General features: G+C 44.5%; 1 protein-coding gene and 5 pseudogenes across 1 annotated transcript; 1 reads left to right on the forward strand and 5 right to left on the reverse strand.

Moving 5' to 3' along the window:
• Positions 1-982: 982 nt before the first annotated feature.
• On the forward strand, positions 983-3,268 carry LOC149428771 (uncharacterized; the record flags this gene model as incomplete). The annotated part of the gene is made up of 2 exons (XM_089667009.1): positions 983-2,432; positions 2,736-3,268. Coding segments are annotated over 2 exons (1,983 nt in total), but the record flags the coding sequence as incomplete, so codon positions are not given.
• Positions 3,269-35,844: 32,576 nt separating this feature from the next.
• Positions 35,845-35,960, reverse strand: LOC149428772 (U2 spliceosomal RNA; annotated as a pseudogene).
• A 1,956-nt stretch (positions 35,961-37,916) lies between these two features.
• Positions 37,917-38,032, reverse strand: LOC149428773 (U2 spliceosomal RNA; annotated as a pseudogene).
• Positions 38,033-39,957: 1,925 nt separating this feature from the next.
• Positions 39,958-40,073, reverse strand: LOC149428774 (U2 spliceosomal RNA; annotated as a pseudogene).
• An 8,622-nt stretch (positions 40,074-48,695) lies between these two features.
• LOC149428775 (U2 spliceosomal RNA) lies at positions 48,696-48,788 on the reverse strand (annotated as a pseudogene).
• Positions 48,789-70,871: 22,083 nt separating this feature from the next.
• Positions 70,872-72,089, reverse strand: part of LOC149428776 (general transcription factor II-I repeat domain-containing protein 2 pseudogene) — a 1,437-nt pseudogene continuing 219 nt past the window's right edge.

A 72,089-nucleotide genomic window follows, 5' to 3' on the forward strand; every position in this document is an offset into this window, starting at 1 on the left:
GGAACTTTCAGGATGGAGAGCAGGGGAAGGGTCCGATGAATGCCACATTTACCAGCCCATTCCTTTCCTGAATAAACACAATAAGTGCTCGGCGTTGATCACTCACTGTGTTCATTCCTAAATGAAGCCTAGTAAACAGAGTTTATTTGGGGGTCCCTGTCAGGTTTTCTGTATGGGTCCCTGTGGTTTCTAGCAGCAGCCCTGACTCCTCCACTGTATCTATACAAGAAGTCATGGCTGCCACGCAGGTGGGACTACAAACACGCCTGCCTTTGTTCTTCTATAAATTACATGGGGGGAAATTAACAGTTTACAGAAGAAGGATAACCTTGGTAATGCTGTCTATTTCCAGCATTTTTCGGCAAGATCAGCAGATATTTTCTGTATTTGCTAAAAATCGTCTTAGGCTGAAAAATGAAAACTAATGCAGCCATAACATGTAAGGACTGTCCATATGCAATATATTGCATTTTTGTTCATGGGTAAACTGTCCTTTAAAAGTATGTAAAGGACAGTTTACATTATGTAAAGGCGTCTTTTATTTTTGGATAGAGTGGTGAGAAGTTAGATGCCGTGTTGATTTCTTCTTGTGATCTGTGTTGCCGCTGAGGAGTGCTAATCCAAACATTCTGGGCAATTGGTGAAGGAAAATCTTCCAATAGAGACACCCACTCCTGTGACAACTAAGAAGGGAATTACTTTCACATTAGAGAGATTTCCTCACATTTCCTGTTGCATCTCTAGGACAAGAAGTGATGGGAAATCTCCTGGACACAGAAAAAAAAATAACTTCATAGGGGTTGTAACCCTTCCCTATACTATCTATAGACTAGAACAAAAGGCTTTGGCTTTATGTGATGCAGATGAAAATATTCTACAGAAACGTCACAATTATATAATCAACCATACAAAACAAAATCCAAATTACTGCCAATGTAATGTAAATCTGAACGTCCACTAATCGCTTTGTTTTCATTTATAGGTGAAGCGCACAACATCTTGCTTCCGAGTTCAGGAAGATATTATGTGGGAAGAACTGAGGAAAGGGAGGAAGAGGTGGTATGAAGAAGAACGCAGGAAAAGGAAGGCGGAAAAGATGGAATTAGAGCAGAAGATGATGGAGAAGAAGAGAAAGGAGGAGGAGGAACAGAGAGGGAGGGAAAAAAGAGAGGCGGAGGAACAGAGAAGGAAGGAAAAAAGAGAGGTGGAGGAACAGAGAAGGAAGGAAAAAAGAGAGGAGGTGGAGAGAAAATGTGAAAACAAAAAAGCACGAGACACGCAGCGGATGGATGACATTCGCAGGAGGGAGGGAGCGAATTGGATAACAGCAGTGCTAAAGAGAGAAGAACAGAAGAGAAAGGAGGAGGAGGAACAGAGAATGGTGGATATAATCAGAGAGGAGGAGGAGAGAAAGTGGCAAAACAAACAAAGAGAAGAGGAAGAATTTTGCAAGAGGGAGGAAGCGAAATGGAAAAAAACAGAGGAAAAGAGAAAAGCAGAACAGAGGAGAAAGAAAGAGGAGGAACAGAAAAAGATGGAAAAACTCAGAGAGGAGGAGGAGAGAAAATGGGAAAACAAAAAAATAGAAGACATGCAGCGGATGGATGAAATTCGCAGGAAGGAGGAAGCTAATTGGAGAAAAGCAGAGCTAAAGAGAGAAGAACAGAAGAGAAAGGAGGAGGAGGAACGGAGAATGATGGATAAAATCAGAGAGGAGGAGGCGAGAAATTGGCAAAACAAAAGAAGAGAAGAGGAGAAGCAGCTGGAAGAATTTCGCAAGAGGGAGGAAGAGAATTGGAAAAAAACAGAGGAAAAGAGACAAGCAGAACAGAGGAGAAAGAAAAAGGAGGAACAGAAAAAGATGGACAAACTCCGAGAGGATGAGAAGAGAAAATGGGAAAACAAAATAATAGAAGAGAGGCAGCAGCAGGAAGAAGTTCGAAGGAGGGAGGAAGCTAAGTGGTTAACAGCAGAGATGAAGAGACGAGATCAGAAGAGAAAGGAAAAAGAGGAACAGAGAATGATGGAAAAACTCAGAGATGATGAGGCAAGAAAATGGGAACGCAAAAAAACAGAAGAGAAGAAGCAGATGGAAGAAAATCGCAAGAGGGAGGAAGCTCATTGGAGAAAAGCAACGGAGAGGAAAGAAGAACAGAACCGTAGAGAGGAAGAGGTACTGAGGAAGATGGAGGAACTCAGAGATGAGGGGGCGGTAAAATGGGAAAAAAGAAAAAGAGAAGAGGAGAAGCAGCAGGAAGAATATTTCACGCAGGAGTTAGCTAATTTGAGGAAGACAAGAGAAGTACAGAAGAGAAAGGAAAAAGAAGAGGAGAAGAGAAGGGAGGAAAGTTTAAGATATATGGAGGCAAAAACCAGAGAGATGGAAGTGGAGAGGCAGAGGCAAAGAGATGAGGAGAAGTGGCTGGAGGAAGGTTACAGGAGGGAAGACGCTGAATGGAAAGAAGCAGAGGAGAAGAGAAAAGCAGAGAAGAAAAAGGAAGGAGAGGATCAGAGAAGGCTGGGCAGATTCATAGATAGGGAGGCCAGAAGATGGGAAAACACAAAAAAAGAAGAGGATCACCTGCTGGAAGAGGATCGCAAGATAGAGGAGGATAAATGGAGAAAAGGAGAGGAGAAGAGAGAAGAACGAAAGGAAAGGGAAGAAAGGGAGCAGAAAACAATGGTCAGACTCAGAGAAAAGCAGGCGATAAGATGGGAATACAAAAAAAGAGAAGGGGAGGAGCAGCAGGACCAAGTTCGCAAGGGAGAGGAGGTTAAAAGGAGAAAAGCAGAGGAAAGGAAAGAAGAACGGAAGAAAAAGGAAGAAGAGGAACAGAAAATGATGGACAAATTCAGAGCTGGGCAGGCCCAGAGATGGGAAAACAGGAGAGAAGAAGAGAAGAAGCGGCTGGATCTAGATCGCAAAAGAGAGGAGGATATATGCAAAAGAGCAGAGGAGATGAGAAAAAACCGGAAGAAAAGGGAAGAAGAGGTACAGAAAATGATGGACAGACTCACAGCTGGAGAGGGGAAAAGATGGGAAAAGAAAAAAGAAGAGGAGGAGAAGTGTCTGGAAGAAGATCGCAGGAAAAAGGAGGCTACAAGGAGACAAGCAGAGAAGAAGAGAGAAGAACAGAAGAGAATTGAAGAAAGTGATTGGAGAATGATGGAGAGATTGAAAGAGGAGGAAGCAAAAAGAAAGGAAAAGAAAATGAAAGAACAGTGGCTGCGGCACAGAGAAGATCTCACGACAGAAAAAATAAGATAAACAATAGGAAGCGGAAGAAACAATCAGAAAGCAGGAGCTAAAGATTAGATATTTTAGTCTGTTAGTCTGTTGCTGGATATGGGTGATATCCCTTGCTGGATATAGAGGATATCTCTTTGCTTGATATGGTTAAAATCCCTTGCTGGCTATGGGTGATATCCCTTGCTGGCTATGGGTGATATCCCTTGATGGCTATGGGTGATATCCCTTGCTGGCTATGGGTGATATCCCTTGCTGGCTATGGGTGATATCCCTTGCTGGCTATGGGTGATTTCCCTTGCTGGCTATGGGTGATTTCCCTTGCTGGCTATGGGTGATTTCCCTTGCTGGCTATGGGTGATTTCCCTTGCTGGCTATGGGTGATTTCCCTTGCTGGCTATGGGTGATTTCCCTTGCTGGCTATGGGTGATAGCCCTTGCTGGCTATGGGTGATAGCCCTTGCTGGCTATGGGTGATATCCCTTGCTGGCTATGGGTGATAACCCTTGCTGGCTATGGAGGATGTCTCTTTGCCGGATATGGGTGATATCCCTTGTTGGCTATGGGTGATATCCCTTGCTGGCTATGGGTGATATCCCTTGCTGGCTATGGGTGATATCCCTTGCTGGCTATTGGTGATATCCCTTGCTGGCTATGGGTGATAACCCTTGCTGGCTATGGAGGATGTCTCTTTGCCGGATATGGGTGATATCCCTTGCTGGCTATGGGTGATAGCCCTTGCTGGCAATGGAGGATGTCTCTTTGCCGGCTATGGGTGATATCCCTTGCTGGCTATGGGTGATATCCCTTGCTGGCTATGGGTGATATCCCTTGCTGGCTATGGGTCATATCCCTTGCTGGCTATGGGTCATATCCCTTGCTGGCTATGGGTCATATCCCTTGCTGGCTATGGGTCATATCCCTTGCTGGCTATGGGTCATATCCCTTGCTGGCTATGGGTCATATCCCTTGCTGGCTATGGGTCATATCCCTTGCTGGCTATGGGTCATATCCCTTGCTGGCTATGGGTGATTTCCCTTGCTGGCTATGGGTGATTTCCCTTGCTGGCTATGGGTGATTTCCCTTGCTGGCTATGGGTGATTTCCCTTGCTGGCTATGGGTGATTTCCCTTGCTGGCTATGGGTGATTTCCCTTGCTGGCTATGGGTGATTTCCCTTGCTGGCTATGGGTGATAGCCCTTGCTGGCTATGGGTGATAGCCCTTGCTGGCTATGGGTGATATCCCTTGCTGGCTATGGGTGATTTCCCTTGCTGGCTATGGGTGATTTCCCTTGCTGGCTATGGGTGATTTCCCTTGCTGGCTATGGGTGATTTCCCTTGCTGGCTATGGGTGATTTCCCTTGCTGGCTATGGGAGATTTCCCTTGCTGGCTATGGGTGATAGCCCTTGCTGGCTATGGGTGATATCCCTTGCTGGCTATGGGTGATAACCCTTGCTGGCTATGGAGGATGTCTCTTTGCCGGATATGGGTGATATCCCTTGCTGGCTATGGGTGATATCCCTTGCTGGCTATGGGTGATAGCCCTTGCTGGCAATGGAGGATGTCTCTTTGCCGGCTATGGGTCATATCCCTTGCTGGCTATGGGTCATATCCCTTGCTGGCTATGGGTCATATCCCTTGCTGGCTATGGGTCATATCCCTTGCTGGCTATGGGTCATATCCCTTGCTGGCTATGGGTCATATCCCTTGCTGGCTATGGGTCATATCCCTTGCTGGCTATGGGTCATATCCCTTGCTGGCTATGGGTCATATCCCTTGCTGGCTATGGGTCATATCCCTTGCTGGCTATGGGTCATATCCCTTGCTGGCTATGGGTCATATCCCTTGCTGGCTATGGGTCATATCCCTTGCTGGCTATGGGTGATATCCCTTGCTGGCTATGGGTCATATCCCTTGCTGGCTATGGGTGATATCCCTTGCTGGCTATGGGTGATTTCCCTTGCTGGCTATGGGTGATTTCCCTTGCTGGCTATGGGTGATTTCCCTTGCTGGATATGGTTGATATCCCTTGATGGATATGGGTGATATCCCTTGATGGATATGGGTGATATCCCTTGATGGATATGGGTGATATCCCTTGATGGATATGGGTGATATCCCTTGATGGATATGGGTGATATCCCTTGATGGATATGGGTGATATCCCTTGATGGATATGGGTGATATCCCTTGATGGATATGGGTGATATCCCTTGATGGATATGGGTGATAGCCCTTGATGGCTATGGGTGATAGCCCTTGATGGCTATGGGTGATAGCCCTTGCTGGCTATGGGTGATATCCCTTGCTGGCTATGGGTGATAGCCCTTGCTGGCAATGGAGGATGTCTCTTTGCCGGCTATGGGTCATATCCCTTGCTGGCTATGGGTCATATCCCTTGCTGGCTATGGGTCATATCCCTTGCTGGCTATGGGTCATATCCCTTGCTGGCTATGGGTCATATCCCTTGCTGGCTATGGGTCATATCCCTTGCTGGCTATGGGTCATATCCCTTGCTGGCTATGGGTCATATCCCTTGCTGGCTATGGGTCATATCCCTTGCTGGCTATGGGTCATATCCCTTGCTGGCTATGGGTCATATCCCTTGCTGGCTATGGGTCATATCCCTTGCTGGCTATGGGTCATATCCCTTGCTGGCTATGGGTCATATCCCTTGCTGGCTATGGGTCATATCCCTTGCTGGCTATGGGTCATATCCCTTGCTGGCTATGGGTCATATCCCTTGCTGGCTATGGGTGATTTCCCTTGCTGGCTATGGGTGATTTCCCTTGCTGGATATGGTTGATATCCCTTGCTGGATATGGGTGATATCCCTTGATGGATATGGGTGATATCCCTTGATGGATATGGGTGATATCCCTTGATGGATATGGGTGATATCCCTTGATGGATATGGGTGATATCCCTTGATGGATATGGGTGATATCCCTTGATGGATATGGGTGATAGCCCTTGATGGATATGGGTGATAGCCCTTGATGGCTATGGGTGATAGCCCTTGATGGCTATGGGTGATAGCCCTTGCTGGCTATGGGTGATATCCCTTGCTGGCTATGGGTGATATCCCTTGCTGGCTATGGGTGATTTCCCTTGCTGGATATGGGTGATTTCCCTTGCTGGATATGGTTGATATCCCTTGCTGGATATGGGTGATAACCCTTGCTGGATATGGGTGATATCCCTTGATGGATATGGGTGATATCCCTTGATGGATATGGGTGATATCCCTTGATGGATATGGGTGATATCCCTTGATGGATATGGGTGATATCCCTTGCTGGCTATGGGTGACAGCCCTTGCTGGCTATGGGTGACTTCCCTTGCTGGCTATGGGTGACTTCCCTTGCTGGCTATGGGTGATTTCCCTTGCTGGCTATGGGTGATTTCCCTTGCTGGCTATGGGTGATTTCCCTTGCTGGATATGGGTGATTTCCCTTGCTGGATATGGGTGATTTCCCTTGATGGATATGGGTGATTTCCCTTGCTGGATATGGGTGATTTCCCTTGCTGGATATGGGTGATTTCCCTTGCTGGATATGGGTGATTTCCCTTGCTGGATATGGGTGATATCCCTTGATGGATATGGGTGATATCCCTTGATGGATATGGGTGATATCCCTTGATGGATATGGGTGATATCCCTTGATGGATATGGGTGATATCCCTTGATGGATATGGGTGATATCCCTTGATGGATATGGGTGATATCCCTTGCTGGCTATGGGTGATTTCCCTTGCTGGCTATGGGTGATTTCCCTTGCTGGATATGGGTGATTTCCCTTGCTGGATATGGGTGATTTCCCTTGCTGGATATGGGTGATTTCCCTTGCTGGATATGGGTGATTTCCCTTGCTGGATATGGGTGATTTCCCTTGCTGGATATGGGTGATTGCCCTTGCTGGATATGGGTGATTGCCCTTGCTGGATATGGGTGATTTCCCTTGCTGGATATGGGTGATTTCCCTTGCTGGATATGGGTGATTTCCCTTGCTGGATATGGGTGATATCCCTTGCTGGCTATGGGTGATTTCCCTTGCTGGATATGGGTGATTTCCCTTGCTGGATATGGGTGATTTCCCTTGCTGGATATGGGTGATATCCCTTGCTGGATATGGGTGATATCCTTTGCTGGATATGGGTGATATCCTTTGCTGGATATGGGTGATATCCTTTGCTGGATATGGGTGATATCCTTTGCTGGATATGGGTGATATCCCTTGATGGATATGGGTGATATCCCTTGATGGATATGGGTGATAACCCTTGCTGGCTATGGAGGATGTCTCTTTGCCGGATATGGGTGATATCCCTTGCTGGATGTGGGTTATATCCCTTGCTGGATGTGGGTGATATCCCTTGATGGATGTGGGTGATATCCCTTGATGGATGTGGGTGATATCCCTTGCTGGATGTGGGTGATATCCCTTGCTGGATGTGGGTGATATCCCTTGCTGGATGTGGGTGATATCCCTTGCTGGATGTGGGTGATTTCCCTTGCTGGATGTGGGTGATTTCCCTTGCTGGATGTGGGTGATTTCCCTTGCTGGATGTGGGTGATTTCCCTTGCTGGATGTGGGTGATATCCCTTGATGGATGTGGGTGATATCCCTTGATGGATGTGGGTGATATCCCTTGATGGATGTGGGTGATATCCCTTGATGGATGTGGGTGATATCCCTTGATGGCTGTGGGTGATATCCCTTGCTGGCTGTGGGTGATATCCCTTGCTGGCTGTGGGTGATATCCCTTGCTGGATATGGGTGATATCCCTTGCTGGATATGGGTGATATCCCTTGCTGGATATGGGTGATATCCCTTGCTGGATATGGGTGATATCCCTTGCTGGATATGGGTGATATCCCTTGCTGGATATGGGTGATATCCCTTGCTGGATATGGGTGATATCCCTTGATGGATATGGGTGATATCCCTTGATGGATATGGGTGATATCCCTTGATGGATATGGGTGATATCCCTTGATGGATATGGGTGATATCACTTGCTGGATATGGGTGATATCACTTGCTGGATATAGAGGATGTCTCTTTGCTGGACATGGAGGATGTCTCTTTGATATAAAGGATATCCCTTGTTGGATATACAGTGAGGAACAGAAGTATTTGAACACCCTGCGATTTTGCAAGTTCTCCCACTTAGAAATCATGGAGGGGTCTGAAATTCACATTGTAGGTGCATTTCCACTCTGAGAGACAGAATTAAAACAAAAATGTCAGGAAATCACATTGTATGATTTTTAAAGAATGTATTTGTCTTGCACTGCTGAACATAAGTATTTGAACACCTAAGAAACAGCAAGAATTCTGGGTCTCAAATACCTGTTACTGTGCCTTTAAAAGGTCCACCTCTACTCCACTCATTAATCTAACGTAGTAGCACCTGTCTGAGCTCTTTAAAGATACCTGTCTACCCCACAGTCAGTGAGACGCCTACTACCATGGGCGAGACCAAAGAGCTGTCAAAAGACACCAGAGACAAAATTGTGGACCTCCACAAGGCTGGAAAGGGCTACGGGGCTATTGCCAAGCAGCTTGGTGAAAATAGATCAACTGTTGGAGCAATTGTTAGAAAATGGAAAAGGCTAAAGATGACTGTCAGTCTCCCTCGGACTGGGGTCTCACCTCGTGGGGTATCACTGATGATAAGAAAGGTGAGGAATCAGCCCAGAACTACAAGGGAGGAGCTGGTCAATGACATGAAGAGAGCTGGGACCACAGTTTCAAAGGTCACTGTCGGTAGAACACTACGCCGTCATGGTTTCAAATCATGCATTGCACGGAAGGTTCCCCTGCTCAAGTCATCACATGTCCAAGCCTGTCTGAGGTTTGCCAATGACCATCTGGATGATCCAGAGGAGGCATGGGGGAAAGTCATGTGGTCAGATGAGACCAGCCCCAAAACATGACAGATCTAGAGGAGATCTGTGTGGAGGAGTGGGCCAAAATCCCTGTTGCAGTGTGTGCAAACCTGGTCAAGAACTACAGGAAACGTCTGACCTCTGTAATTGCAGACAAAGGCTTCTGTACCAAATAATAACACTGATTTTCTCAGGTGTTCAAATATTTATGTTCAGCAGTGCAAGACAAATAAATTCTTTAAAAATCATACAATGTGATTTCCTGAATTTTGTTTTTCAATTCTGTCTCTCAGAGTGGGAATGGACCTACAATGTGAATTTCAGACCCCTCCATGATTTGCAGGGGTCCGAAACTCAAAAAATTAGAATATCGTGGAAAAGTTCATTTATTTCAGTAATGTATTTTATGAGCTGTAAGCCATAATCATCGCAATGATGACAAATCACGGCTTGAACTATCTTGCTTTGCATGTAATGAGTCTATCTCATATATTAGTTTCACCTTTTAAGGTGCTGCACTGAAATAAATGACCTTTTGCACGATATTCTAATTTTTCGCATTTCACCTGCAACAGAAAAATCTCTTTGAAGGACAGTTTGTTGGGGACTTTTTCACTATTTCACATTGAAGCATTGTTTGCGCTGTATTATTGATTTATTATTATTTAAAGTGTTTTTCACTTTAGGAACAGCGGCAACATATTTTATTCTATTTTGTCATACTGTATATGATTTGTCACATTAGCGCATGTATTTAAAGTTATATGTAAAATCGCTGCATAATTGACGGCCCTATATAAGTACCTGTAAAAAATAAATAAGTATGCTATAAGCAAGTACTTTGCAGCGTAGATTAGGGACTGGCCAGAGAGGGATTACTTTGACGTAGTTGGCCGGCTTAAACATATATTGCAATGTATGTAAACTAAAAATCCCTGTTTTTGTGCAAAGTTTGCTAGAAAGGAGGTTTAAGAAACGTGCAGAGAGTTGTCAGAATTTTTAGTTTAAACATGTGGTCACACCCCTTTAGCACCTGATGGGTTATATACTGTACATATATAGACTGTTTGGATTTTAGCACAGGTATATCTTATTTCTATTGCATGGTGCAGGTCAGTAACCAGACCTGAACCTGTAGCTCTCCTACAGTTTGTGTCTATCTGCCTCATATTGGCCCTGCATTCACTATATCCGCTCTCCCCGAACCCTGCATTCACTATATCTGGTCTCCCCGGACCCTGCATTCACTATATCTGGTCTCCCCGAACCCCGCATTCACTATATCCGCTCTCCCCGGACCCCGCATTCACTATATCTTCTCTCCCGGACCCCGCATTCACTATATCCGCTCTCCCGGACCCCGCATTCACTATATCCGCTCTCCCCGGACCCTGCATTCACTATATCCGGTCTCCCCGGACCCCGCATTTACTATATCCGCTCTCCCCGAACCCCGCATTCACTATATCCGCTCTCCCCGGACCCTGCATTCACTATATCCTCTCTCCCAGACCCCGCATTCACTATATCCGGTCTCCCCGGACCCTGCATTCACTATATCCGCTCTCCCCGGACCCTGCATTCACTATATCTGGCCTCCCGGGACCCCGCATTCACTATATCTGGCCTCCCTGGACCCTGCATTCACTATATCTGAGGGGGGGATGTCCTCCTGCGCTTAATATGGATATGTCCCTATCTTACAGCTGCTATCACTCTACCTCAACCAATAAGTCATAAATACCACGTACTAAATAGTGAAGCGCTCCAAAATTACCTAAGAAAATTCCCTATATGCATATCATAAATACCAACTGAACCTGAAATAGTCAATACCATAAGGTGATAAAAAATATAAACTAAGTCTGTTGGTGAGAAACTAAAATACATGAATACCTCATATATAAACCAATCATTAATACCTCATAATTAATCTGTGATGGAAAATAACAAATTAAAAATTCATAATAGATACTCAAATAGCAGTGATATAAAATCAATAATCATAACAATATTAATTCATAATAAAATAAAAAATGTGACAATCCGTGATAAATCGTGACAAACCTATAGATCAAAATAAATTGTGATTCTTCATCAAATAAATACGTAATACATAAATTCTGTGATAAAACCATATATCAGAATAAAAAGAAATCTACTTAATTCTGTGATAAATAAATGAACACTGTGTCTAAAATAAACTCAGAAAGTCCATGCATATAATGTGAAAACACTCTGTGATCTTCACTTCTAGTGCCCAAAAAGGAATCCTCCAATGGCAGCAATGCCTGCTCACCTCCCCACCTCGACCCACACAGGGCCACAAGGCAAAGACTCTCCTCAAAGGCAATCCTTTACTCCAGGCAGCTCAGCAAGGGACCTCAGGACTTCCACTCCACCTCCTGTGCAGGAGGCAGACATTCCATACTGTCTCATGCAGGCAACCTGTTTGAATCAGTGACGGGTGGCAGGCTGCACAGATCTCCAAACTAATCCCAGAATATACATCAGCTCTGTGTTCACCGGTCTTTGGCCTCTGCAACACACAGGAGAAACCCGAAAAGACAACAACTACATCAAACAACGTAAAACCGGCAACTTCTGCATCCAAAACAGACCGGTGAACACAGAGCTGATGTATATTCTGGGATTAGCTTGGAGATCTGTGCAGCCTGCCACCCGTCACTGATTCAAACAGGTTGCCTGCATGAGACAGTATGGAATGTCTGCCTCCTGCACAGGAGGTGGAGTGGAAGTCCTGAGGTCCCTTGCTGAGCTGCCTGGAGTAAAGGATTGCCTTTGAGGAGAGTCTTTGCCTTGTGGCCCTGTGTGGGTCGAGGTGGGGAGGTGAGCAGGCATTGCTGCCATTGGAGGATTCCTTTTTGGGCACTAGAAGTGAAGATCACAGAGTGTTTTCACATTATATGCATGGACTTTCTGAGTTTATTTTAGACACAGTGTTCATTTATTTATCACAGAATTAAGTAGATTTCTTTTTATTCTAATATATGGTTTTATCACAGAATTTATGTATTACGTATTTATTTGATGAAGAATCACAATTTATTTTGATCTATAGGTTTGTCACGATTTATCACGGATTGTCACATTTTTTATTTTATTATGAATTAATATTGTTATGATTATTGATTTTATATCACTGCTATTTGAGTATCTATTATGAATTTTTAATTTGTTATTTTCCATCACAGATTAATTATGAGGTATTAATGATTGGTTTATATATGAGGTATTCATGTATTTTAGTTTCTCACCAATAGACTTAGTTTATATTTTTTATCACCTTATGGTATTGACTATTTCAGGTTCAGTTGGTATTTATGATATGCATATAGGGAATTTTCTTAGGTAATTTTGGAGCGCTTCACTATTTAGTACGTGGTATTCACTATATCTGGTCTCCCCGGACCCTGCATTCACTATGTTCGCTCTCCCCGGGCCCTGCATTCACTATATCTGGTCTCCCCGAACCCTGCATTCACTATATCCGGTCTCCCCGGACCCTGCATTCACTATATCTGGTCTTCCCGGACCCTGCATTCACTATATCTGGTCTTCCCGGACCCTGCATTCACTATATCCGCTCTCCCCGGGCCCTGCATTCACTATATCTGGTCTCCCCGAACCCTGCATTCACTATATCTAGTCACCCCAGACCCTGCATTCACTATATCCGCTCTCCCTGGGCCCTGCATTCACTATATCTGGTCTTCCCGGACCCTGCATTCACTATATCTGGTCTCCCCGAACCCTGCATTCACTATATCCGCTCTCCCTGGGCCCTGCATTCACCATATCTGGTCTCCCACAGTACACAAAACACGGAAATGCAATTATTTTCGTAAATATAAACTGCTAAATACCTTTACTCATCAGCAGCATACAGCAGCCTTGTGACTTCTATCAGTGTCCAGCAGAGCACTGGTTAAAGCTAGTAGGAGGAGTTTTCATTCTCCTATGACTGCCCTATGAGGCTGCATGACCCCTGACCCTATATTGTAAACTCAAAGTTAGTCATAAATTTAAGCCAAAATGTATTCTGCTACAAGTTTTTGGTAAAAAAAATCCTGTGGATTAGCGGGAAAACTGGCGCTATCTGGGAGGGGAGCTAACACTATCGGAAGTCACCAGTGACACTAATACAGTGATAAGTAAAAATCTGTTCACTGTAATCAATGACACTGGTGACAGGGCATTGAAAAGGTTAACTGGCGGGGGGTGGGGGGCGATAAAGGGGTCAAATGGGATTACTGGTGTACTGGCGGGCAAACTGGCGCTATCTGGGAGGGGCGCTAACACTATCGGAAGTCACCAGCGACACTGATACAGTGATCAGTAAAAATCTGTTCACTGATCAATGACACTGGTGGCAGGGCAGTGAAGGGGGTTAACTCAGGGGGGGGGCGATCAAGATGTTAGACGGGATTGTGCATTAGCGGGCAATCTGGCGCTATCTGGGAGGGGCGCTAACACTATCGGAAGTTACCAGCGACACTGATACAGTGATCAGTAAAAATCGGTTCACTGATCAGTGACACTGGTGACAGGGCAGTGAAGGGGTTAACTGGGGGGGATTAAGGGATTAAACGGGATTACTGGTGTACTGGCGGGCAAACTGGCGCTATCTGGGAGGGGCGCTAACACTATCGGAAGTCGCCAGCGACACTGATATAGTGATCAGTAAAAATCGGTTCACTGATCAGTGACACTGGTGACAGGGCAGTGAAGGGGTTTACTGGGGGGGGGTGTGATCAGGGGGTTAAATGTGTCCTGCAGTGTTCTAACTGTGGGTATGTGCTGTTTTACTCACAATTTGGATGTCTTCTTCTCTGTCTGGAATGGAATGTGTCCAGGCAGAGAAGAATGACATCATATCCTGTCCTGTGTAACTGTCAACACAGGACAGGATAGGACAGGGACCGATCATCTGATTTCAGCCAGACATCACTGGCTGAAATCGAATGATTGATCCCTCCGGGATCAAATGGTGTCACCCGCGGGTCGGCGGGAGCACGCGCCCCCTGCCCGTGAAAACGTCGAGAGCGCGAAGCCCGTTTTAAAACGTGCTTTTGCGCCCCAGTGCCGCCCTGCACACGTATATATGCAGTGGCAGGGCGGCACGTGGTTAATAGCAAAAAGTCACAAATATGTTTTTTTTTTTTCAAAATTCTCGTTTTTTTTATAGTGCAAAACAACAAATACCAATCAATCAAATACCACAGAAAGAAAGCTCCATTGTGGGAAAAAAGGACATAAATTTAATTTGGGACCGCGCATTTGTCAGTTATAGTAACGCAGCGCTATAACGACAGATTGCGACAGCGGGAGTCCATTACCGGATCACGGCGGGTCATTAGCCGCCGGGTGTCGGCGATTACCGGTAATCATTGACAGATGGCACGGCTGCAGTGTTTACATTGCAGCTCTGCTATTTGTCAGTTCAGAGCATGCTGGACCTGAGAGAAGACTATCTCTGGGGATCAGCGTGTTCCTGTGAAGTACACACCCCACCCACTAGTAAAACACTTCCCTCATACAGTTAACCCTTTCATTTAATAAAAAAGTTAACCCCTTCCTCCCCAGTGCCATTAGTAGTGTCAGTGTTTTTTTTTGCACTGATCACTGTATTGGTGTCACTGGGGATGTCAGTGACTCCAAGTCAGTTCCCCCCCAGTGCCAAAATGTCCGCCGCAGTCCTGCCATAAGTCGCTGATCACAGTCATCGCTGATCTCCGCCATAAGTCGCTGATCGCCGCCATTATTAGTATAATGAAAAAAAAAATATTGTTTTTTTTTCTCAAAATTGTCAGCCTTTTTTTTATAGAGCAAAAAATAAAAAAAACACACAGGCAATCAAATACCACCGAAAGAAAGCTCAATTTGTGGGAAAAAAAGGATGTAAATTTCATTTATGTACCGTATTGCATGACCGCGCAATTGTCTGTTAAGCTACCGCAGCGCTGTATAGCAAGATGATGTAAATTGCAGTATCTGTACCACAGTTTGTAAACGCTATAACTTTCACACAAAGCAATCAATTTACACTTATTGGGATTTTTTTAACCAAAACCATGTAGCAGAATACATTTTGGCCTAAATTTATAACTAACTTGGAGTTTACTATATATTTTTTATAGCTGAAAGTTAAAAATATTGTTTTTCTTCAAAATTTTTGGTATTTTTTTGTTAATAGCGTGAAAAATAAAAAGTGCAGAGGTGATCAAATACCGCCGAAAGAAAGCTCTATTTGTGTGAAAAAAAGGACGTAAATTTCGTTTGGGTGCAGCATTGCATGACCGCGCAATTATCAGTTGAATTAGTGCAGCGCCGAGTAGCAAAAAGAGGCGTGGTCAGGAAGGGGGGTAAATCCTCAGGAGAGCGAGGGGTTAATAATGAAATGTGCTTACACACAAGCAAGGTGTCTTAGCATACACTCCTACTGGCAAAACTGGATGAATACCTTTTCCAAAATGGCCACTCCGTAACTTCCACTTTATATATATAGGTGATTCTGCGCACCGCTGCTGCCCTGTAGCAATATTTCTGCTATCGGGCGGCGATAATCGGTTAAAGTGTCGCCTATGGATAGTAAAATTCACTCGGTGCGGACGGCGTACAATCCCTCCATACGTGTACTCGGTGCGGACGGCGTACAATCCCTCCATACATGTACTCAGTGCGGACGGCGTACAATCCCTCCATACATGTACTCGGTGCGGACGGCGTACAATCCCTCCATACATGTACTCGGTGTGGACGGCGTACAATCCCTCCATACGTGTACTCGGTGCGGACGGCGTACAATCCCTCCATACATGTACTCGGTGCGGACGGCGTACAGTCCCTCCATACATGTACTCGGTGTGGACGGCGTACAATCCCACCATACATGTACTCGGTGTGGACGGCGTACAATACATGTGTGCTCAGAAATACCGTAGGCCCGGTCCAGACTTATCAGCAGTGTGAAGTCAGTTGCTAAGCAGCCATGACAGTCCCCCCCTCCCCCAGGGACATTTATAGGGTGATAAACATACAATACGGCCCAGGCTGGCCTCACTTTTCTCAGCTGTATATATGGGATAATATCTGACTCACATGGTTTTCTTCAGTCCGCCATTCATGTCCTCTTCCCCTCAGCTCAGGTAAGGGATCCAAAAACAAGGCAGAGGGATAGAAGGGCTGCCAGCATCCCGGCTCTCTGCTGCCCTCTGCAGCCTGGAGGGAGGAGAAAGACAAATCCTCCTTCCAGCAAGAGTGAGCCTAAAGTCACTCAGTCAATGAGGAGCGGAACCAACCTCCAGCACACCCCCCTCAACGTGGCACCCAGGGCAGGTACCCCTTCTGCCCCCCTCCCCCCACCGCCAAGGGACTGAGATTGGGCAAATTGTTGGTGCCGCTTAGCTGGTGCCTCTGTGACTGAAGTCGCCAATTTCCCGTGTCGCGAGGTTCAGTATCAAAGGTTATGACGGCGTAGGCAGTTCCTGGGAAAATGTGGTCAGATAAGCAATAAGCGCGGTCCACATGTTTACCTGACTGAAAAAGACAAAAGGACATTGCCATGGATTGTGACCCGGAATAAGAAGACAACTGCTGCAAAAGTGACTGCAGAGCTCAATCTCAGTACCGCTCATCTATCTGCTACTGACCCCGAGGTGAAAAATAGCTGTGATACCCACTCAGTCCCATATATTAAGGCCACACCCCTTTTTCATGGGGTTTCCGCTGATCATAAACCAGGGAGTCAGGTCATTGTTTCTCAGGTCTCTTTATACTTTACATTCAATGCAGAATGCGATGGGACCAGATGGAGCTGCAGCATCGGATTTAGTGACGGGAGAATTTGCCGGAGTTTAGTTCTTCCAGGGTGGATCTCATTCAAAATGAGGGAAACCCCAACTTAGAGGCGGAGTCTATAGGGAATGAATCTTGTTGCTGAATTCTGGCCATTCTTAGAGCTAATAGGCTACCACTGTATATAAAAAATCCCGAGAAGCTGTGCGCTGCCAAGGGGGGCATGTACCAAATAAATACACTATACAGCAGGGACAGGGTATGTTATGTGGCTTCAAAGGCAGCAATGAAAATACACAAACCATTTTAACCGCTTCCCGACCACCCTATAGGAGAAGTACTGCTACAGGGAGGTGGGGCTGCGCAAAATCATGTGTATATACGTGATCACTGTATTAGTGTCACTGGAGATGTCAGTGGCAGTTAGTCAGTGTCAGTTATGGTCAGAATGCCCGCCGCAGTCCCACTCTAACTCGCTGATTGCCGCCATTACTAGTATAAAAAAAAAAATATCCCAGTATATATACCGCCATTTGTAAGCGCTATAACTTTCACGAAAACCTATTAATTTACACGTATTGGGATTTTTATTTAGCAAAGACATGTCACAGAATACATTTTGGCCTAAATTTATGACGATTGGTAGCTCTGGGAACCGATCTGCCGCAGCAGGGCATAGCAATGAGTGGAGGAAAGATGGCCTTCACTCATCTCTATGGCCTAGGAAGATCAGAGCATCATCATGATGTCACTTCCTGTTCCAGCGTTTTGCTTTTAAAAGGTAGATGAGAGATATGGAGTCTTATAGATCCCAGATCTCTCCATAAAGAGGACCTGTCATGCTGTATTGTTATCGCATGCGATGTTTACATTTCTTGCGGTAGCAAAAAAACTGATTAAAAAAAAAGTAAAAGGACAGTGTAAAAAAAACAAACAAAAAAAAAAACAACATAAAATAATAAAAAAAAAAAAATTATAGCACCCCCGTCCCCCTGTGCTTGCGCGCAGTGGTGAACACACATGTAGGTCACGCCCACATATGTAAAGGGTGATCGCACCACACGTGAGGTATCGCCGCGAACATCAAAGTGAGCGAAATACCGTATTTTTCGCTCCATAAGACTCACTTTTTTCCCCAAAAAAAGAGGTAAATGTCAGTGCGTCTTATGGAGCGAATATGGAGCGGCTGGTCCGGTATTTCCACCGCCGCCGTGTCAGAATACAGGCCGGCCGCTCAGCTCTGCAGCGGGACCTTACCTGTTCCTCTATCCAGCGGCGCGCTGTCTTCCGGCTTCTGTAGTGTGGGCGATCAACTTGACAGCCGGGTGCCAAGTGCGCATGCGCAAGAAGCGGTGCTCTTTGTGAATGGTAAGGCGGCACCTGGGACACATGACAGATCCCAGAAGCCGCTGGACCAATCACAAAGCGCAGGACTTCTCGCTCATGCGCACTGGGCACCCGGCTGTCAAGCAGAGCGCTCACACTACAGAAGCCGGGAAGACAGCAGGTGGCTGGATAGAGGAACAGGTAAGGTCCCGCTGCAGAGCGGACACTAACTAAAGAACAACTCCGCGGAAGTAAGAGCGGGTACCTGTCAAATTCAGCTACCCGCTCCCCCCCCTCCCCAAAGGTCAGCAGTCATCTCCTGTACTGTCCGCAGTCTCTGGTCATCTCCTGTACTGTCCGCAGTCTCTGGTCATCTCCTGTACTGTGTCCGCAGTCTCTGGTCATCTCCTGTGCTATGTCCGCAGTCTCTGGTCATCTCCTGTACTATGTGAGCAGTCTCTGGTCATCTCCTGTGCTATGTCCGCAGTCTCTGGTCATCTCCTGTGCTATGTCCGCAGTCTCTGGTCATCTCCTGTGCTATGTCCGCAGTCTCTGGTCATCTCCTGTGCTGTGTCCGCAGTCTCTGGTCATCTCCTGTGCTGTGTCCGCAGTCTCTGGTCATCTCCTGTGCTGTGTCCGCAGTCTCTGGTCATCTCCTGTGCTGTGTCCGCAGTCTCTTGTCATCTCCTGTGCTGTGTCCGCAGTCTCTGGTCATCTCCTGTGCTGTGTCCGCAGTCTCTGGTCATCTCCTGTACTGTGTCCGCAGTCTCTGGTCATCTCCTGTGCTGTGTCCGCAGTCTCTGGTCATCTCCTGTGCTGTGTCCGCAGTCTCTTGTCATCTCCTGTGCTGTGTCCGCAGTCTCTGGTCATCTCCTGTACTGTGTCCGCAGTCTCTGGTCATCTCCTGTACTATGTCCGCAGTCTCTGGTCATCTCCTGTACTGTGTCCGCAGTCTCTGGTCATCTCCTGTACTGTGTCCGCAGTCTCTGGTCATCTCCTGTACTGTGTCCGCAGTCTCTGGTCATCTCCTGTACTGTGTCCGCAGTCTCTGGTCATCTCCTGTACTGTGTCCGCAGTCTCTGGTCATCTCCTGTACTATGTCCGCAGTCTCTGGTCATCTCCTGTGCTATGTCCGCAGTCTCTGGTCATCTCCTGTACTGTGTCCGCAGTCTCTGGTCATCTCCTGTACTGTGTCCGCAGTCTCTGGTCATCTCCTGTACTGTGTCCGCAGTCTCTGGTCATCTCCTGTACTGTGTCCGCAGTCTCTGGTCATCTCCTGTACTGTGTCCGCAGTCTCTGGTCATCTCCTGTACTGTGTCCGCAGTCTCTGGTCATCTCCTGTACTGTGTCCGCAGTCTCTGGTCATCTCCTGTACTGTGTCCGCAGTCTCTGGTCATCTCCTGTACTGTGTCCGCAGTCTCTGGTCATCTCCTGTACTGTGTCCGCAGTCTCTGGTCATCTCCTGTACTATGTCTGCAGTCCATTGGTTCCGAATATTTTTTTCCTGTTTTCTCCTCTAAAACCTAGGTGCGTCTTATGGAGCGAAAAATACGGTAATTCTAAGAACAGACCTCTGTAACTCCAAACTGGTAAAGGGGGTATATATTGTGGTTTGTTTGTTTTTTTTTACTTTCTTTTTTATTAAAGTGTTTTCTTCCAATAAAAATGCATTTGAAAAACTGCTGCGCAAAAACCGTGTGACATAAAACATTGCAATGATCTCCATTTTATTCTCCAGGGCTTCTGCTAAAAAAAATTCATAATATTTGGGGGTTCTCGGTAATTTTCTAGCAAGAAATGACTGATTTTTAGATGTAAACAAAGAGTGCCAGGAAAGGCCGGGTCTTTAAAAAGGTGGCCTAGGACATTCTGATTGAAGCCCGGCCTTGTACAATCCCATCATACATGTACTCGGTGCGGACGGCGTACAATCCCTCCATACATGTACTCGGTGCGGACGGCGTACAATCCCATCATACATGTACTCGGTGCGGACGGCGTACAATCCCACCATACATGTACTCGGTGCGGACGGCGTACAATCCCACCATACATGTACTCGGTGCGGACGGCGTACAATCCCATCATACATGTACTCGGTGCGGACGGCGTACAATCCCTCCATACATGTACTCGGTGCGGACGGCGTACAATCCCTCCATACATGTACTCGGTGCGGACGGCGTACAATCCCACCATACATGTACTCGGTGCGGACGGCGTACAATCCAACCATACATGTACACGGTGCGGACGGCGTACAATCCCTCCATACATGTACTCGGTGCGGACGGCGTACAATCCCTCCATACTTGTACTCGGTGCGGACGGCGTACAATCCCTCCATACATGTACTCGGTGCGGACGGCGTACAATCCCTCCATACATGTACTCGGTGCGGACGGCGTAATATCCCACCATACATGTACTCGGTGTGGATGGGGTACAATCCCACCATACATGTACTCGGTGCAGATGGCGTACAATCCCACCATACATGTACTCTGTGCGGACGTCGTACAATCCCACCATACATGTACTCGATGCGGATGGCGTACAATCCCTCCATACATGTACTCGGTGCGGACGGCGTACAATCCCTCCATACATGTACTCGGTGCAGACGGCGTACAATCCCTCCATACATGTACTCGGTGCAGACGGCGTACAATCCCTCCATACATGTACTCGGTGCAGACGGCGTACAATCCCTCCATACATGTACTCAGTGCGGACGGCGCACAATCCCATCATACATGTACTCGGTGTGGACGGCGTACAAAGCCTCCATACATGTACTCGGTGTGGACGGCGTACAATACATGTGTGCTCAGAAATATCGTAGGCCCGGTCCAGACCTATCAGCAGTGTGAAGTCAGTTGCTAAGCAGCCATGACAGTCCCCCCCCCCTCCCCCAGGGACATTTATAGGGTGATAAATATACAATACGGCCCAGGCTGGCCTCACTTTTCTTAGCTGTATATATGGGATAATATCGGACTCACATGGTTTTCTTCAGTCCGCCATTCATGTCCCTTTCCCCTCAGCTCAGGTAAGGGATCCAAAAACAAGGCAGAGGGACAGAAGGGCTGCCAGCATCCCGGCTCTCTGCTGCCCTCTGCAGCCTGGAGGGAGGAGAAAGACAAATCCTCCTTCCAGCAAGAGTGAGCCTAAAGTCACTCAGTCAATGAGGAGCGGAACCAACCTCCAGCACACCCCCCTCAACATGGCACCCAGGGCAGGTACCCCTTCTGCCCCCCTCCCCCCACTGCCAAGGGACTGAGATTGGGCAAATTGTTGGTGCCGCTTAGCTGGTGCCTCTGTGACTGAAGTCGCCAATTTTCCGTGTCACGAGGTTCAGTATCAAAGGTTATGGCTTTCACAAAAGCCTATTAATTTACACGTATTGGGATTTTTATTTAGCAAAGACATGTCACAGAATACATTGGCCTCAATTTATGAAGAAATGTAGATTTTTTTAAAAATTTTACTGCCCATGATTGACCAATTCAATACCGGGCAATTTTACACCTTCCTGCCCAGGCCAGTTTTCAGGTTTCAGCGCTCTCACACTTTGAATGACAATTGCGCGGTCATACAACATTGTACCCAAACTAAAATGTTATCATTTTCTTCACACAACTAGAGCTTTCTTTTGGTGGTATTTAATCACCGCTGGGGTTTTTATTTTTTGCTAAATTAACAAAAAAAGACCAAAAATTTTGAAAAAAACACACGTTTTTCTTTGTTTCTGTTATACAAGTTTGCAAATAAATAATTGTTCTTCATAAATTTAGGCCGAGATGTATTCTGCTCCATGTCTTTGGTGAAAATAACCCAAATTACGATGTGTTTTTTAGTTTGTAGGAAAGTTATAGAGTTCACAATCTATGGTATAGATCTGAATATTGATCAATCCTGAAGTACTGACGGCCAATCTAATTTCTTGAGGTCCAAGAATGTCAGAACAGTACAGATATCCCCCAAATGTCAGAACAGTACAGATATCCCCCAAATGTCAGGACAGTACAGATATCCCCCAAATGTCAGGACAGTACAGATATCCCCCAAATGTCAGAACAGTACAGATATCCTCCAAATGTCAGAACAGTACAGATATCCCCCAAATGTCAGAACAGTACAGATATCCCCCAAATGTCAGGACAGTACAGATATCCCCCAAATGTCAGAACAGTACAGATATCCCCCAAATGTCAGGACAGTACAGATATCCCCCAAATGTCAGGACAGTACAGATATCCCCCAAATGTCAGGACAGTACAGATATCCCCCAAATGTCAGGATAGTACAGATATCCCCCAAATGACCCCTTTTTGCAGAGTAGACAGTCCGACGTACTTCATAACAGGCATGGCAAATTTTTTGAAGTTGTATTTTTTTTGTCATAATTTTTCCGAAAATGAAAAAATGAAAAAAATTAGTTTCACTATTTTTTTTTTTACATATTGTCACCAATATGATCAGTATTTTTTTTTTTTTTTTTCACACAATTTGCTTATAGCAAAGAATGACTTTGCTATAAGCAATCATTTACCTGAATGACATCGATTCATTCAGGGTTTTTTTTTTTTTGTGCTTAGCTGTGATTTGGCCACAGCTAATCACGACATGTGCATGTGATTAGCTGTGACCATTCACAGCTAGACACTAGTATACAATGGATGGCATGAATGAAGCCATCCATTGTATACAACTGTCATGTGACCTGCTGTGATTGGTCACCGCAGGTCACATGGTACCGGCAACGGGGGCCGATACCCAGATCTGTCATCGGCCGTGTCCAAGGTACACGGACACGTGTGACAGATCGCTCCGCTGCGCGGCTCTGCAGGAGCGCAATCTGCACATGTGCGGGAGGACGCAATATGGCGTCCACCCGGAACGCTGATGACATTTGCCGGCCGCCATTCGGCCATAGGGCGGGCGGCAAATGGTTAATAGCAAAAAGTTAAAAATATGGTTTTTTTTTTCAAAATTTTCGGTCTTTTTTTGTTTATAGTGCAAAAAATAAAAACAAATACCAATCAATCAAAGCTCCATTCGTGGGAAAAAAAAGGACGTAAATTTAATTTGGGACCGCACAATTGTCAGTTATAGTAACGCAGCGCCGTATCATGAAAAATGGCCAGGTCAGGAAGGGGCGTAAATCCTCAGGAGGGCAAGGGGTTAATAATATGTTTGGGAATGCCTTGAATCTGTGTATGGAGTTACAGAACAGTATGATTTTCACTGACAGTCCCAGTTACCCCGGGTTCACATCTGTGCGGTCGTGCGGGCCGCGATTTGCATTCATTTGCATGGACCCCCGTGCCCCGGGACACGCAGGGAAGAAGTCCCTGCACTACTTAGGAAATCGCAGCCCGCACGGGAACCCAGTATGGTTGCGATTTCCAGTGTGGGTGGTGTGCCATTAGAATTATTGGCCCCCGCCTTCCTCTGTGTGGGTGGTGCGGCTGCAGGTATTTGTGCGGGTCCTGCAGCGGCACCACCAGCACAGATGTGAACCGAGTGTAACAGTGTACCTTGGCAGTGCATATTGGGGCTGTGAAATTGATTTTTTTTCTTTTCCATCTAGCTTGGCTTACATAAAGCAGCAGCATTCCAATCTGAATCATTTCAGTTTTAAAATCATTTTTTTTTCTATTTATCATTATTAGCGACATGCTTTTTCATCAGATGGTAAAAGGCCCGATTTCAAAGGTGGAAAGAAATCAGCCGGTAGTTCACCGTGGATGTCCCTTTTTTCATCTATCCTGCTGCTGGACAATTTCTTCTAAGCTGGAAAACAGGAAGTAACTGAAGAAATGTGAAAAAAAATATGTAAACCAAATAAATATGATATACTTCCTATCCATTTAGTCATGCTAGCAGCATAAGGATTTAAAATAGTCCATGTTGATAGAGAAAGTTCCACTTTGAGTGACTGCAGAGGATAAACATGTAACATTAGCCAGCAGCAGGGCATTTTTCTAATGAGAGAACTGGTTAAAATGTACTAGAGAAAACATGAAATGCATTAACAGGTTTTTTTACTACATGGAGGACAATGGCAGGACAATTCCCATGACAAGACTAGGCCCAAATTTACTAGAGACAAAGAGCTCAGACTGAGGTTTTAATGAAAGAATTAAGATACTGCAGAGAGATATCATACTCTTCTTTGAACATCCATCATCCTCGTTAAAAGGAATCTCACACATCTATAAACTGCTACATTCCCAATGCGCAGAACAAATATTGCCTTCCATGGAAACTTGGGACAAATCGTTCAACTTCCAGCTGGATTTAACCGAATGGCATGCAGCAACTCAATCTACCCTACGATTCTCTAGAAATCTCATCCACTGGGAGAGAGCCCAAAAATCCTTCACAACTGGTATTACACACCAGCAAACCTCTCCCATCTCTTTCCATCCAACTCTCCAGCTTGCTGGAGAAATTGTGGCCATAGAGGAACAACAGTACACATCTGGTGGACTTGCCCTATTTTAATTTCCTTTTGGATTGATGTACAGTCCCTAATTAGAAGAATTCCAGGTATATCCCATGATCTTACACCCCAACTGGCGCTGCTCGGAATTAGCCTGGAGCGATGGCTTAGTCAGTACCACTCCATTATCACACACATCTTGATAGCAGCACGCCTATCTGTTGCTCGCACCTGGAAAAATCAAACACCACCAAATATTCCACAACTTATTTCCATTCCTAACCAAATTCTAAATATGGAATATGTGTTTGCTAAAGCTCATTTAAAAATCCCCAAATTTCTAGCAAATTGGTCACCCTGACTAAATGATCTCTCCAGTGACCCTCTCATCACAGTTTCTGCCTGTCACCGGAATATCTGTGGTGAAACCCATCTGATCACCCCCATCGATGATTATATGATGACAATACTTGGCTTGAATTGCTTCAACGTACCTTATGTAGCTCTCTTTTTTTTCTCTCTTTGTTTTGGTTGATACCCGGGTCAGGATGCACGCCATCTCTTCCTGGAGTTCATCCTGTATATACGAATATAGTGTGTTACCTGAATGTCATCTGCTCAGAAATGTCATTACAGCACTTCTAAACGCTTTTATTACTCTGCATCACCTCTTTGTTGAAATCAATAACATTTTGAAAAAAGTGAAAAAAAAAAGATACCGCAGAGAATACAGCAGTGTGCAATTGGCCAACAATAGGACAATTGTAACCACTTCACAACCTACGGACACAGCTGATTGTGTGATGAAATAAAGGCCAATCACAGCGGCCTTTTACCACGTGATCAGCTGTCTCCAATGACACAGCAGATCACCGAGTAAATACATTTGCCGGTTATCAGTAGCACTTTCCTCACGTTTTGACGGCACGAGGAAAGTACTGCCGATAACCGGCAAATGTCACACAGCAGATTGGCAGTGATGATCAGTGCCCTGATGATCAGCATCTAGCAGTGCCAGTCAGTGCTGTCAAGTCAGTGCCGCCTATCAGTGCCCATCATTGCTGCATATCAGTGCAGCATCATCAGTGCCTCCTCATCAATGTCCACCAGTGCAGCCTATCAGTGCCCACCAGTCCCAACTCTCAGTGCCCATCATTGCTGCATGTCAGTACAGCATCATCAGTGCCTTCTTATCAACGCCCATCAGTGCAGCCTATCAGTGCCCATTAGTGCTGCCTATAAGTGCCACCTCATCAACGCACGTCAGTGAAGGAGAAAAATGTGTTTACACTGCAGCTCTCCTCCCTGTCAGTTTCCAGCACACTGTACCAGATAGCAGAGTTTAGCTTTCCAGACCAGTGTGTACCTGTGAAGAACACATTACCGCCCCCTAGTGAAACACTCCGCTCACACAGTTAACCCTTTGATTTTCTCCAAAAGTTAACCCCTTCCTCCCCAATAATTACATAGTGGCAGTGGGTTTATTTTTACACTGATCTCTATATTGGTGTCACTGGGGATGTCAGTGACCCCAAGTCAGTTTTCCCCCAGTGTCAGAATGTCTGCCACAGTCCCGCCATAATTCACTGATCGCCTCCATAGGTCGCTGATCGCTGCCACTATTAGTATAAAAAAATTTAAATTCTAGTATATATACACACCGCCATTTGTAAATGCTATAACTTTCACGTAAACCAATTAATTTACACGTATTGGGATTTTTGTTTAGCAAAGACATGTCGCAGAATACATTTTGGCCTAAGTTTATGACAAAATTTGATTTTTAAATTTTTTTACTGGGCGTGTGTTATAGCAAAAAGTCCAAAATATTGTTTTTTTCTCAAAATTGTCAGTCTTTTTTTTATAGAGCAAAAAATAACCATAGCGCTGATTGGAGACCAGAATGGTGCCAATCATCTCTATAGTCTAAGAAATCGGATAGCTACGAGCATGTCATCAAGAGGTGGTATGAAGAAGATCTCAGGAAAAGGAAGGCGGAAAAGATGGAATTAGAGCAGAAGATGATGGAGAAGAAGAGAAAGGAGGAGGAACAGAGAAGGAGGGAAAAAAGAGAGGCGGAGGAACAGAGAAGGAAGGAAAAAAGAGAGGTGGAGGAACAGAGAAGGAGGGAAAAAAGAGAGGAGTTGGAGAGAAAATGTGAAAACAAAAAAGCACGAGACACGCAGTGGATGGATGACATTCGCAGGAGGGAGGGAGCGAATTGGATAACAGCAGTGCTAAAGAGAGAAGAACAGAAGAGAAAGGAAGAGGAGGAACAGAGAATGGTGGATATAATCAGAGAGGAGGTGGAGAGAAAATGTGAAAACAAAAAAGCACGAGACACGCAGCGTCACTGATCGCCTCCATAGGTCGCTGATCGCCGCCATTATTAGTATAAAAAATGTAAATTCTAGTATATATAAACCGCCATTTGTAAATGCTATAACTTTCACGTAAACTAATTAATTTACACGTATTGGGATTTTTGTTTAGCAAAGACATGTCGCAGAATACATTTTGGCCTAAATTTATGACAAAATTTGATTTTTACATTTTTTTACTGGGCGTGTGTTATAGCAAAAAGTCCAAAATATTGTTTTTTTCTCAAAATTGTCAGTCTTTTTTTTATAGAGCAAAAAATAACCATAGAGCTGATTGGAGACCAGAATGGTGCCAATCATCTCTGTAGTCTAAGAAATCGGATAGCTACGAGCATTTCATCACTTCAGTTTCGCAGGATATAAACAGCGCAATTTGTAAATTGGGAAAGCATCTGATCACACCGATCTTGGTTTGATTAGATAATGTAAGGGCAGAGGAGATATCTAGAGTCTGATAGACCCCAAATTTTTGAAAAAAAGAATATATGACAATGCCCATTGAAGTTATTGGGGATATTTGCATTCCCTGTGATAGCATTAAAAGTGATAAAAAAAATTAAAGGGGCAGTGTAAATATAATTAAAAAAAATCAAAATAACTTAAACCCCCCCCCCCCCCCCACATGCACACACGCACACCTATGTGCACGAGCCTTGACCCTGTGCCGGTATGTAAACAGCGGTTGTACCATGCATGTGAGGTATCGCCATGAACATCAGATCAAGGGCAGTAATTCTAACACTAGACCTCCTCTGTAAATCTAAAATGGTAGCTTTTAAAACCTTGCCTATGGATATTAAAAATGTATGCAGTTTGTCGCCATTGCACGGGGCATGTGCAGTGTTAAATAATGTCATGTTTGGAATCTGTTTACTGGGCATACCATCATCTTTTATATTTTACCAAATAATTGGCCAATATACTGTATTGTGTTTTTGTACATTAAAAGTAAAAAAAGTGAATTTTTGTTTTTAATTTGCTTTTGAAAAATCGCTGTGCGAGTAATTTATTCATTAGGGTGTCTGTGTAAGAGGTGTAGAAAATAGGCAGCCCCATAAAATTTAAATCCAAAGCCTAATACCTAATATAACAGTAATCTATCTTTGTCAATAGAAGATACTAGTGATTGCATTTTTATTGTACCATCACAAGAGGGCAGAACTACTTCCTGTGATAATAGGAAGACACAGAAGTAGGAACTGAAAGTCTAACACTTTGTTTCCTACAGGCCAGTGATTACAGTGAACATATCCAGTCACATGTAATTAAGGGTTTTCTGTGTTTGTTACAGTTAAGCAGGAGGCTGTTTAACATGATAAATAGGACAAAATGACTTAACATGTCCTGGTGGTCAGTAAATGTCGCTGTTACTATTATGCAATCAGATTACTTGTAGCATAAATGTGAATATATATTGCAGCTATGTGATTTGGCACTAAGATACAGGGAATGGGATTTCTCTATCCCCACCAAATGACCAAGTTTTGGAAAGTAGACACCCCAAGGAATTTGATAAGAAGCATGGTGAATATTTTGCAGATCTCGTTTGTTGCCACAAGTTTTTAGAAAATTAAGAAAAAAAACAAAAATATAGTTTTTCTTTTCTTTTTTCATATTTTAAAACCTTGTGAGAAAAAATGAGATCTGCAAAATACTCACCATGCCTCTTTTTAAATTCCTTGGGGTGTCTACTTTCCAAAAAGGGGTAATTTAGGGGTGGGGTGGGGAGGGTTGGTGCGATCCTGACATTTCAGGGCCTCCAAAACTGTGATAGGTAGTGAGGAAGTGAAATGAGGAAGTTACGCACCTTCAGGCTTTCAAAGTGGTCATTGGATTTCAGGCTCCTGTATGTGGCTAGGCTCCCAATATATTTAGAAATAAATCATTTAAATGACAACTTTATGTAAAAAAAAAAAAACAATTGTTTTCCAGTAGCTTGTGGAAAAACAAATCTTCCATGGACTCAATATGCCTCTCAGCAGATAGCTTAGGGTGTCTACTTTCCGAAAAGGGGTCATTTGGAGGTGTTTGTACTGTCCTGGTATTTTAGCACCTCAAGAAATGTGATGGGCAGTCAGAAAGTAAAAGCTGTGTAAATTGCAGTATCTGTAGCACAGTTTGTAGACGCTATAACGTTCACACAAAGCAATCAATTTACACTTATTGGGATTTTTATAACCAAAAACATGTAGCAGAATACAATTTGGCCTAAATTTATGATGACATTTTAGTTTTTTGGATATTTTTTATGACCGAAATCAGAAAATATCGTTTTTTACAAAAACATTTTTTTTCTTAAAAATTTTTTTAGTTTATAACGCCGAAAATAAACAGCACACAGGTGATCAAATACCACTGAAAGAAAGCTCCATTTGTGTGAAGAAAAGGACATAAATTTTATTTATGTACCGTATTGCATAACCGCGCAATTGTCAGTTAAACTAGTGCAGCGCTGTATAGTAAAACAATGGAGTAAATTGGGGGTACACAGGGGGGCCTGGGCAGCAAAGGGAAATGTATGGTGTACAAGGAGAGTGATGGCTATGGCGAGGGGGCAGTTACTGGAACTGATCCCCTGTATGGCTCTCCCTGCAGTGGCTGAAAGTTGTCGGGAAGGAAAAGAGAAGAATCCAGCTTTCAGCTGCTGCAGAGAGTCATACAGGGGATCGATTCAAGTAGCTCCCCCCCCCCCCCACTGTGCCAATCACACTCCATGTCTACATCCAATTCACCCTACTGCTTGGGTCCCCCTGCTGGCCTGGGCCCCATACAGGAGGACCGGTGGTACCCCCATATCCACAGCCCTGGGAGAGGTGAACATAGCCACCCAGGGAGAGGAAATGTGTTCTTCACAGGATATGTAGGTGAAAATTTAGTGAAAAAGTCTGAAAATGAAAACGAATGCAGCCATGTGTCCATATTAGGTTGATAATGTCATGAGCCCCCCCCCCATCCCTTTGTGTATGTGCAGTTGTGAAATATGAAGTAGCCGACAATAAACCTGTAAAGAAAGAAAGACAAGATTAATAATACATTCATGTAACTAGACATCACACAAAGTCAGTGCCCATAACTACCACTAATAGCAATCATACGACTGAACAAGAGCCGAGGGGGGGGGGTAGGGTATGCATCACCAATAACCACCAATGATTGTGGGATCGATTTAAAAAAAAAAAGAGGTGAATATGCAAACCCAAACTTTCCCTCTTTTTTCCATTATCTAATAAAAAATTAAAACCCCGGAGGTCATTGAAGTATAACTAAAGACAAAACTTTTTTTTTTTTGTTTTGGACATAATGGAGGTGGATTAGTCCCCCTGGCAGGTTCTTATTGCTGTCTGTGTCCCCGTCAGGGAGATTCACCCTTCACTTCCTTAGCACAGGCTTTTCTAATTGGTGCAAATAATGAGAAATGGTCATATTGTAATAAATGACATTGTACACAGGCTTTTCTGCATAGACCGGGGCGGATTATATTCTATAGGGCATTGCCCAGCTTTGGTCTTCATGGAACTGCTACCATATATGGTCAAAGGTGCAAACAAATGCCCAGCCATGTCTCCTGTGCAGTGCAATGGGGATATTAATGTCCTGATATCGGTGTCATTAATGAATGGAATTATTTAAATAATATTAATGTAACTGATTAATGTAATGATTTAATTAAATGATATTAATTTAATGAATGCAATTGTTTAATATAATAACGTCATGATATAAGTTGGGGAAAAGCGTGTTACTAATTACAGAGACTGTACATGACATTTGCTTTAATTCCCCCAAAATGTCATCAGCTGAGCTAAACTAAAATTTCAGTTAGGATTTAAAACTATCACAGCCAGCATGTCCCTGTATATACATCATTATTATCTATCTGTCCATCTATATATCTATCTATTATATTTAACCCCTCACCCTCCAGAGGATTTACCCTCCTTAATGACCACGCCTCTTTTTGCTACTCGGCGCTGCACTAATTTAACTGATAATTGCGCGGTCATGCAATGCTGCACCCAAACGAAATGTACATCCTTTTTTCACACAAATAGAGCTTTCTTTTGCTGGTATTTGATCACCTCTGCGCTTTTTATTTTTTGCTCTATAAACAAAAAAAACTAAAATTTTGCAGAAAAACTATATTTTTTACTTTTGGCTATAAAAAATATATATTAAACGCAAACTTATAAATTTAGGCCAAAATTTATTCTGCTACATGTTTTTGGTTATAAAAATCCCAATAAGTGTAAATTGATTGCTTTGTGTGAACGTTATAGCGTCTACAAACTGTGCTACAGATACTGCAATTTACACAGCTTTTACTTTCTGACTCCCCATCACATTTCTTGAGGTGCTAAAATACCAGGACAGTACAAACACCTCCAAATGACCCCTTTTCGGAAAGTAGACACCCTAAGCTATCTGCTGAGAGGCATATTGAGTCCATGGAAGATTTGTTTTTCCACAAGCTACTGGAAAACAAATTTTTTTTTTTTTTACATAAAGTTGTCATTTAAATGATTTATTTCTAAATATATTGGGAGCCTAGCCAAATACAGGAGCCTGAAATCCAATGACCACTTTGAAAGCCTGAAGGTGCGTAACTTCCTCATTTCACTTCCTCACTACCTATCACAGTTTTGGAGGCCCTGAAATGTCAGGATTGCACCAACCCTCCCCACCCCACCCCTAAATTACCCCTTTTTGGAAAGTAGACACCCCAAGGAATTTAAAAAGAGGCATGGTGAGTATTTTGCAGATCTCATTTTTTCTCACAAGGTTTTAAAATATGAAAAAAGAAAAGAAAAAATATATTTTTGTTTTTTTTCTTAATTTTCTAAAAACTTGTGGCAACAAACGAGATCTGCAAAATATTCACCATGCTTCTTATCAAATTCCTTGGGGTGTCTACTTTCCAAAACGTGGTCATTTGTTGGGGGGGGTTTGGTGCTATGATGGAAATTTCAGGACCTTCGAAACTGTGATAGGTAGTCAGGAAGTGTAATGAGGAAATAAAGCCTTTTAAAAGCCTGAAGGTGCTTATTGGATTTTGGGGTCCTGTACTTGGCTAGACTGCCAAAACGTCTCTCACATGTGGTACCCCCATACTCGGGAGACGTAGCAGAATGTATTTTGGGGAGCAATTCCACATATACCAATGGCATGTGTGAGCAATAAATCATTTAACTGACAATTTTGTGTAAAAAAATAAATTATCTTTGTCATTTTCCAAAAACTTATGGTAAAAAAATGAATTCTTCTATTCATTCAACATGCCTCTCAGCAAATAGTGTGGTGTATCTACTTTCCAAAAAGGGGTCATTTTGGGGGGTGGGGGATTTTATGCCCAGCATTAGAAGTTTGTGCCACACATCACTCACTCTTCAAACCACCTGAAGATCAATTCTTTTCTGACACTTTTTGTTCACATGAAAAAAATCAGTATTTTTTTGCTAGGAAATTAATTTAAACCCCCAAACATTGTATATTTTTTTAAAGCAGACACCCTAATGAATAAAATATTCGCATAGCGATTTTTCAAAAGCAAATTAAAAACAAAAATTCACTTTTTTTACTTTTAATGTACAAAAACACAATACAGTATATTGGCCAATTATTTGGTAAAATATAAAAGATGATGGTATGCCCAGTAAACAGATTCCAAACATGACATTATTTAAAACAAACTGCATACATTTTTAATATCCATAGGCAAGGTTTTAAAAGCTACCATTTTAGATTTACAGAGGAGGTCTAGTGTTAGAATTACTGCCCTTGAGCTGACGTTCATGGCGATACCTCACATGCATGGTACAACCGCTGTTTACATACCGGCACAGGGTCAAGGCTCGTGCACATAGGTGTGCGTGTGTGCATGTGTGGGGGGGGGGGGGGGGGTTAAGTTATTTTGATTTTTTTAAATTATATTTACACTGCCCCTTTAATTTTTTTTATCACTTTTAATGCTATCACAGGGAATGCAAATATCCCCAATAACTTCAATGGGCATTGTCATATATTCTTTTTTTCAAAAATTTGGGGTCTATCAGACTCTAGATATCTCCTCTGCCCTTACATTATCTAATCAAACCAAGATCGGTGTGATCAGATGCTTTCCCAATTTACAAATTGCGCTGTTTATATCCTGCGAAACTGAAGTGATGAAATGCTCGTAGCTATCCGATTTCTTAGACTATAGAGATGATTGGCACCATTCTGGTCTCCAATCAGCTCTATGGTTATTTTTTGCTCTATAAAAAAAAGACTGACAATTTTGAGAAAAAAACAATATTTTGGACTTTTTGCTATAACACACGCCCAGTAAAAAAATTTAAAAATCAAATTTTGTCATAAATTTAGGCCAAAATGTATTCTGCGACATGTCTTTGCTAAACAAAAATCCCAATACGTGTAAATTAAATAGTTTACGTGAAAGTTATAGCATTTACAAATGGCGGTGTATATATACTAGAATTTACATTTTTTTATACTAATAATGGCAGCGATCAGCGACCTATGGAGGTGATCAGTGACGCTGCGTGTCTCGTGCTTTTTTGTTTTCACATTTTCTCTCCACCTCCTCTCTGATTATATCCACCATTCTCTGTTCCTCCTCTTCCTTTCTCTTCTGTTCTTCTCTCTTTAGCACTGCTGTTATCCAATTCGCTCCCTCCCTCCTGCGAATGTCATCCATCCGCTGCGTGTCTCGTGCTTTTTTGTTTTCACATTTTCTCTCCACCTCCTCTCTTTTTTCCTTCCTTCTCTGTTCCTCCACCTCTCTTTTTTCCTTCCTTCTCTGTTCCTCCGCCTCTCTTTTTTCCCTCCTTCTCTGTTCCTCCTCCTCCTTTCTCTTCTTCTCCATCATCTTCTGCTCTAATTCCATCTTTTCCGCCTTCCTTTTCCTGCGATCTTCTTCATACCACCTCTTTCTCCCTTTCCTCAGTTCTTCCCACATAATATCTTCCTGAACTCGGAAGCTAGAAGTTGTGCGCTTCACCTATAAATGAAAACAAAGCGATTAGTGGACGTTCAGATTTACATTACATTGGCAGTAATTTGGATTTTCTCTTCTGTTCTTCTCTCTTTAGCTCTGCTTTTCTCCAATTAGCTTCCTCCTTCATGCGAATTTCATCCATCCGCTGCATGTCTTCTATTTTTTTGTTTTCCCATTTTCTCTCCTCCTCCTCTCGGAGTTTTTCCATCTTTTTCTGTTCCTCCTCTGCTTGGGTCCCCCTGCTGGCCTGGGCCCCATACAGGAGGACCGGTGGTACCCCCATATCCACAGCCCTGGGAGAGGTGAACATAGCCACCCAGGGACAGGAAATGTGTTCTTCACAGGATATGTAGGTGAAAATTTAGTGAAAATGTCTGAAAATGAAAACGAATGCAGCCATGTGTCCATATTAGGTTGATAATGTCATGAGCCCCCCCCCCCCCCATCCCTTTGTGTATGTGCAGTTGTGGGTGGGTGTCATAAGAATAGTGAAAAAAAATACTTACGAATTGGGTCATTTTTGCACTTCTCAGAATTTGTGTGAAAAATCACAACCGCTCAGCAACCGTCAATTAACGGTTACCAAATATGAAGTAGCCGACAATAAACCTGTAAAGATAGAAAGACAAGATTAATAATACATTCATGTAACTAGACATCACACAAAGTCAGTGCCCATAACTACCACTAATAGCAATCATACGACTGAACAAGAGCCAAGGGGGGGGGGCAGGGTATGCATCACCAATAACCACCAATGATTGTGGGATCCATTTAAAAAAAAAAGAGGTGAATATGCAAACCCAAACTTTCCCTCTTTTTTCCATTATCTAATAAAAAATTAAATCCCCGGAGGTCATTGAAGTATTTTTTTTTTTTTTTTAAGTCCGCAAACGTGCAACTGTAACGAAAAAACCCGTAAGTGTTCACAAAAAATGTGCAAGTGCAAAACACCACACGAAAAAGTGCACTTAGGGGTGTGCTGTGTCCTATCCCTAAAGGGGCTTGGACCGCTTACCCTGATCCCCCGGGGCACGAAGCTCCTGACGGGGACAAGGTTCCCAATTGGTCCTCCTGGCCAAAAGGCCTGGTGGACCACCGTTCCCTATGCCCAGCCGAAGCCGGACATCCAGTACTAGGCAAGGGGACTCTGCCGAAGAAGAGTCCCCTAGGGATCAGGGGAGGAAGGAACCGTATGGCCACACATCCTCCCCCTAGACTTCAGGGTAGGCCTGAGGACCCACACCCTCCATCCGTGAAAACACACACATAAGTAACAGAAAAAGTGACAAACGTGGGAAGTGCATAATAAATAAATAGAAGGTAAAGTAAGAAAAAATAATAAAAAAGGTACCGTGCCGAAATGTGCACAGACCAGGCCCTGAGGCCCGTAGCAAAAATTGCCCTGGACTTAGCCAAAAGGCCTGGTCCTTAGGGCGCTGTGCAAAAAGATGTGTAAAAACAGTGACCAAGTGTCATTTTCACACCGTGGGGTCCCACACCCAAGTGTTACTAGTGACACCCCTGAGCGCGTCTCCTCAGGGGGCACTGAGTTTGCGGACTTTTTGCCTCCCCAGCCCCTGGCCAGACCAAGGTAGCTTGTTCAAATCAGGAGGTACTGGGTCTTTCCAGTCTTCCCAGAGGAATTACTCCCGAGGCCCCAAAACGAATCATGGCGCTCCCCGGTTTCTGTCCCTCCGGTACTAGCCTTCCGGACCCCCATCATTCCAGTGAGGGTACTATACAACAACCATCCCCGCAAAGCTAGAATGGTCGGGAGCACCCCCACTGGACACTGATAAGAACAGATACTACACTTGATCTTAGCCAAAAGGCCGAGAAGCGATCTCCACCTCCTCTCTTTTTTCCTTCCTTCTCTGTTCCTCCGCCTCTCTTTTTTCCCTCCTTCTCTGTTCCTCCTCCTTTCTCTTCTTCTCCATCATTTTCTGCTCTAATTCCATCTTTTCCGCCTTCCTTTTCCTGCGATCTTCTTCATACCACCTCTTCCTCCCTTTCCTCAGTTCTTCCCACATAATATCTTCCTGAACTCGGAAGCTAGAAGTTGTGCGCTTCACCTATAAATGAAAACAAAGCGATTAGTGGACGTTCAGATTTACATTACATTGGCAGTAATTTGGATTTTCTCTTCTGTTCTTCTCTCTTTAGCTCTGCTTTTCTCCAATTAGCTTCCTCCTTCATGCGAATTTCATCCATCCGCTGCATGTCTTCTATTTTTTTGTTTTCCCATTTTCTCTCCTCCTCCTCTCGGAGTTTTTCCATCTTTTTCTGTTCCTCCTCTGCTTGGGTCCCCCTGCTGGCCTGGGCCCCATACAGGAGGACCGGTACTATCCCCATATCCACAGCCCTGGGAGAGGTGAACATAGCCACCCAGGGACAGGAAATGTGTTCTTCACAGGATATGTAGGTGAAAATTTAGTGAAAAAGTCTGAAAATGAAAACGAATGCAGCCATGTGTCCACATTAGGTTGATAATGTCATGAGCCCCCCCCCCATCCCTTTGTGTATGTGCAGTTGTGGGTGGGTGTCATAAGAATAGTGAAAAAAAATACTTACGAATTGGGTCATTTTTGCACTTCTCAGAATTTGTGTGAAAAATCACAACCGCTCAGCAACCGTCAATTAACGGTTACCAAATATGAAGTAGCCGACAATAAACCTGTAAAGAAAGAAAGACAAGATTAATAATACATTCATGTAACTAGACATCACACAAAGTCAGTGCCCATAACTACCACTAATAGCAATCATACGACTGAACAAGAGCCGAGGGGGGGGGGGCAGGGTATGCATCACCAATAACCACCAATGATTGTGGGATCGATTTAAAAAAAAAAAGAGAGGTGAATATGCAAACCCAAACTTTCCCTCTTTTTTCCATTATCTAATAAAAAATTAAAACCCCGGAGGTCATTGAAGTATTTTTTTTTTTTTTTTAAGTCCGCAAACGTGCAACTGTAACGAAAAAACCCGTAAGTGTTCACAAAAAATGTGCAAGTGCAAAACACCACACGAAAAAGTGCACTTAGGGGTGTGCTGTGTCCTACCCCTAAAGGGGCTTGGACCGCTTACCCTGATCCCCCGGGGCACGAAGCTCCTGACGGGGACAAGGTTCCCAATTGGTCCTCCTGGCCAAAAGGCCTGGAGGACCACCGTTCCCTATGCCCAGCCGAAGCCGGACATCCAGTACTAGGCAAAGGGACTCTCCCGAAGAAGAGTCCCCTAGGGATCAGGGGAGGAAGGAACCGTATGGCCACACATCCTCCCCCTAGACTTCAGGGTAGGACCGAGGACCCACACCCTCCATCCGTGAAAACACACACATAAGTAACAGAAAAAGTGACAAACGTGGGAAGTGCATAATAAATAAATAGAAGGTAAAGTAAGAAAAAATAATAAAAAAGGTACCGTGCCGAAATGTGCACAGACCAGGCCCTGAGGCCCGTAGCAAAAATTGCCCTGGACTTAGCCAAAAGGCCTGGTCCTTAGGGCGCTGTGCAAAAAGATGTGTAAAAACAGTGACCAAGTGTCATTTTCACACCGTGGGGTCCCACACCCAAGTGTTACTAGTGACACCCCTGAGCACGTCTCCCCAGGGGGCACTGAGTTTGCGGACTTTTTGCCTCCCCAGCCCCTGGCCAGACCAAGGTAGCTTGTTCAAATCAGGAGGTACTGGGTCTTTCCAGTCTTCCCAGAGGAATTACTCCCGAGGCCCCAGAACGAATCATGGCGCTCCCCGGTTTCTGTCCCTCCGGTACTAGCCTTCCGGACCCCCATCATTCCAGTGAGGGTACTATACAACAACCATCCCCGCAAAGCTAGAATGGTCGGGAGCACCCCCACTGGACACTGATAAGAACAGATACTACACTTGATCTTAGCCAAAAGGCCGAGAAGCGATCTCCACCTCCTCTCTTTTTTCCCTCCTTCTCTGTTCCTCCTCCTCCTTTCTCTTCTTCTCCATCATCTTCTGCTCTAATTCCATCTTTTCCGCCTTCCTTTTCCTGCGATCTTCTTCATACCACCTCTTCCTCCCTTTCCTCAGTTCTTCCCACATAATATCTTCCTGAACTCGGAAGCTAGAAGTTGTGCGCTTCACCTATAAATGAAAACAAAGCGATTAGTGGACGTTCAGATTTACATTACATTGGCAGTAATTTGGATTTTCTCTTCTGTTCTTCTCTCTTTAGCTCTGCTTTTCTCCAATTAGCTTCCTCCTTCATGCGAATTTCATCCATCCGCTGCATGTCTTCTATTTTTTTGTTTTCCCATTTTCTCTCCTCCTCCTCTCGGAGTTTTTCCATCTTTTTCTGTTCCTCCTCTGCTTGGGTCCCCCTGCTGGCCTGGGCCCCATACAGGAGGACCGGTGGTACCCCCATATCCACAGCCCTGGGAGAGGTGAACATAGCCACCCAGGGACAGGAAATGTGTTCTTCACAGGATATGTAGGTGAAAATTTTGTGAAAAAGTCTGAAAATGAAAACGAATGCAGCCATGTGTCCACATTAGGTTGATAATGTCATGAGCCCCCCCCCCCATCCCTTTGTGTATGTGCAGTTGTGGGTGGGTGTCATAAGAATAGTGAAAAAAAATACTTACGAATTGGGTCATTTTTGCACTTCTCAGAATTTGTGTGAAAAATCACAACCGCTCAGCAACCGTCAATTAACGGTTACCAAATATGAAGTAGCCGACAATAAACCTGTAAAGAAAGAAAGACAAGATTAATAATACATTCATGTAACTAGACATCACACAAAGTCAGTGCCCATAACTACCACTAATAGCAATCATACGACTGAACAAGAGCCGAGGGGGGGGGCAGGGTATGCATCACCAATAACCACCAATGATTGTGGGATCGATTTAAAAAAAAAAAGAGAGGTGAATATGCAAACCCAAACTTTCCCTCTTTTTTCCATTATCTAATAAAAAATTAAAACCCCGGAGGTCATTGAAGTATTTTTTTTTTTTTTTTAAGTCCGCAAACGTGCAACTGTAACGAAAAAACCCGTAAGTGTTCACAAAAAATGTGCAAGTGCAAAACACCACACGAAAAAGTGCACTTAGGGGTGTGCTGTGTCCTACCCCTAAAGGGGCTTGGACCGCTTACCCTGATCCCCCGGGGCACGAAGCTCCTGACGGGGACAAGGTTCCCAATTGGTCCTCCTGGCCAAAAGGCCTGGTGGACCACCGTTCCCTATGCCCAGCCGAAGCCGGACATCCAGTACTAGGCAAAGGGACTCTCCCGAAGAAGAGTCCCCTAGGGATCAGGGGAGGAAGGAACCGTATGGCCACACATCCTCCCCCTAGACTTCAGGGTAGGCCCGAGGACCCACACCCTCCATCCGTGAAAACACACACATAAGTAACAGAAAAAGTGACAAACGTGGGAAGTGCATAATAAATAAATAGAAGGTAAAGTAAGAAAAAATAATAAAAAAGGTACCGTGCCGAAATGTGCACAGACCAGGCCCTGAGGCCTGTAGCAAAAATTGCCCTGGACTTAGCCAAAAGGCCTGGTCCTTAGGGCGCTGTGCAAAAAGATGTGTAAAAACAGTGACCAAGTGTCATTTTCACACCGTGGGGTCCCACACCCAAGTGTTACTAGTGACACCCCTGAGCGCGTCTCCCCAGGGGGCACTGAGTTTGCGGACTTTTTGCCTCCCCAGCCCCTGGCCAGACCAAGGTAGCTTGTTCAAATCAGGAGGTACTGGGTCTTTCCAGTCTTCCCAGAGGAATTACTCCCGAGGCCCCAGAACGAATCATGGCGCTCCCCGGTTTCTGTCCCTCCGGTACTAGCCTTCCGGACCCCCATCATTCCAGTGAGGGTACTATACAACAACCATCCCCGCAAAGCTAGAATGGTCGGGAGCACCCCCACTGGACACTGATAAGAACAGATACTACACTTGATCTTAGCCAAAAGGCCGAGAAGCGATCTCCACCTCCTCTCTTTTTTCCCTCCTTCTCTGTTCCTCCTCCTTTCTCTTCTTCTCCATCATCTTCTGCTCTAATTCCATCTTTTCCTCCTTCCTTTTCCTGCGATCTTCTTCATACCACCTCTTCCTCCCTTTCCTCAGTTCTTCCCACATAATATCTTCCTGAACTCGGAAGCTAGAAGTTGTGCGCTTCACCTATAAATGAAAACAAAGCGATTAGTGGACGTTCAGATTTACATTACATTGGCAGTAATTTGGATTTTCTCTTCTGTTCTTCTCTCTTTAGCTCTGCTTTTCTCCAATTAGCTTCCTCCTTCCTGCGAATTTCATCCATCAGCTGCATGTCTTCTATTTTTTTGTTTTCCCATTTTCTCTCCTCCTCCTCTCGGAGTTTTTCCATCTTTTTCTGTTCCTCCTCTGCTTGGGTCCCCCTGCTGGCCTGGGCCCCATACAGGAGGACCGGTGGTACCCCCATATCCACAGCCCTGGGAGAGGTGAACATAGCCACCCAGGGACAGGAAATGTGTTCTTCACAGGATATGTAGGTGAAAATTTAGTGAAAAAGTCTGAAAATGAAAACGAATGCAGCCATGTGTCCATATTAGGTTGATAATGTCATGAGCCCCCCCCATCCCTTTGTGTATGTGCAGTTGTGGGTGGGTGTCATAAGAATAGTGAAAAAAAATACTTACGAATTGGGTCATTTTTGCACTTCTCAGAATTTGTGTGAAAAATCACAACCGCTCAGCAACCGTCAATTAACGGTTACCAAATATGAAGTAGCCGACAATAAACCTGTAAAGAAAGAAAGACAAGATTAATAATACATTCATGTAACTAGACATCACACAAAGTCAGTGCCCATAACTACCACTAATAGCAATCATACGACTGAACAAGAGCCGAGGGGGGGGGGGGCAGGGTATGCATCACCAATAACCACCAATGATTGTGGGATCGATTTAAAAAAAAAAAGAGAGGTGAATATGCAAACCCAAACTTTCCCTCTTTTTTCCATTATCTAATAAAAAATTAAAACCCCGGAGGTCATTGAAGTATAACTAAAGACAAAACTTTTTGTTTTGGACATAATGGAGGTGGATTAGTCCCCCTGGCAGGTTCTTATTGCTGTCTGTGTCCCCGTCAGGGAGATTCACCCTTCACTTCCTTAGCACAGGCTTTTCTAATTGGTGCAAATAATGAGAAATGGTCATATTGTAATAAATGACATTGTACACAGGCTTTTCTGCATAGACCGGGGCGGATTATATTCTATAGGGCGTTGCCCAGCTTTGGTCTTCATGGAACTGCTACCATATATGGTCAAAGGTGCAAACAAATGCCCAGCCATGTCTCCTGTGCAGTGCAATGGGGATATTAATGTCATGATATCGGTGTCATTAATGAATGGAATTATTTAAATAATATTAATGTAACTGATGTAACTGATTAATGTAATGTAATGATTTAATTAAATGATATTAATTTAATGAATGCAATTGTTTAATATAATAACGTCATGATATAAGTTGGGGAAAAGCGTGTTACTAATTACAGAGACTGTACATGACATTTGCTTTAATTCCCCCAAAATGTCATCAGCTGAGCTAAACTAAAATTTCAGTTAGGATTTAAAACTATCACAGCCAGCATGTCCCTGTATATACATCATTATTATCTATCTGTCCATCTATATATCTATCTATTATATTTAACCCCTCGCCCTCCAGAGGATTTACCCTCCCTAATGACCACGCCTCTTTTTGCTACTCGGCGCTGCACTAATTTAACTGATAATTGCGCGGTCATGCAATGCTGCACCCAAATGAAATGTACATCCTTTTTTTACACAAATAGAGCTTTCTTTTGCTGGTATTTGATCACCTCTGCGCTTTTTATTTTTTGCTCTATAAACAAAAAAAAACTAAAATTTTGCAAAAAAACTATATTTTTTACTTTTGGCTATAAAAAATATATATTAAACGCAAACTTATAAATTTAGGCCAAAATTTATTCTGCTACATGGTTTTGGTAAAAAAATCCCAATAAGTGTAAATTGATTGCTTTGTGTGAACGTTATAGCGTCTACAAACTGTGCTACAGATACTGCAATTTACACAGCTTTTACTTTCTGACTGCCCATCACATTTCTTGAGGTGCTAAAATACCAGGACAGTACAAACACCTCCAAATGACCCCTTTTCGGAAAGTAGACACCCTAAGCTATCTGCTGAGAGGCATATTGAGTCCATGGAAGATTTGTTTTTCCACAAGCTACTGGAAAACAAATTTTTTTTTTTTTTTACATAAAGTTGTCATTTAAATGATTTATTTCTAAATATATTGGGAGCCTAGCCACATACAGGAGCCTGAAATCCAATGACCACTTTGAAAGCCTGAAGATGCGTAACTTCCTCATTTCACTTCCTCACTACCTATCACAGTTTTGGAGGCCCTGAAATGTCAGGATTGCACCAACCCTCCCCACCCCACCCCTAAATTACCCCTTTTTGGAAAGTAGACACCCCAAGGTATTTAAAAAGAGGCATGGTGAGTATTTTGCAGATCTCATTTTTTCTCACAAGGTTTTAAAATATGAAAAAAGAAAAGAAAAAATATATTTTTGTTTTTTTTCTTAATTTTCTAAAAACTTGTGGCAACAAACGAGATCTGCAAAATATTCACCATGCTTCTTATCAAATTCCTTGGGGTGTCTACTTTCCAAAACGTGGTCATTTGGTGGGGGGGTTTGGTGCTATGATGGAAATTTCAGGACCTTCGAAACTGTGATAGGTAGTCAGGAAGTGTAATGAGGAAATAAAGCCTTTTAAAAGCCTGAAGGTGCTTATTGGATTTTGGGGTCCTGTACTTGGCTAGACTGCCAAAACGTCTCTCACATGTGGTACCCCCATACTCGGAAGACGTAGCAGAATGTATTTTGGGGAGCAATTCCACATATACCAATTGCATGTGTGAGCAATAAATCATTTAACTGACAATTTTCATTTTCATTTGTCATTTTCCAAAAACTAGAAGTTTGTGCCACACATCACTCACTCTTCAAACCACCTGAAGATCAATTCTTTTCTGACACTTTTTGTTCACATGAAAAAAATCAGAATTTTTTTGCTAGGAAATTAATTTAAACCCCCAAACATTGTATATTTTTTTTAAAGCAGACACCCTAATGAATAAAATATTCGTATAGCGATTTTTCAAAAGCAAATTAAAAACAAAAATTCACTTTTTTTACTTTTAATGTACAAAAACACAATACAGTATATTGGCCAATTATTTGGTAAAATATAAAAGATGATGGTATGCCCAGTAAACAGATTCCAAACATGACATTATTTAAAAAAACTGCATACATTTTTAATATCCATAGGCAAGGTTTTAAAAGCTACCATTTTAGATTTACAGAGGAGGTCTAGTGTTAGAATTACTGCCCTTGAGCTGACGTTCATGGCGATACCTCACTTGCATGGTACAACCGCTGTTTACATACCGGCACAGGGTCAAGGCTCGTGCACATAGGTGTGCGTGTGTGCATGTGGGGTGGGGGGGGGGGGTTTAAGTTATTTTGATTTTTTTTAAATTATTTTTACACTGCCCCTTTCATTTTTTTATCACTTTTAATGCTATCACAGGGAATGCAAATATCCCCAATAACTTCAATGGGCATTGTCATATATTCTTTTTTTCAAAAATTTGGGGTCTATCAGACTCTAGATATCTCCTCTGCCCTTACATTATCTAATCAAACCAAGATCGGTGTGATCAGATGCTTTCCCAATTTACAAATTGCGCTGTTTATATCCTGCGAAACTGAAGTGATGAAATGCTCGTAGCTATCCGATTTCTTAGACTATAGAGATGATTGGCACCATTCTTGTCTCCAATCAGCTCTATGGTTATTTTTTGCTCTATAAAAAAAAGACTGACAATTTTGAGAAAAAACAATATTTTGGACTTTTTGCTATAACACACGCCCAGTAAAAAAATGTAAAAATCAAATTTTGTCATAAATTTAGGCCAAAATGTATTCTGCGACATGTCTTTGCTAAACAAAAATCCCAATACGTGTAAATTAATTTTTTTGATTGAAAAGATACTTTTATTGCAGAAGCATCAAAAACAACATGTTACTTGTAATCGGGGTACATCTCACCCTGTACTGCGACGCAGCGCACCACATTGCAATACAGTTCCAAGCATACGATAAATACATTCAGAAATAAATACATTCGCTCAGCGGTATGATGCCTGACGTGATGTGCGCGGAGGATGAATCCCCCGGACCAACACGTCATGCATGACGCCGCTTACCCCAAAAACTGTAGCATCCTAATACAAAATACATTTCCTAGTCACGATGTCATGCAGAAAAACGAATAACCGAAAGTCACAATCTACAATAGGCATCGGGTGTGTGGGGGGGGGGGGAAAGGGGGAAACACAGGCCCGAAGCTTTATTGAAGGGACAAAGACACGCAAGGGGGAGTAGGGGGAAGGGGAAATCTTCAGACGTCCTCTTCCTCCTTAAAGTCCATCAAGGAATACTCTCTGAGCAGACTGAGGATCAGTCTGCGGCAGTCCTCAATGGACATCCTCTCCCGCTGGTGGATGAGGCGCTTCCTGGCGCACCATAAAGCGTCCTTAAAGCAACACAGCACCCTCCAGGCGCTGTCAATGTCCTCCAGAGAGAAAGTTTCACAGAACAGTCCATTCAACACCCCAAAGTGAGTGATGGCTGTCTGTGGTACAAAGTCCTTGAGTTCAGGTTCCAGGGCCCCCAACAGGGCCTGAGCAAATGAGCACTCCCAGAAAACGTGGTAAGACGTTTCCTCGTGGATGATGCAGAAGGGGCAGTGTCTGTATCTGCTCAGGTTCCTGGCATGCATAAATGTCCTGAGAGGCAACCCCCCCTGGATAGCCATCCATGCCAGGTCTTTATGCCTGTTGGTGAGAATGTTGGAAGAAACATTCCTCCAGACCACCTTGCAGGTGTCTGAAGGCAGGCCTGGAACCGACTCCAAAATGTCGCTTGCTCTGATCAACTTGTAAATGGTCTTTGGCTTCCACAAGTCAGGCTTGACTCCCTGCAGCCCCTGCTCCCTGATGAACTTGAAGGTATCCAAGTAGTACCAAGGAGTGTCCCAGTTGTAGGGGATGGAACTATCCCAGGTGTCCCACCCCAGGGACCTCCAGAGAGGCAACAGGAAGAAGCGAGACATTGTGTTCCCGCCAGAGTCCATAATCCGTTTGGGCAAAGTTCTGCGGATGCAGTTGCAAGCAAAGAACACCCTCAGCTGGGTGGCGATGTCGGGCACACCCTTACCGCCCTTGAGGGGTTCCTTGAACATGACTGCCCGCTTCACTCTGTCCATCTTGGAGCCCCAGATGAAGTGAAACACCGCCCTGGTGATGGCCTTACAGGTGTTGACCCGTGGGGGCCAGGCCTGGGCGAGGTACTGTAACACAGGGAGAATCTCGCTGCGGAGTACCAGTGTCTTCCCTTCGATGGAGAAGTCTCTGAGGCTCCAGAGTCCAAACTTTTGACGCATCTTGGCCAGTCTCTCCTCCCAAGACTTCAGGGCTGCGCCCTCGGCACCAAACCAAACTCCCAAAATTTTCATGAAGTCTGTCTTGATGCAAAAGGGTATGGATGCAGAAGAAGGCAGGAACCACTTTCCGAAGAGCATGACTTCCGACTTCCCACAGTTGACCTTTGCCCCCGAAGCTTGGCCGAAGTCCTCGCAGGTCTGGACGAGCAGGTCGATGGAGCGCTGGTTGGCACAGAACACCGTCACGTCGTCCATGTAGAGCGAGCACTTCACTTCCCGTCTGTCTGGTCCCGGTGCGGTGATTCCCCCGATCTCTGGATTCCGTCTGATGCATTCGGCGAAGAGCTCTATACAGCAAACAAAAAGCAGAGGTGAGAGAGGACAGCCTTGTCTGACCCCGGAGAGGACCGGGAAGGGGTCAGTCTTCCAGCCGTTCACCTGCACGGAACTACAAATGTCGTTATACATCATATCCACAACCGAACAAAACATTTCCCCGAGACCAAACCTGCGCAGGGCTCTGCACATAAACCCATGGGAGACACGGTCAAAGGCCTTTTCCTGGTCAAGACTGACCAGGGCCGCGTGCACACGGCGGTCCTTGATGTATTGGACCGTGTCCCGGACAAGCGCTAGGCTGTCCGCAATCCTGCGGCCAGGAATGCCACAAGTCTGATCCGGGTTGATGATCTGTCCGATGACAGCCTTCAGCCTGTTCGCCATGACTTTGGCGAGGATCTTGTAGTCCACGTTCAGGAGAGAGATGGGACGCCAATTTTTCAAGTCACATCTCTCCCCCTTACGCTTGTACAGGATCGTGATCATCCCCTCCCTCAACGAAGGAGGCATCTTGCCCTCCACCACCATCTCCTCGTACAGCTCGAGCAGGTCCGGGCCCACGAGATCCCACAGCGCTACATAGAGCTCCGCTGGGAGACCGTCGCAGCCCGGGGTCCTGCCTTGCCTAAAGGATTTAGCGGCAGAGTGCAGTTCCTCCAACGTCAAGGGGGCGTTGGTGGCCGACAAACCTGCAGGATCAATAGCATTAGAGATACCTGACAAGAACCTGTCGGCCGCTTCCGAGTTTGTTTCTTTGGGGGAGTAGAGGTCGGAGTAGTAGTCGCTGACCACTTCCATCACGGCCTCCTTCCCCTTCTGGAGTGTTCCAGTCTTGTTGCGCAGCTCCAACAGGGGTGTGTGTCCTGAGTGGAGTTTCCTGAAAAAGAAAGAGTTACACTTCTCACCTTTCTCGAGATGCTCCACCTTGGCACGGAAGACAATGTGCCTGGATTCTTCCTCAAAGTGCTTTTTCAAGCACTTCTTGGTGTCCTCCAGGTCTTGCCTCACGTCCCAGCTACAGTGATGAAGGTCCTGCAGGGACTGCAGCTGACGCTGCAGCCTCCTGAGTTCCCTCCTCCTGGCACACACTTGCTGGCGTCCCCTGGCCTGAAAGAAGCTGCGCAGCTTGACTTTCACGAACTCCCACCAGTCGCTTACCTTGGGAAAGAAAGACTTCTCCTCTCGCCAGGCACCGTAGATTTCCCTGAGCTCCGCTAGCAGTTCCTCATCGCCCAGCAGGGTGCAATTCAGCTTCCAGGAGCCTGGGCCCGGGGCAAAGCCCTCTCCCAGGTCACCTCGAAAGTGAATGGCCCTGTGGTCAGAGAAAAAGCAGGGAACCATGGAGAACCCGCGGTGCCTGACTGCCCTGGAGGTGAGCACAAAGTCAATCCTGGAACGCACAGATCCGTCGGGGCGGCTCCATGAGTAGTTCACGGAACCGCGCCCCACGGATCCCACAGCGTCCTGCAGGGAAGCCTCCGCAATCACCTCTCGGAGCAGCTTCGAGGTGGCGTCGAGTTTTGCGTACATGCTGGATCCTTTGGAGGTTTTTGTGGCGCTGGTTTGGTGGCAGGGCCCTTGCTCAGGGCCCCAGCGTACGTCCTGCTTCTCTCTGGGCAGTCTCTGTAGACGTGCTCTGACCGTCCACAGAGGTTGCAGGTTCTGGACCTCGGGCAATCCTTGGTCTTGTGACCTGCAGACCGACAGAACCTACATGAAAGCACATGGCATTCCTTACCCTCGTGCCCCGGCTGGCCGCACCTGCGGCATGACTGGGGTTGGTCCAGGTAGTGTAGGAGTCCTGTTGACGATCCCAGGGAGAAGCACTGTTGCAGGTGTTGGAGATCTCCAGCGGGACGATCTCTTAGTAGCCTGCAAAACACAGCCCACTTACCTGTCCAGAAGCCGTTGGCGTCTAGTATCCGGACTGGGTCCTTCAACATGACGCAAAACCTTTGGAGGTAGGTGGCGATGTCTCTACCAGGGACGTGAGAGTTTCTCATGGACACCGTGATCCGCCTTTCGTCCCTTTGGATGGGAGAGTTCGCAATGAACTTTCGGAAGAGGGAGTCGGGTCCAGAGGTCTTCACTGCCTCCCAGTACCTTCTGCATACCTGTAGGGAGACAAAAGTGACAAAGAAAATACCTCTCATGAAGGACTGCACCGACAGGGTCTCTGCCTTGCTAAATCCTTGTTCAAGGATCATTTTCTTCCCAAAGACTTCCGGGGTCATGTCCGGGATTCTGCCGTCCACTTCTTTCAGCCGCAGCACGACTGTCTGCTTCATCCAGGGCTCCAGGGGAGGGAGACCGTCTGCAGGGCCGGAGCGATCTGAGGTGGAGGTGGAGGCGGAGGGGGCTTCTCCCGGGGTCTTGGCGGGGGCGGCGTTCTGTGGCTTCTTCGTAGTTTGCTTCTTCCCCATCTTGTCGCAGAGGAGTTCTCAGGAGGGCTTCCCAGAGATCTTGATCGGATTCCTTCTCCTTCTTCTTCCTCGGCGGCTTCACTCTCGCTTAGCCTTTGAAAAGGCTATTGAGCGTCTACTGCCCGGAGGTAGTAACGCAGAGTGAACAAGGGGGGGAAGATCACAAACTCGTTCTGTGTGGGGGCTAAGCCTCAAACCCAATAGCAGCAAGCAGGTGAAGCCGAATTTAATCGACGATCCTACAAGGCCGAGAAGAGGGTACCCCACACAGACCAAATGGCTGGGATAGATGCAAGTGGTTCTCAACGTCCTAGCTGGAAGCAGGGACACCCCTAAAGGCAAGGTCGATACTACACTTGATCTTAGCCAAAAGGCCGAGAAGCGATCTCCACCTCCTCTCTTTTTTCCTTCCTTCTCTGTTCCTCCGCCTCTCTTTTTTCCCTCCTCTGTTCCTCCTCCTCCTTTCTCTTCTTCTCCATCATCTTCTGCTCTAATTCCATCTTTTCCGCCTTCCTTTTCCTGCGATCTTCTTCATACCACCTCTTCCTCCCTTTCCTCAGTTCTTCCCACATAATATCTTCCTGAACTCGGAAGCTAGAAGTTGTGCGCTTCACCTATAAATGAAAACAAAGCGATTAGTGGACGTTCAGATTTACATTACATTGGCAGTAATTTGGATTTTCTCTTCTGTTCTTCTCTCTTTAGCTCTGCTTTTCTCCAATTAGCTTCCTCCTTCATGCGAATTTCATCCATCCGCTGCATGTCTTCTATTTTTTTGTTTTCCCATTTTCTCTCCTCCTCCTCTTGGAGTTTTTCCATCTTTTTCTGTTCCTCCTCTGCTTGGGTCCCCCTGCTGGCCTGGGCCCCATACAGGAGGACCGGTGGTACCCCCATATCCACAGCCCTGGGAGAGGTGAACATAGCCACCCAGGGACCGGAAATGTGTTCTTCACAGGATATGTAGGTGAAAATTTAGTGAAAAAGTCTGAAAATGAAAACGAATGCAGCCATGTGTCCATATTAGGTTGATAATGTCATGAGCCCCCCCCCATCCCTTTGTGTATGTGCAGTTGTGGGTGGGTGTCATAAGAATAGTGAAAAAAAATACTTACGAATTGGGTCATTTTTGCACTTCTCAGAATTTGTGTGAAAAATCACAACCGCTCAGCAACCGTCAATTAACGGTTACCAAATATGAAGTAGCCGACAATAAACCTGTAAAGAAAGAAAGACAAGATTAATAATACATTCATGTAACTAGACATCACACAAAGTCAGTGCCCATAACTACCACTAATAGCAATCATACGACTGAACAAGAGCCGAGGGGGGGGGGGGGGCAGGGTATGCATCACCAATAACCACCAATGATTGTGGGATCGATTTAAAAAAAAAAGAGGTGAATATGCAAACCCAAACTTTCCCTCTTTTTTCCATTATCTAATAAAAAATTAAAACCCCGGAGGTCATTGAAGTATAACTAAAGACAAAACTTTTTTTTTTTGTTTTGGACATAATGGAGGTGGATTAGTCCCCCTGGCAGGTTCTTATTGCTGTCTGTGTCCCCGTCAGGGAGATTCACCCTTCACTTCCTTAGCACAGGCTTTTCTAATTGGTGCAAATAATGAGAAATGGTCATATTGTAATAAATGACATTGTACACAGGCTTTTCTGCATAGACCGGGGCGGATTATATTCTATAGGGCGTTGCCCAGCTTTGGTCTTCATGGAACTGCTACCATATATGGTCAAAGGTGCAAACAAATGCCCAGCCATGTCTCCTGTGCAGTGCAATGGGGATATTAATGTCATGATATCGGTGTCATTAATGAATGGAATTATTTAAATAATATTAATGTAACTGATGTAACTGATTAATGTAATGATTTAATTAAATGATATTAATTTAATGAATGCAATTGTTTAATATAATAACGTCATGATATAAGTTGGGGAAAAGCGTGTTACTAATTACAGAGACTGTACATGACATTTGCTTTAATTCCCCCAAAATGTCATCAGCTGAGCTAAACTAAAATTTCAGTTAGGATTTAAAACTATCACAGCCAGCATGTCCCTGTATATACATCATTATTATCTATCTGTACATCTATATATCTATCTATTATATTTAACCCCTCGCCCTCCAGAGGATTTACCCTCCTTAATGACCACGCCTCTTTTTGCTACTCGGCGCTGCACTAATTTAACTGATAATTGCGCGGTCATGCAATGCTGCACCCAAACGAAATGTACATCCTTTTTTCACACAAATAGAGCTTTCTTTTGCTGGTATTTGATCACCTCTGCGCTTTTTATTTTTTGCTCTATAAACAAAAAAAAACTAAAATTTTGCAGAAAAACTATATTTTTTACTTTTGGCTATAAAAAATATATATTAAACGCAAACGTATAAATTTAGGCTAAAATTTATTCTGCTACATGGTTTTGGTAAAAAAATCCCAATAAGTGTAAATTGATTGCTTTGTGTGAACGTTATAGCGTCTACAAACTGTGCTACAGATACTGCAATTTACACAGCTTTTACTTTCTGACTGCCCATCACATTTCTTGAGGTGCTAAAATACCAGGACAGTACAAACACCTCCAAATGACCCCTTTTCAGAAAGTAGACACCCTAAGCTATCTGCTGAGAGGCATATTGAGTCCATGGAAGATTTGTTTTTCCACAAGCTACTGGAAAACAAATTTTTTTTTTTTTTTTACATAAAGTTGTCATTTAAATGATTTATTTCTAAATATATTGGGAGCCTAGCCACATACAGGAGCCTGAAATCCAATGACCACTTTGAAAGCCTGAAGGTGCGTAACTTCCTCATTTCACTTCCTCACTACCTATCACAGTTTTGGAGGCCCTGAAATGTCAGGATCGCACCAACCCTCCCCACCCCACCCCTAAATTACCCCTTTTTGGAAAGTAGACACCCTAAGGAATTTAAAAAGAGGCATGGTGAGTATTTTGCAGATCTCATTTTTTCTCACAAGGTTTTAAAATATGAAAAAAGAAAAGAAAAAATATATTTTTGTTTTTTTTCTTAATTTTCTAAAAACATGTGGCAACAAACGAGATCTGCAAAATATTCACCATGCTTCTTATCAAATTCCTTTGGGTGTCTACTTTCCAAAACGTGGTCATTTGGTGGGGGGGTTTGGTGCTATGATGGAAATTTCAGGACCTTCGAAACTGTGATAGGTAGTCAGGAAGTGTAATGAGGAAATAAAGCCTTTTAAAAGCCTGAAAGTGCTTATTTTATATTGGGGTCCTGTACTTGGCTAGACTGCCAAAACGTCTCTCACATGTGGTACCCCCATACTCGGGAGACGTAGCAGAATGTATTTTAGGGAGCAATTCCACATATACCAATGGCATGTGTGAGCAATAAATCATTTAACTGACAATTTTGTGTAAAAAAAAAAAAATTATCTTTGTCATTTTCCAAAAACTTATGGTAAAAAAATTAATTCTTCTATTCGTTCAACATGCCTCTCAGCAAATAGTTTGGTGTATCTACTTTCCAAAAAGGGGTCATTTTGGGGGGTGGGGGATTTTATGCCCAGCATTAGAAGTTTGTGCCACACATCACTCACTCTTCAAACCACCTGAAGATCAATTCTTTTCTGACACTTTTTGTTCACATGAAAAAAATCAGTATTTTTTTGCTAGGAAATTAATTTAAACCCCCAAACATTGTATAGTTTTTTTCAAGCAGACACCCTAATGAATAAAATATTCGCATAGCGATTTTTCAAAAGCAAATTAAAAACAAAAATTCACTTTTTTTACTTTTAATGTACAAAAACACAATACAGTATATTGGCCAATTATTTGGTAAAATATAAAAGATGATGGTATGCCCAGTAAACAGATTCCAAACATGACATTATTTAAAACTGCACACGCCCTGTGCAATGGCGACAAACTGCATACATTTTTAATATCCATAGGCAAGGTTTTAAAAGCTACCATTTTAGATTAACAATTTTTATTGGTTTTCAAATAAGTAAATTATAAACAGAACAGAGAGAAACATCGATGGCATAACTACATATAATCATGTCCAATAGAATCATACAAAGTCATACAAAATCAGTGCAGAAACAATCAGGATCTTAGATTCGAGCCGGCAAAGAGGAAATGAAGGAATCCCACGGGAGCCAAATCAACTCAAATACAGCAGACAAACAATTATGTAAAGCAGTCAAATACTCCATCTGTCTTACTTCAGCAATATGTTTGTACAAAGTCAGCAGTGTGGGGGGAGTAGAAGATAACAAACCCATAGGAATACTTCTCCTGGCCGCGGTCAACACGTGAGCAGCAAGTTTTCTGGCTGGATTAGATAGACCCAGGAATGGCAAGCCCAGCAAAAAATGCAGAGGGTCAAAAGGGAGCGAGGCATGCAGCATTGATTGCAACAAGGAACGGACATCCTCCCAAAAAGGAACAATAGATTTACAAGTCCAAAAAATATGATAGAGAGAACCTGAATCCTTACCACAGTGCCAGCAGACAGGAGAAGCACTCGGGTTGAAAGCATGAAGAACCTCAGGTGTTTTGTACCATAACATCATAATCTTATAAATGTTTTCCTTAAAAACCACACAAACAGAAGATTTAGATGCATTTACCCAAATATTCTTCCACGTCAGTAAATCAATATCACGTTGTACAAACTGAGACCACCTACGCATGTAAAGGTGAGATTCATTAGATAAAGGGGATGCATCCATAAGAAGTTTATAAGTATTGGAGATAATACCCCTTTGGTGGGGGCTCTGCATACATAAACGTTCGAAGGGTGTAGGCTTCCCCAGGATCAATGAGGGTGATAAAGTAGAGAAAAAATGGCGTATTTGGAAATATATATATAGGTGATGAGGAGGTAAAGAAGCTTTTTTCTGGAGATCCAGGAATGAATGTAATTTACGAGTCACCGGATGTACCAAGTGACGCAATTGAAAAAGGTTAGATACCACCCAAAGAGACATCCGAGATATGGCCATATTGTCTGGCAGGTTAGGGTTGTAGAGGATATTTGTCAAAGGGGAGCATTCAGAGGCTAGAGTAAATTGAGTCTTACATTTCTGCCATACCGTCAATGAAAATTGCATGGGACCAAGGAATAGATGGCGGAAGGAAGAGACATCCACTGCCGCGGTTGACCAAAGAAGGGAACATGGATGAACTGGGGACAGTTGTAAAGATTCAATCTCAGTCCATGTGTTGGGAGGGTGTTGCGTGGACCATGACAGAAGAAAACTAAGGTGAGTTGCATAATAATACTTGATTATATCCGGCGCTCCCAAATCTCCCCTAGAACGCGGAGAAAGCAGAAAAGAACGTGCAATCCTGTGCCGCATATTGTGCCAGATAAAGTGTAGGAAAGATTTCTGAAGCGAGTGAAGCTTGGACATAGGAACGGGAACGGGGAGAGTTGCAAACAAGTACAAGAGTTTGGGTAACACGGTCATTTTTAGAACGTTAATGCGACCGAGAAAAGAGATGGGCAAGGCATCCCAACGTTTCAGAGAGCGAGAGATTGCTATAAACAAAGGGGGGAAATTGGCCTCGTATATGGATTGGTAAGAGAGAGAAATATTAGTACCTAAATATTTTAAAGAGTGTGTGCACCACCGGTAGGGAAAGGCTTCCTGAAGCGAGGACAAAACAATAGGCGGGATATGTATTGGGAGTGCCTCAGTTTTGGACGTATTGACTTTGTAACCTGAAATAGCCCCAAATTGTTTCAAGGACTTATGCAAAATCGGTAAGGAAGTATGGGGACTCGTAAGCGTGAGAAGAATGTCATCTGCAAATAACGATAATTTGTACTCATGGGAATGTGACTGTATCCCGCGAATATCCGGGTTTGACCTAATAGCGATGGCTAGAGGTTCCAGACAAAGAATAAACAGTAAAGGAGAGAGTGGGCAGCCCTGACGCGTTCCGTTTGACATCCGAAAGGGAGGCGAGAGAAAAGAAGCTAATCTGACCTGTGAAAGGGGGGATGAATAGAGGGCCTTCAAAGCTGCTACAAATGGACCTTTGAAACCAAATCTCTCCAAGACCATGAACATATAAGGCCAGCTTAAACGGTCGAAAGCTTTTTGAGCGTCCAAGCTTAATAACACTGTAGGAGTAGAGGACCTGTTAACCAGATCAACCAGATCAATAGTTCTCCTAGTGTTATCTGCGGCATGTCTGGCAGGTACAAAGCCCACTTGATCCCTATGTATGATCTTGGAGATGATTCCGGACAATCGGTTGGCTAAAATTTTGGTAAAAATCTTATAATCTGAATTGAGTAGGGCAATGGGGCGGTAGTTGTCCACGATAGAATGGTCCTTATCGGGTTTAGGGATGACCGAGATATATGCACGGGAGAATTCAGTCTGAGGTATAATTCCCTTAAAAAGATCGTGATATAGAGAGAGGAGATGCGGTGCCAGAATACCAATAAAAGTTTTATAGTAGGAGTAGGGCAATCCGTCCGGTCCCGGAGCTTTACGAGAAGGGAGAAGTTTGATTGTGTCCAGTAATTCCTCTAGGGTAATGTCAGCATTAATGGTGGCAGTGTCCGAAGGTGAAATACTCGGGAGTGACAATGTATCAAAAAAATTATCAAATAATGACTGTGTGAGGGGTAAGTGCAGGTCCGGGGTTAAACAGTTATACAATTTCCCGTAAAATGAGCCAAAAAGAGTTGCCATAGCCCGAGGATCGTAAGTGGGGCTTCCATCTGGCTGTATTAGTAAGTCAGGCATTGTGGAAGGGGACTGAGCTTTGAGACGATTGACTAACATACGATGGGGCTTATTGGAAAATTCATAGAATTTCTGCTTGACCCAAAGGAGGGATTGAGCAGTCCTACTGCAGTCAAGAGCTTTAACCTGATCCCGTAGAGAAATTACCCTCTGGAGCCCAGGAATAGATGGCTTAGCCAATAACCGACCTTCCGCCCAAGATAGCTGTTGTATGAGGGAAGCCCTAGCACTCGACGAGGACTTTTTTAAACGAGAACCCAAAGAGATACAGAGCCCTCGAAAAACCGCCTTGTGAGCCTCCCATAGAGTTGAGGAGGAGTTTACGGAACCAACATTATGGGTGAAATAAGTATCAAGTCCCTGCGATAATTCATCTCTAAGATGGGCTGTGGAAAGAAAGGTCTCATTAAGGCGCCAATGACAAGGTTTGCATATAAGAGGGGGGAAAAAAAGGTTTAAAGTCAAAGAGGCATGGTCGGACCAAGTAATGGGATTAATATCAGAAGAGACCAGAAGTGGAAGCAATGGGGCAGAAACGAAAAAATGGTCTAGACGAGAATAACTACGGTGAGGGGTAGAGTAAAAAGTGAACTGTTTATGGAGAGGATGTTTAATCCGCCATGCGTCAAAGAGACGATGCTCCCTAATTAATCTACGAAAGGATTTTGAAGAGGAGCATTGCCGCTTCGAGGGAGAGGACTCAAAAAGAACCTTCCTGTCTTTATGGGGGGAAAGAATCAGATTAAAATCTCCCCCAACTATCACCTGCGAAGTGGAAAAGGAATCCAGTTCGGCGAGTGTTTGGGATAGAAATTGCAATTGGCCTGTGTTAGGGGCGTATAAATTCAGCAGAACTAGGGGAGTCTCACCAAACATACACTCCAGAAGAATGAAACGACCCTGTCGGTCAACTTTGGAGGAAACAGCCCGAAGGGAGCAATGTGACCCAATCAAAATTGCCGCCCCGGCCTTCCCAGAAGGATCAAAAGCCGAGTAGGCACGGGGAAAAAATCTTGAGGCAAAACGAAAGGAGCCTGTAGATTTGAAATGGGTCTCTTGGACAAAAATGATGTCTGCTCCTGAGGATCGAAATTCCTTCAAAGCCATCCACCTTTTTTGAATAGAGTTGAGGCCCTTAACATTGTATGACAGAAACCTCAAAGCCATTATAGAATAACAGTGGCTGGGCTACATGTATTAGCATGACAAATGGAAAAATTACCATCGATGTAGTAAAAAGAAAAAAAACAGAAAACAGAAAACATAACACAACAGAAAAAGATACACAATGAAGAGCAGGTATCCGCAAGGATATAAACTTGGGAACGTCAACTAAGCCCAAGTCGTCTAGGCCATTGGCTAGACAGTATCGAGGGCAGCACGACATCCGACACTTCCGGGAGGACGTCAAACCCGGCCAGAGAAAACAAGAACAAAATAAAATAAAATGCACCCAGCAAGGCTATGGCCGAACAAAACACCCGATTCGGCACAAAAGGTCACCCCTGAAAATCATCAGGCAGGAGGGTCGCTTGATCGGGGAGGGCGTGGACGTTGCGGTGTGCGTCTCCTCCGACCTCCGCGGACTGGTGTCCATATCTTGGAAGGGGTGGCAGAAGGACGGGATGGAGTAGGCGGCAGCGAGGACATATCATCAGGTAGAGGTGGAAGTCCCAACTGCTTAAGGAAAGAATCCGCCTCTTGAAGATCACGGAGGACAACATGGGTGTTGTCCCTAACAACCACCAGCTTAAAGGGGAACCCCCAACGATACAGGACACGATGATGTTGAAGATGTGTGGTGATCGGCTTAAAAGCCCGTCGCTTAGCAAGAGTAATCGGAGAAAGATCACAGAAGAGTTGGAGTTTATCACCTTTAAACTCCAAAGAAGATTTGTGGCGGGCTGCTGATAGTAAGGCTTCTTTACTTTGGAAGTAGTGGAAGCGGACTATAACGTCACGTGGACTGGTTCCCTCAATCGGTTTAGGGCCCAGAGAGCGGTGAGCCCTATCCATCCGCCAATCTGCTTCTGGTACCAATGGGGCAGTAGCGATGAAGAAGGACAGTAGATGGCGGTGCAATTGAGCATCAGCAACAGATTCGGACAAACCACGTATACGGATATTTTGGCGCCGTTCCCTGTTTTCCAGGTCCTCTTGCTGGAGCTGCATTTGGGACATGGAATGTTTCAGATAGGCATTATCTTCCTCCAAAACGTGAACGTATTGCACCAAATCATCAAACTTACTTTCCAGCTTATCCGTGCGGTCCCCAATCTGGGCTATTTACCCTCTGAGCTCATTAGCCAATTTTCCCACTTCAGCGGCTATAGAGGCGGTAATGTTTCGTAAAAAAATTTGCAGCTTGTCGTCTAACGCGGAGATTGTGAGCAGAGGAGACGACTTTGTCTGCTGAAGATTCAGACCAGGGGCTGGGAGACCCCCTGGAGTAGGGTTGTCCATAGCCTCTCCTGCTGTCAAATGGGGGTCATGATCCCCCATGTGTGGAAGGATTGGAGCAGAGGTTTGCAGCTGTGCTGAGATTATACAGGGTGCAGTACCCTCCGCGGCCGCTAGAGGTCCGGGATCGTTCCTCGGACCTCTATCCTCACTAGAGGCCGGGGATTGCGGCCTATATAGGAAGCGCCGCAGAGGCGAGGGCCGCGGGTCCTGAGGCTGCGGGGAGGGGGGCTTCCAGCGCCCTATCTTCCCCATAGAAGCCTCTCCCTGGTGCTGGGCCGGGTGCTTGGTGAAACGTGACTCACCCGAGGCAGAAGATCAGCTGTAGTGCGGAGTGGGTGAGTCACTCCTGGCCGGGGATGAGCGGAGCTCAGCAGAACACGTCTGCCATCATCCCTGGCCACGCATGCGCCCCAAAGCTACCATTTTAGATTTACAGAGGAGGTCTAGTGTTAGAATTACTGCCCTTGAGCTGATGTTCATGGCGATACCTCACATGCATGGTACAACCGCTGTTTACATATCGCCACAGGGTCAACGCTCGTGCACATAGGTGTGCGTGTGTGCATGTGGGGGGGGGGGGGGGGGGGGGTTTAAGTTATTTTGATTTTTTTTAATTATATTTACACTGCCCCTTTAATTTTTTTTATCACTTTTAATGCTATCACAGGGAATGCAAATATCCCCAATAACTTCAATGGACATTGTCATATATTCTTTTTTTCAAAAATCTGGGGTCTATCAGACTCTAGATATCTCCTCTGCCCTTACATTATCTAATCAAACCAAGATCGGTGTGATCAGATGCTTTCCCAATTTACAAATTGCGCTGTTTATATCCTGCGAAACTGAAGTGATGAAATGCTCGTAGCTATCCGATTTCTTAGACTATAGAGATGATTGGCACCATTCTGGTCTCCAACCAGCTCTATGGTTATTTTTTGCTCTATAAAAAAAAGACTGACAATTTTGAGAAAAAAACAATATTTTGGACTTTTTGCTATAACACACGCCCAGTAAAAAAATTTAAAAATCTAATTTTGTCATAAATTTAGGCCAAAATGTATTCTGCGACATGTCTTTGCTATACAAAAATCCCAATACGTGTAAATTAATTAGTTTACGTGAAAATTATAGCATTTACAAATGGCGGTGTATATATACTAGAATTTACATTTTTTATACTAATAATGGCGGCGATCAGCGACCTATGGAGGTGATCAGTGACGCTGCGTGTCTCGTGCTTTTTTGTTTTCACATTTTCTCTCCACCTCCTCTCTGATTATATCCACCATTCTCTGTTCCTCCTCTTCCTTTCTCTTCTGTTCTTCTCTCTTTAGCACTGCTGTTATCCAATTCGCTCCCTCCCTCCTGCGAATGTCATCCATCCGCTGCGTGTCTCGTGCTTTTTTGTTTTCACATTTTCTCTCCACCTCCTCTCTTTTTTCCTTCCTTCTCTGTTCCTCCGCCTCTCTTTTTTCCCTCCTTCTCTGTTCCTCCTCCTTCTTTCTCTTCTTCTCCATCATCTTCTGCTCTAATTCCATCTTTTCCGCCTTCCTTTTCCTGCGATCTTCTTCATACCACCTCTTCCTCCCTTTCCTCAGTTCTTCCCACATAATATCTACCTGAACTCGGAAGCTAGAAGTTGTGCGCTTCTTTAGCTCTGCTTCACCTATAAATGAAAACAAAGCGATTAGTGGACGTTCAGATTTACATTACATTGGCAGTAATTTGGATTTTCTCTCCTGTTCTTCTCTCTTTAGCTCTGCTTTTCTCCAATTAGCTTCCTCCTTCCTGCGAATTTCATCCATCCGCTGCATGTCTTCTATTTTTTTGTTTTCCCATTTTCTCTCCTCTTCTCGGAGTTTTTCCATCTTTTTCTGTTCCTCCTCTGCTTGGGTCCCCCTGCTGGCCTGGGCCCCATACAGGAGGACCGGTGGTACCCCCATATCCACAGCCCTGGGAGAGGTGAACATAGCCACCCAGGGACAGGAAATGTGTTCTTCACAGGATATGTAGGTGAAAATTTAGTGAAAAAGTCTGAAAATGAAAACGAATGCAGCCATGTGTCCATATTAGGTTGATAATGTCATGAGCCCCCCCCATCCCTTTGTGTATGTGCAGTTGTGGGTGGGTGTCATAAGAATAGTGAAAAAAAATACTTACGAATTGGGTCATTTTTGCACTTCTCAGAATTTGTGTGAAAAATCACAACCGCTCAGCAACCGTCAATTAACGGTTACCAAATATGAAGTAGCCGACAATAAACCTGTAAAGAAAGAAAGACAAGATTAATAATACATTCATGTAACTAGACATCACACAAAGTCAGTGCCCATAACTACCACTAATAGCAATCATACGACTGAACAAGAGCCGAGGGGGGGGGGGGCAGGGTATGCATCACCAATAACCACCAATGATTGTGGGATCGATTTAAAAAAAAAAAAGAGGTGAATATGCAAACCCAAACTTTCCCTCTTTTTTCCATTATCTAATAAAAAATTAAAACCCCGGAGGTCATTGAAGTATAACTAAAGACAAAACTTTTTTTTTTTGTTTTGGACATAATGGAGGTGGATTAGTCCCCCTGGCAGGTTCTTATTGCTGTCAGTGTCCCCGTCAGGGAGATTCACCCTTCACTTCCTTAGCACAGGCTTTTCTAATTGGTGCAAATAATGAGAAATGGTCATATTGTAATAAATGACATTGTACACAGGCTTTTCTGCATAGACCGGGGCGGATTATATTCTATAGGGCGTTGCCCAGCTTTGGTCTTCATGGAACTGCTGCAGGTTGTTTAAACTGAACAGTCAGTTGGGATCTAAAAATAATCCTAATTAAAAAGGTATGCGCTAATAACAAACTTATACAAAGGTGTATATCATCATCCAAAAAAACATTTAGTGTACCCTTCTGCCTCATATTGGCCCTGCATTCACTATATCCGCTCTCCCCGGACCCTGCATTCACTATATCTGGTCTCCCCGGACCCTGCATTCACTATATCCGCTCTCCCCGAACCCTGCATTCACTATATCCGGTCTCCCCAGACCCCGCATTCACTATATCTGGCCTCCCCGGACCCCGCATTCACTATATCCGGTCTCCCCGGACCCTGCATTCACTATATCCGGTCTCCCCAGACCCCGCATTCACTATATCTGGCCTCCCTGGACCCCGCATTCACTATATCTGGCCTCCCTGGACCCCGCATTCACTATATCTGGTCTCCCCGGGCCCTGCATTCACAATATCTAGTCACCCCAGACCCTGCATTCACTATGTCCGCTCTCCCCGGGCCCTGCATTCACTATATCTGGTCTCCCTGAACCCTGCATTCACTATATCTGGTCTTCCCGGACCCTGCATTCACTATATCTGGTCTTCCCGGACCCTGCATTCACTATATCCGCTCTCCATGGGCCCTGCATTCACCATATCTGGTCTCCCACAGTACACAAAACACGGAAATGCAATTATTTTCGTAAATATAAACTGCTAAATACCTTTACTCATCAGCAGCATACAGCAGCCTTGTGACTTCTATCAGTGTCCAGCAGAGCACTGGTTAAAGCTAGTAGGAGGAGTTTTCATTCTCCTATGACTGCCCTATGAGGCTGCATGACCCCTGACCCTCTGGATAGCGCTGATTGGCCCTGTGCTGTTCACATGCACTCTCTCAAGAAAAAAAAAACACTAGCACATACACACTAAGCTGAGCATGTACAGAGTGACTCCAAAGGCTCTGTTCTATCAGCAAATAGATTGGGGACAGTAGAAGAAAAGAAGGACCGAAGAAGACAAGATCAAACAGCCTCTTTAGATAATGCAGAGGATTAACCCCTTAGGTCCCACAGTGAGTAGAACAAGCATGCATGACTGCATATACCGACTGATTTTACTGTTGTGTTTTTAGTAACACTTTAAATAAATGATCTGTAATACGGTTGGATTAATAAGGACATCTATCTGATACTGACCCCGAGGTGAAAAATAGCTGTGATATCCACTCAGTCCCATATATTAAGGCCACACCCCTTTTTCATGGGGTTTCCGCTGATCATAAACCAGGGAGTCAGGTCATTGTTTCTCAGGTCTCTTTATACTTTACATTCAATGCAGAATGCGATGGGACCAGATGGAGCTGCAGCATCGGATTTAGTGACGGGCGAATTTGCCGGAGTTTAGTTCTTCCAGGGTGGATCTCATTCAAAATGAGGGAAACCCCAACTTAGAGGCGGAGTCTATAGGGAATGAATCTTGTTGCTGAATTCTGGCCATTCTTAGAGCTAATAGGCTACCACTGTATATAAAAAATCCCGAGAAGCTGTGCGCTGCCAAGGGGGGCATGTACCAAATAAATACACTATACAGCAGGGACAGGGTATGTTATGTGGCTTCAAAGGCAGCAATGAAAATACACAAACCATTTTAACCGCTTCCCGACCACCCTATAGCAGAAGTACTGCTACAGGGAGGTGGGGCTGCGCAAAATCATGTGTATATACGTGATCACTGTATTAGTGTCACTGGAGATGTCAGTGGCAGTTAGTCAGTGTCAGTTATGGTCAGAATGCCCGCCGCAGTCCCACTCTAACTCGCTGATTGCCGCCATTACTAGTATAAAAAAAAAATATCCCAGTATATATACCGCCATTTGTAAACGCTATAACTTTCACGAAAACCTATTAATTTACACGTATTGGGATTTTTTTTTTAGCAAAGACATGTCACAGAATACATTTTGGCCTAAATTTATGACGATTGGTAGCTCTGGGAACCGATCTGCGGCAGCAGGGCATAGCAATGAGTGGAGGAAAGATGGCCTTCACTCATCTCTATGGTCTAGGAAGATCAGAGCATCATCATGATGTCACTTCCTGTTCCAGCGTTTTGCTTTTAAAAGGTAGATGAGAGATATGGAGTCTTATAGATCCCAGATCTCTCCATAAAGAGGACCTGTCATGCTGTATTGTTATCGCATGCGATGTTTACATTTCTTGCGGTAGCAAAAAAACTGATTAAAAAAAATGTAAAAGGACAGTGTAAAAAAAACAAAGAAAAAAAACAACATAAAATAATAATAAAAAAAAAATTATAGCACTCCCGTCCCCCTGTGCTTGCGCGCAGTGGTGAACACACATGTAGGTCACGCCCACATATGTAAAGGGTGATCGCACCACACATGTGAGGTATCGCCGCGAACATCAAAGTGAGCGAAATACCGTATTGTTCGCTCCATAAGACTCACTTTTTTCCCCAAAAAAAGAGGTAAATGTCAGTGCGTCTTATGGAGCGAATATGGAGCGGCTGGTCCGGTATTTCCACCGCCGCCGTGTCAGAATACAGGCCGGCCGCTCAGCTCTGCAGCGGGACCTTACCTGTTCCTCTATCCAGCGGCGCGCTGTCTTCCGGCTTCTGTAGTGTGGGCGATCGGCTTGACAGCCATGTGCCAAGTGCGCATGCGTAAGAAGCGGTGCTCTTTGTGAATGGTAAGGCGGCACTTGGGACACATGACAGATCCCAGAAGCCGCTGGACCAATCACAAAGCGCAGTACTTCTCGCTCATGCGCACTGGGCACCCGGCTGTCAAGCAGAGCGCCCACACTACAGAAGCCGGGAAGACAGCAGGTGGCTGGATAGAGGAACAGGTAAGGTCCCGCTGCAGAGCGGACACTAACTAAAGAACAACTCCGCGGAAGTAAGAGCGGGTACCTGTCAAATTCAGCTACCCGCTCCCCCCCCCTCCCCAAAGGTCAGCAGTCATCTCCTGTACTGTCTGCAGTCTCTGGTCATCTCCTGTACTGTCCGCAGTCTCTGGTCATCTCCTGTACTGTCCGCAGTCTCTGGTCATCTTCTGTGCTATGTCCGCAGTCTCTGGTCATCTCCTGTGCTATGTCCGCAGTCTCTGGTCATCTCCTGTGCTATGTCCGCAGTCTCTGGTCATCTCCTGTACTGTCCGCAGTCTCTGGTCCTCTCCTGTACTGTGTCTGCAGTCTCTGGTCATCTCCTGTACTATGTCCGCAGTCTCTGGTCATCTCCTGTACTATGTCCGCAGTCTCTGGTCATCTCCTGTACTGTCCGCAGTCTCTGGTCATCTCCTGTGCTATGTCCGCAGTCTCTGGTCATCTCCTGTGCTATGTCCGCAGTCTCTGGTCATCTCCTGTGCTATGTCCGCAGTCTCTGGTCATCTCCTGTACTGTCCGCAGTCTCTGGTCATCTCCTGTGCTATGTCAGCAGTCTCTGGTCCTCTCCTGTACTATGTCCACAGTCTCTGGTCATCTCCTGTACTGTCCGCAGTCTCTGGTCATCTCCTGTGCTATGTCCACAGACTCTGATCATCTCCTGTACTGTCCGCAGTCTCTGATCATCTCCTGTACTGTCCGCAGTCTCTGGTCATCTCCTGTGCTATGTCCGCAGTCTCTGGTCATCTCCTGTGCTATGTCTGCAGTCTCTGGTCATCTCCTGTGCTATGTCCGCAGTCTCTGGTCATCTCCTGTACTGTCCGCAGTCTCTGGTCATCTCCTGTGCTATGTCAGCAGTCTCTGGTCCTCTCCTGTGCTATGTCAGCAGTCTCTGGTCCTCTCCTGTGCTATTTCCACAGTCTCTGGTCCTCTCCTGTGCTATGTCCGCAGTCTCTGGTCATCTCCTGTACTGTGTCCGCAGTCTCTGGTCATCTCCTGTACTATGTCCGCAGTCTCTGGTCATCTCCTGTACTGTGTCCGCAGTCTCTGGTCATCCCTGTACTGTCCGCAGTCTCTGGTCATCTCCTGTGCTATGTCCGCAGTCTCTGATCATCTCCTGTACTGTCCGCAGTCTCTGATCATCTCCTGTACTGTCCGCAGTCTCTGGTCATCTCCTGTGCTATGTCCGCAGTCTCTGGTCATCTCCTGTGCTATGTCCGCAGTCTCTGGTCATCTCCTGTGCTATGTCCGCAGTCTCTGGTCATCTCCTGTGCTATGTCCGCAGTCTCTGGTCATCTCCTGTGCTATGTCCGCAGTCTCTGGTCATCTCCTGTACTGTCCGCAGTCTCTGGTCATCTCCTGTGCTATGTCAGCAGTCTCTGGTCCTCTCCTGTGCTATGTCCGCAGTCTCTGGTCATCTCCTGTACTATGTCCGCAGTCTCTGGTCATCTCCTGTACTATGTCCGCAGTCTCTGGTCATCTCCTGTACTATGTCCGCAGTCTCTGGTCATCTCCTGTACTGTGTCCGCAGTCTCTGGTCATCTCCTGTACTGTGTCCGCAGTCTCTGGTCATCCCCTGTACTGTGTCCGCAGTCTCTGGTCATCTCCTGTACTGTGTCCGCAGTCTCTGGTCATCTCCTGTACTGTGTCCGCAGTCTCTGGTCATCTCCTGTACTGTGTCTGCAGTCCATTGGTTCCGAATATTTTTTTTCCTGTTTTCTGCCTCTAAAACCTAGGTGCGTCTTATGGAGCGAAAAATACGGTAATTCTAACAACAGACCTCCTTTGTAACTCCAAACTGGTAAAGGGGGTAGATATTGTGGTTTGTTTTTTTTTTTACTTTCTTTTTTATTAAAGTGTTTTCTTCCAATAAAAATGCATTTGAAAAACTGCTGCGCAAAAACCGTGTGACATAAAAGATTGCAATGACCTCCATTTTATTCTCCAGGGCTTCTGCTAAAAAAATTCATAATATTTGGGGGTTCTCGGTAATTTTCTAGCAAGAAATGACTGATTTTTAGATGTAAACAAAGAGTGCCAGGAAAGGCCGGGTCTTTAAAAAGGTGGCCTAGGACATTCTGATTGAAGCCCGGCCTTGTACAATCCCATCATACATGTACTCGGTGCGGACGGCGTACAATCCCTCCATACATGTACTCGGTGCGGACGGCGTACAATCCCACCATACATGTACTCGGTGCGGACGGCGTACAATCCCACCATACATGTACTCGGTGCGGACGGCGTACAATCCCACCATACATGTACTCGGTGTGGACGGCGTACAATCCCTCCATACATGTACTCGGTGCGGACGGCGTACAATCCCTCCATACATGTACTCAGTGCGGATGGGGTACAATCCCACCATACATGTACTCGGTGCGGATGGCGTACAATCCCACCATACATGTACTCGGTGCGGACGTTGTACAATCCCACCATACATGTACTCTGTGCGGACATCGTACAATCCCACCATACATGTACTCGGTGCGGACGTCGTACAATCCCACCATACATGTACTCGGTGCGGACGGCGTACAATCCCTCCATACATGTACTCGGTGTGGACGGCGTACAATCCCACCATACATGTACTCGGTGTGGACGGCGTACAATCCCTCCATACGTGTACTCGGTGCAGACGGCGTACAATCCCTCCATACATGTACTCGGTGCGGACGGCGTACAATCCCACCATACGTGTACTCGGTGTGGACGGTGTACAATCCCACCATACGTGTACTCGGTGTGGACGGCGTACAATCCCATCATACATGTACTCGGTGTGGACGGCGTAAAATCCCATCATACATGTACTCGGTGTGGACGGCGTACAATCCCTCCATACATGTACTCGGTGCGGACGGCGTACAATACATGTGTGCTCAGAAATACCGTAGGCCCGGTCCAGACCTATCAGCAGTGTGAAGTCAGTTGCTCAGCAGCCATGACAGTCCCCCCCTCCCCCAGGGACATTTATAGGGTGATAAACATACAATACGGCCCAGGCTGGCCTCACTTTTCTCAGCTGTATATATGGGATAATATCTGACTCACATGGTTTTCTTCAGTCCGCCATTCATGTCCCCTTCCCCTCAGCTCAGGTAAGGGATCCAAAAACAAGGCAGAGGGATAGAAGGGTGTTTTACCTGCTCAAAATTAAGTCTGCAACTCACTCACTATCATACTAGATAGGCAAAGACTAAGTCTTTTTAGGTAAAATAAAAAAAGTATATTTATTGATATTTAATATTTCCTATTACAGGTTATAGCTAATCATATATAGAATAAATCATAAAGAGTAAGCATCAATACATCACCGGATATTGTAGCATCACCCTTCGCCTTGATTGGGGGACTTCCAGCAATCAGCGAGGAGGAAACCGGGAGAAAACACCGCAAGACACGTCTGTCGCACCAAGATTAAGTCCCGTTTTCTCCTCAGAAATCCCCCCTTCTTATAAGACAAAATTGTTATTTCACGTGTGTATCTGCGCAGTAGATACATTTCGGCTTGTGAACACAGCGTGGGATCATGCTCAGTTGCCTGTTTTCAAGGGGTGCTCCATTCTCATAACAATGAATCATAATTCCAGATAAAACTAATTTCAACCACTTCTGCACAAACAAGTCTGAACTGTAATAGCCTCTTTATTACTGTATCAGAAGAAACCAAGACCTGTAATAACCTTTTATTCCGGTAATAAGGAAACCAAGCGTTCAATTATAATCTATACATTCACTCTTATACAAACTTGTCACACTCGTATCACAAAGGGCTGCCAGCATCCCGGCTCTCTGCTGCCCTCTGCAGCCTGGAGGGAGGAGAAAGACAAATCCTCCTTCCAGCAAGAGTGAGCCTAAAGTCACTCAGTCAATGAGGAGCGGAACCAACCTCCAGCACACCCCCCTCAACGTGGCACCCAGGGCAGGTACCCCTTCTGCCCCCCTCCCCCCACTGCCAAGGGACTGAGATTGGGCAAATTGTTGGTGCCGCTTAGCTGGTGCCTCTGTGACTGAAGTCGCCAATTTTCCTTGTCATGAGGTTCCGTATCAAAGGTTATGACTTTCACAAAAGCCTATTACTTTACACATATTGGGATTTTTATTTAGCAAAGACATGTCACAGAATACATTGGCCTCAATTTATGAAGAAATGTAGATTTTTTAAAAATTTTTACTGCCCATGTTTAACCAATTCAATACCGGGCAATTTTACACCTTCCTGCCCAGGCCAGTATTCAGGTTTCAGCGCTCTAACAATTTGAATGACAATTGCGCGGTCATACAACACTGTACCCAAACTAAAATTTTATCATTTTCTTCACACAACTAGAGCTTTCTTTTGGTGGTATTTAATCACCGCTGGGGTTTTTATTTTTTGCTAAATTAACAAAAAAAAACCAAATTTTTTTTTTAAAAAACACGTTATTCTTTGTTTCTGTTATAAAAGTTTGCAAATAAATAATTGTTCTTCATAAACTTAGGCCGAGATGTATTCTGCTCCATGTCTTTGGTGAAAATAACCCAAATTACGATGTGTTTTTTAGTTTGTAGGAAAGTTATAGAGTTCACAAACTATGGTATAGATCTGAATATTGATCAATCCTGAAGTACTGACAGCCAATCTAATTTCTTGAGGTCCAAGAATGTCAGAACAGGACAGATATCCCCCAAATGTCAGAACAGTACAGATATCTCCCAAATGTCAGGACAGTACAGATATCTCCCAAATGTCAGGACAGTACAGATATCCCCCAAATGTCAGAACAGTAGAGATATCCTCCAAATGTCAGAACAGTACAGATATCCTCCAAATGTCAGAACAGTACAGATATCCCCCAAATGTCAGGACAGTACAGATATCCCCCAAATGTCAGGACAGTACAGATATCCCCCAAATGTCAGGACAGTACAGATATCCCCCAAATGTCAGGACAGTACAGATATCCCCCAAATGTCAGAACAGTACAGATATCCCCCAAATGACCCCTTTTTGCAGAGTAGACAGTCCGACGTACTTCATAACAGGCATGGCGAATTTTTTGAAGTTGTATTTTTATTGTCATAATTTTTCCGAAAATTAAAAAATTAAAAAAATTAGTTTCACTATTTTTTTTTTATATATTGTTACCAATATGATCAGTATTTTTTTTTTCACACAATTTGCTTATAGCAAAGAATTACTTTGCTATAAGCAATTATTTACCTGAATGACATCGATTCATTCAGGGTTTTTTTTATTTTGTGCTTAGCTGTGATTTGGCCACAGCTAATCACATGACATGTGCATGTGATTAGCTGTGACCATTCACAGCTAGACACTAGTATACAATGGATGGCATGAATGAAGCCATCCATTGTATACAACTGTCATGTGACCTGCTGTGATTGGTCACCGCAGGTCACATGGTACCGGCAAAGGGGGCCGATACTCAGATCTGTCATCGGCCGTGTCCGAGGTACACGGCCGGTGACAGATCGCTCCGCTGCGCGGCTCTGTAGGAGCGCAATCTGCACATGTGCGGGAGGACACCATATGGCGTCCACCCGGAACGCTGATGACATTTGCCGGCCACCATTCGGCCATAGGGCGGGCGGCAAATGGTTAATAGCAAAAAGTCAAAAATATGGGTCTTTTTTTGTTTATAGTGCAAAAAATAAAAACAAATACCAATCAATCAAAGCTCCATTCGTGGGAAAAAAAGGACGTAAATTTAATTTGAGATCGCACAATTGTCAGTTATAGTAACGCAGCGCCGTATCATGAAAAATGGCCTGGTCAGGAAGGCGGGTAAATCCTCAGGAGGGCAAGGGGTTAATAATATGCTTGGGAATGCCTTGAAGCTGTGTATGGAGTTACAGAACAGTATGATTTTCACTGACAGTCCCAGTTACCCCGGGGTCACATCTGTGCGGTCGTGCGGGCCGTGATTTGCATTCATTTGCATGGACCCCCGTGCCCTGGGACACGCAGGGAAGAAGTCCCTGCACTACTTAGGAAATCGCAGTCCGCACGGGAACCCAGTATGGTTGCGATTTCCAGTGTGGGTGGTGTGCCATTAGAATTATTGGCCCCCGCCTTCCTCTGTGTGGGTGGTGCGGCTGCAGGTATGTGTGCGGGTCCTGCAGCGGCACCACCTGCACAGATGTGAACCGAGTGTAACAGTGTACCTTGGCAGTGCATATTGGGGTTGTGAAATTGATTTTTTTTCTTTTCCATCTAGCTTGGCTTACATAAAGCAGAAGCATTCCAATCTGAATCATTTCAGTTTTAAAATAATTTTTTTTTCTATTTATCATTATTAGCGACACGCTTTTTCATCAGATGGTAAAAGGCCTGATTTCAAAGGTGGAAAGAAATCAGCCGGTAGTTCACCGTGGATGTCCCTTTTTTCATCTGTCCTGCTGCTGGACAATTTCTGCTAAGCTGGAAAACAGGAAATAAGTGAAGAAATGTGAAAAAATATGTAAACCACATAAATATATTATACTTCCTATCCATTTAGTCATGCTAGCAGCATAAGGATTTAAAATAGTCCATGTTGATAGAGAAAGTTCCACTTTGAGTGACTGCAGAGGATAAACATGTAACATTAGCCAGCAGCAGGGCATTTTTCTAATGAGAGAACTGGTTAAAATGTACTAGAGAAAACATGAAATGCATTAACAGGTTTTTTTGCTACATGGAGGACAATGGCAGGACAATTCCCATGACAAGACTAGGCCCAAATTTACTAGAGACAAAGAGCTCAGACTGAGGTTTTAATGAAAGAATTAAGATACTGCAGAGAGATATCATACGCTTCTTTGAACATCCATCATCCTCGTTAAAAGGAATCTCACACATCTATAAACTGCTACATTCCCAATGCGCAGAACAAAAATTGCCTTCCATGGAAACTTGGGACAAATCGCTCAACTTCCAGCTGGATTTAACCGAATGGCATGCAGCAACTCAATCTACCCTACGATTCTCCAGAAATCTCATCCACTGGGAGAGAGCCCAAAAATCCTTCACAACTGGTATTACACACCAGCAAACCTCTCCCATCTCTTTCCATCCAACTCTCCAGCTTGCTGGAGAAATTGTGGCCATAGAGCAGGGGTGTCCAAACTTTTTTGGAAGAGTGCCAGATTTGATGAAGTGAACATGTGCGAGGGCCGACCATTTTGCCCGACCTTCTGATGAACCATTAAAATTAAATGCAAATGACCTATTTTATGCAAAATTTATTGAAAACGGCATACTTTTCATTTTGTGACTTGGATGACAAATCTAAACAGGTGTTAAATCACTCTGCCTTTAATCTAAAAAAAACAGGAAGCTGAAATATGTCAGGAACATTAGAAAGTACATTACACAAAGTATGAAGGTTGTCTGTCAACTTTTAAGTTCAAAAAATGTGAACAGGAACATAACACCAAGTATACATGTGTTCAAATATATTTAGAACTGATTTAGACCAACTGACATTAACTGAGATTTTACAATGTATTCCTCTCAATTGAAAAAAAAACTTGACTGCACTAATGTGAAGGGTGAAACTGAGATCTGGACTGCAGCACATAGACTAGGTCTGGTTCAAAGGCCGTGGTTTTGATGCGCAAAATGTCACGCAGGTGAGAGTCACTTAGTCTTGTCCTCACACGGTTCTTGTTAAAGTTCATAACAGAGAATGTCTTCTCACACAAATATGTTGAGCCAAACAAGCTCAACATTTTCTTAGCCAATGTTCGAATCTCTTGAAACCGGCTCTTATCCAGTTGGCGGTAAAAGTTCACAAGAGAGAGCTGTTGGTGACGACTGCGTAACTCGCTGTCACAATGCAGCTCAATGAGCTCGAGCTGCAGCTGATCTGGAGCATTGTCGGGGTCAACAGAGAATGGAGAGGAGAAAATGCTGATCTCCTTTTCAATAGCTGCAAAATCTTGAAAGCGCCGTTTAAACTCCCCAGCCAGAGATGCGATGTCCGCTGCATACCTGCTCGTTTGTGCACTGATATCATCCTGTGGAAAACTGTTCATTATTTCCTGCAACGCTGAAAAGTGAACAGTATTGGGCTGCGTTTGTGACAAATGCCTTAGGAAAAGTTGCAGCTTTGTTCCAAAGGCTTTGAGGTGTGAATAAAGCTGGTTCACCGCTGCATCTTTGCCCTGAAGACTCGTGTTCAGTACATTCAGATGCTTTGTTCTGTCGACTAGAAACCCCAAATCATCCAGCCAAATAGGATCAGATAGTTCTCGCATCGGTTGTCCCTTTGTTTCCAAGAATTCTCCAATTTCCTTTCTGAGAGAGTAGAAACGCTGCAGTGCAGACCCCCGACTGAGCCATCTTACATTATTATGATATAAAACATCTTCGTATTCAGCCTGGATATCCAGTAAAAACTGTTTAAACTGGCGGTGGCACAGGGCTTTAGAGCGGATGCAATTAATGGTCTTGAGCACCGGTTTCATAACATGATCATATTTGAGATGTTTAGCACAGAGAACTTGTTGATGAATGATACAATGAAGTTTGATAGCGTTGCCTCCTTCTTCAATCACCTTGTTACAGATTAGGGTTGATAATCCACTTCGTTCACCAGTCATGGCAGGTGCCCCATCAGTAATAATCCCAGTAACCTTGTTCCAAGGCAGTTTCATGTCATCTATGGCAGAACTAACAGAGACAAATAAATCTTTTCCTCTTGTTTGGTCCTTAAGGCTCTGGAGGTCAAGCAGCTCCTCAGTCACATTCATTTC

The sequence above is a fragment of the Staurois parvus genome, unplaced genomic scaffold, assembly GCF_062004578.1.
Source record: "Staurois parvus isolate SC_StPar_1 unplaced genomic scaffold, SC_StPar_1.0 ptg002976l, whole genome shotgun sequence".
NCBI classification, from domain to species: Eukaryota; Metazoa; Chordata; class Amphibia; order Anura; family Ranidae; genus Staurois; species Staurois parvus.